The sequence below is a fragment of the Protopterus annectens genome, chromosome 2.part2 (genome assembly GCF_019279795.1).
Source record: "Protopterus annectens isolate FY-2018-M chromosome 2.part2, PAN1.0, whole genome shotgun sequence".
Lineage (NCBI taxonomy): Eukaryota > Metazoa > Chordata > Ceratodontiformes > Protopteridae > Protopterus > Protopterus annectens.
Window position 1 is genome coordinate 92,641,203 of NC_056730.1, and position 72,089 is coordinate 92,713,291.

The window sequence follows — 72,089 nt, forward strand, 5'->3', positions numbered from 1 at the left end:
TTTGGCGTTTGTTGTGTAGTTTGTTGGAGGTTTAAGTAGAAGTCTTTTTTATCCCTAAGGGTATCTCTCTTGGTAGCATTTTTTAATTGTTTAAAGAGGAGGTGGTCAGATGGGCATTTGGTAGTTCTCCATTTAGCCCATATTTTGTTTCTAAGGAGCATTTTTTGCCTAGTTTGTTTAGTTAGCCAAGGGGCAGATTTGGTTCTTATTCTAATGGAGCGGTATGGTGAGTGGTGATTTAGTATTTGAAGAAAGTTAGTACTGAAGTAGGTTACAGTCTCATTAAGTTCAAGATAAGTTAGTGGTGACCAATCACTTGTGTTTAGTTCGTTTAGAAAACTGTCAGGATTAAAGAATTTTTTAGAGCGTGAAGTTATGATATTATGAGTAGTTGGAATGTGAACTTTTTGTCTGATAATGTAAGTGAACATATGGTCACTGATATTATCAGGAAGGTTCCTGGAGTATAGTTGTTATGGTGGCTATTGATAAGGATCCAATCAAGGGTAGATTCTTTCCTGTTAGGTTTGTGAATTCTAGTAGGAGTAGTTATTAATTGAGGGAAGCCATAAAGATTTAAGTGGTTAGTTGGGGTCAGGGAATTACAGGTGAGTCAGTCTATGTTGAAATCACCCAGTACAATGGTCTCTTGGGGTAGTTGGGTTGATAGGTTACTAAGTAGGTTTTCAAGAGTATTAGTATTGTTTCCAGGGGGAAGATACATACAAATAAGGTAGATAGATTTTGAATTGTTTATTTGGAGTTTGGTTGATAATATTTCAGATTTGGTGTCAAGTAATGGGATCTCGTTAAATAGGGAAATCTGGAGATTAGTTTTATAGATAATAGCAATTCCTCCACCTTTTTTGGTTATGCGGTCATGTCTAAGGATGTTGTAACCTGGAGGGGTAATTTCCTGGTCTAGGGTAAAAAGTTTTAGCCATGTTTCTGTGAGACTTAAGATGTCAAAAGAGTGCAGGTCTAGGAGTGCATGTAAGTGTGAGATTTTATTGTTGATACTTCTAATATTAAGATGAGCTATTAGGAGGGAGTTAGGTGCTTTAGATAATGTGGAGTGCATAGGTAAAGTTATATTATCTAGGCTATTGGTATTATTATAATTGGGGCCTGGGTTTGGATGAATATCACCATCTGAGAGGAGGCGACATTGGTGGAGTAGTTGAATTTTAAAAATGTTATTGAAGTTATTGAAACTTTTTTTGGAAGTGAGGTATGTTATATGTGTTGCTCTGTGATATTTTGGGAGTATGTAGTTAGAGGTAGAGGTTATGTTACAATGAGTAATGGTGTTGATACACGTAGATGATAGAGTTTGTTGGAAATGATGGTTATGTTTAAAAATAGTAAGGTTTTCAATGAAGGTGAGGGAATAAGGTATGGTTAGAGAGGCTATTATACAAGTTAAGAGTAGCATATATGTGAAAAAAGTTTTTTGTGTTATAGCCATGGTAGAGAGTAGTTATTAGATGAAAGTAGGTAGTGTGAGTAGATGGGGTAGAAAAATAGGAGAGGATGTTAGCAGAGTATGAGGAGGGTTAAGAGTATAAGGTTAGAGAATTAATGGAAGTTGAGAAGGAATTGGAAAGAGAGGTAGTTAGAGCAGAGGATGGATTAGCATAGGTAATAAGGGTGTAGTTCAGGTGAGTGATAATTAGTATTAATTATGTCAGAAAGTGATAAGGGAGTGGTCTAGTGTTATGGGGTTTTGTGATTGGTTAGGAAGTAAGAGGGGAGTGATTAGTGAAATATAAGTTTCGGAGTAGTGGGGTGGGTGGGAATTGGGGGTAGGGTAGGGGAGCGGAGTGAGCCCGCAGGGCGAACGAAGCGGGACAAACCCAAGTAAGGGGAGCAGTGAGAAGAAACAATCAGTAAGGAGGAAGGTAAGCACAGGAGACAGTAACAGAGAAGTCAAGGTGAGAGTCTGTGGAAGGAGGATGTAGATAGAGAGGGGAAAACCTGGGAGAGTAAGGGGATGCCTGGGGGGAGTGGAGGTAGAGGGGAGGACTAGGTAAAGAGATGTATAAGAACTAGGAAAGAGATGAGTAGCAGGGTTAAGAAGACTTTGCCAAAAGAAGATAAGGCGAAGAGTGCAGCAAGTGTGAAAGCTTTAGAGTAAGTGGTAGGGTAACCAATGAAGTGAGATTACAGGTGGGTGAAGACTGCCATCTAGTGGCCAAAGTCTGTAAGAGCTATATAGAGATGGAAGCAGTGGGACATAAAGATAAAGTAAAGTAGTAAAAGAGGATAGAGGGCTGTAACAAAGCAGAAGGGGAGCTACAGTAGTTAGTGGCAAACAGTAGAGAACAAAGATAGTAAAAACAGGGGGGGTATGGCTGCTGGCAGATATGGCAGGAGAATTAGTGCACCTAGGAGGAGCAGAGGTTAGATATTTATATGAAGTAATTAAAACGAACAAGGATCTGTTTGTAACATACAATAATAGTTGTTGTGGCTTTTAGTCCAAGGGAAATTGGATTACCCAGGTCAGAAAATACTCAGGCAGGTTTAGGTAGGTGGGTTGAGCTGGTCTTGGAGTCCAGAAGGGCACAACAAATGTGGAAAGATGAGAATAGAAGCTTTGCAGAGAATAATAGTTGCTGTGGCTTTTAGTCCAAGGGCAATTGGATTACCCAGGTCAGAAAATACTCAGGCAGGTTTAGGTAGGTGGGTTGAGCTGGTCTTGGAGTCCAGAAGGGCACAACAAATGTGGAAAGGTGAGAATAGAAGCTTTTCAGAGAATAATAGTTGCTGTGGCTTTTAGTCCAAGTGCAATTGGATTACCCAGGTCAGAAAATACTCAGGCAGGTTCAGGTAGGTGGGTTGAGCTGGTCTTGGAGTCCAGAAGGGCACAACAAATGTGGAAAGGTGAGAATAGAAGCTTTTCAGAGAATAATAGTTGCTGTGTCTTTTGGTCCAAGGGCAATTGGATTACCCAGGTCAGAAAATACTCAGGCAGGTTTAGGTAGGTGGGTTGAGCTGGTCTTGGAGTCCAGAAAGGCACAACAAATGTGGAAAGGTGAGAATAGAAGCTTTGCAGAGAATAATAGTTGCTGTGGCTTTTAGTCCAAGGGCAATTGGATTACCCAGGTCAGAAAATACTCAGGCAGGTTTAGGTAGGTGGGTTAGGCTGGTCTTGGAGTCCAGAAGGGCACAACAAATGTAGAAAGATGAGAATAGAAGCTTTGCAGAGAATAATAGTTGTGGTGGCTTTTAGTCCAAGGGCAATTGGATTACCCAGGTCAGAAAATACTCAGGCAGGTTTAGGTAGGTGGGTTGAGCTGGTCGTGGAGTCCAGAAGGGCACAACAAATGTGGAAAGGTGAGAATAGAAGCTTTTCAGAGAATAATAGTTGCTGTGGCTTTTAGTCCAAGGGCAATTGGATCACCCAGGTCAGAAAATATTCAGGCAGGTTTAGGTAGGTGGGTTGAGCTGGTCTTGGAGTCCAGAAGGGCACAACAAATGTGGAAAGGTGAGAATAGAAGCTTTGCAGAGAATAATAGTTCCTGTGGCTTTTAGTCCAAGGGCAATTGGATTACCCAGGTCAGAAATTACTCAGGCAGGTTTAGGTAGGTGGGTTGAGCTTGTCTTGGAGTCCAGAAAGGCACAACAAATGTGGAAAGGTGAGAATAGAAGCTTTGCAGAGAATAATAGTTGCTGTGGCTTTTAGTCCAAGGGCAATTGGATTACCCCGGTCAGAAAATACTCAGGCAGGTTTAGGTAGGTGGGTTGAGCTGGTCTTGGAGTCCAGAAGGGCACAACAAATGTGTAAAGGTGAGAATAGAAGCTTTGCAGAGAATAATAGTTGCTGTGGCTTTTAGTCCAAGGGCAATTGGATTACCCAGGTCAGAAAATACTCAGGCAGGTTTAGGTAAGTAGGTTGAGCTGGTCTTGGAGTCCGGAAGGGCACAACAAATGTGGAAAGGTGAGAATAGAAGCTTTGCAGAGAATAATAGTTGCTGTGGCTTTTAGTCCAAGGGCAATTTCAATTGTGCTTTTGGAGGAAAAATGTCACTCAAGGTGTCTGAGTCTATACAGAGCACTGCCAAGCATGTGAGGGGAAACTAATATATAGACCCTGCAAATTTAAGGATGAAGTATTTAGGCAGATATTCTTACGTTAGAAGCAAATCAAGCAGTACTTACTGGAAACAAAGAATTAGCTTGTCAAGAATGATGAAAAGAGGGGAGTCGAATGAATGGCTACTGCCTGGCTACTACTAGTGCTGGTCTCACCACAGCTTCACTCTGTTGGGATACAATGCTCCTTTGCTTCTTCTCTCACCAGAAGCAAAATGTTAGCACCAATCCCAAGAAGACAAGCAGGCCACAGCCTGTTTGGTGATCCACAGTCTTGTCCCAGATGATGCAGGGTCTGTAGGCTTGTAGCCTTTTTCTGGTAGATGCCTTGAATAGCAACCAGACCAATCAGGAACATTAAGCACAGACACTCACTCTCCAACCAGAAACAGTCAGGAATCAATGCACTCTGCTCCTACTCTCACCAGGATCAGAATATAAGCACAGATTCCAAGCTGTCACCTATAAAGCAGTTGGGCTTTCTGGTGATTAGCAGTCTCCAGGAAATAATGTTCCTGTACTCTTTCTTTCACCAGAAGAAAACAGAAGCACTAATTCCAAGATGACTACTGAGAGGCAGAATGTGGGCTCTTCCATAACTGGTGGTCTTGCAATAGATGTTTAAAGGTAAGATGAAAATAATGGTTTATCATAAACACTGCAGTGTGCACTAAGCAATTAGATATGAAAGTGGTTAACTTAAGTTTTAGCTAAGTGGAAAGCCAATATTTTTAAAAGAGCAAGATAGATTGAAAGGGGTGGGCACTTTTGTATTCTGGTACTATGGAATACAGTGGGAAGCCCAATACATTTAAATAGTTGAAGGGCAGTGATTTCGCAAAATGATGATTTTGTGCTTACTCACACCAACCAGTGAAAGGAGAGCGGAAAGGAGATACATGGTCAAATTAACATAAGGGGTAGGCAACTAGAAAGATAGTGGTGTTTAAGAACACAACAATAACAGATTGGAAGGGTGGGAAAATTCTTTCTGGCTCACAAGAGTCAAAGCTGTGGTCTCTTTTCAAGTTGTAAAATGCAATTAAAAGCAAAATACAAGTAAAACACGATGTAAAGAAAACAAATCACAGTATACAAAATAGAAAAAGGCAGTAAAGTAATACAAAATACAAGAAAACAAAAGCAAACTAACCATTCCTTCACAACAAGCTGTCACATAGTGTGGGTGAGCTTTACTAGTAAAGCTTTGAAATGCTTTATTTTACCCCTTAAATAGAAGGTTTAGTCCCTAGCTCCACTCTCTCAGTTCACAGATGATTAACTTTAACTGACATGTTCTAACTTCTGTGTTACTCCTTAACTGACCCATTCTAATTTCTGTCTGACTCACAAGAGACTGAGGTGTGGTCTCTTTTCAAGTTGTAAGATTCAATTAAAAGCAGAATACAAGTAAAACACAGTGTAAAGAAAACAAATCATAGTATACAAAATAGAAAAAGGCAGTAAAGTAATACAAAATACAAAAAAACAAAAGCAAAATAACCTTTCCCTCACAGCAAGCTGTGGCAGAGTATGAGTGAGCTTTTCCAGTAAAGCCAAGGTTAGTATGGCTAGCTAGATAATGACATAACTGTGGGAAATTGTAAGGGAGTAGGGATTGTGCATGGTAAGTATGGTGAAAATTATAGCTGTGCATAAGATACAGTTTTCTTATAGGGGTGATGTGAACAAGTTTTAAAAAGAATAGGATGAGTAAAGAGGTAGGAGGAGTGAGAAGTGAGTCAATGAAAAAAGGGGTGTAAATGACAATGAGTGTCCATTTATAACAACCTTTGGGGTGAAGAGATTACAGGATGGGGAAGAGTTTTGCCTCTGTGAACAGTTGAGAGAAATAATAAGGGCATTAGGGGTACAGTACAGTCTCAAGATTAGGAAAGTGGCACATTTCAAAAGTATCAGGCGAATAGGCAGAAAGAAAAACCTTTTAGGATTAGACATATACGGCACCACATCTGAGTTTATCAGGGCATAAACTCTGGTTGTAGAATACTGTGTCATGTCTGGACCCCTGGCAATACTGTTACCTGGCAGCAGAAGCAGCAATCTCCAGTCCAGTGTTTTATGATGGAGCAAATTTGGCCTGATTTTCACTTCTTGCTGTATTCCTAAAATATTAAAATGTTGCAGAGGGTCAAACTTAGCACATCCACAACGGTGCTGTCTAGAGCTTACCATGGTGAATCGTCTATAGCCAGAACACCAACTTTGTCAACCTATTTCTAACCAATATTTTCATTAATGAAGCGTAAGCTGTTAGGTTAGCTGGAATGTATTGTGCAGTTATAGCTGGCTGCTCATATATTTTTCTTAACTCTGAAACAGTGACATGCTTCCTTTCTTTTGGTTATAGTTAGCACAGAATGTGCTTATTTTAAGGTGGCACTAAAGTAACATGCTGCAAGGAAAACAGCGGGGGGGGGGGGCTGGAAAGACTGTGAGCCTCATGTAGACTGTCCAGCCATCATGGCAGCAGGATGACAAAAACAGAACTGTAGCCTATCACAAGTTCAGTTTGCCAGTACCGCAGGATTTAGTATATAGTAATTATTAAAAACCTAGAAGACAATGACATCCACTCAGCTTTCAGATGTCATTTTAGTACTTTTTATTCAAACTTCATATTTCTAAATGTCTACACAGGATGTCCTATAGTAAGGCATAACGTGAAAATGCTGGCTTATATTTTGTGACTTACTGGCTTCCTATAATAAGTGAGTATCCAACAAATGAGAAAGAAAAATTCAGGTAAGATTTTTCCTCAATTTCTTTGCTTACCCCCTACAAAAATGGATAAAAGCCATATCTTTTGAAGTATCCAGGGCTGAATATGCAAACAAAAATGACTAAAATCATATTTTATAGCACTTTAATATTTGAACAATGTATATTTAAGTCTGGTTATGGATGCTTTGAAATGTTCATATGTATATCTAAACCGTAATATGGACCATTGGGAATATTTCTGAAATGCTTTCAACATGGCTGAAAATATTCCAGCTTGAATTTATCACTAAAAGCGAATAAAATCATGAAGAGTATAGCACTTGTTAAATGTTCTTTATTCAGCTTTCAAAATTTGTACAGATACTATAAACTGGTCATTTCATTCTGTGCAGAACTGGGAAAACCATATAACAAAAATATAGTACATAAACCTTGTAGCACACTATTTAGTAATCTTTATTTATGCTTTAAATATAAATGCTAACTATAGCACAGATCTCTTCTAACTAACAGTAAAGAAGAACAATTAGGAAGTAACTTTATATAATAAGCCATAAAATTCACCACTGAACAAAGACAAGGGGGAACATCAGAGACCAGGACTCACTGTAAGTGATAGAAAGGGAACTGTAGAAACTGTACTAAAAGCAGAAAACAGATGCAGAAGTGGAAGAAAATGAAGGTGTAACAAAGACACAGAGAAGGGGTGGCAAACTATGGCAACAGGTAGAAAAAAGAGAGAAAGATAGGAAGAGAAGAGGAAAAAGATATAGCATGACGGGCCTAGAGCATGGGGTGGCAATAACTAGGTCACGGAGGGACAGAAGCATTGCAGACAGCAGGATAATGCACAGAGAGAGGCAAAAAGAAAACAAATGGAGAAGTTAGCTGCATGGCATGCACACATGAGATATATACATTTTATAATTCCACTAGTACAACAGAGCTCTGCTGTATCCTTTTAGCGGTTTATCCACTTTAGGGAGATGGGTACAGGAATCTTCACTTTCTGCAGTGTCTATAGAAATGTACTCTGAGCAGGTTTGAATAGAATTCATTCAGCTAGCTCAGAACTCACAAACATGGTGGCTAATCCAAGTTACATGGAAATAAAGTAACCAATTGACATCTGGAGATGAAAAGAAAAAGAAAATTACTTAAATTATTAACTTAAATTCACTCTTGGGCAAAGATATAGAGTCTACAAAAGTGGACTGTTGACTTGTATAATCAAAAAACAATATTTGGAGTTCAAGGCATTGAGGTAATTTCACTGTGTGTCAGATTTATAAATGAAAGGGAGTTAGGCTGAGTGCAGCAGTGATCATAGTGGCATGTGGAAGTAGTGAATATAGTAACAGAGATAAAACAACTGGAATTGAGATATTTAGAAAAAGGTAAAAGCAAACCACATAGGAAAAAAAATGGGAATTGTGGGAACAATACATACAAAGGAGGAATGAGGTTTAAAAGGAGGCAGGACTTAAATGAGCTATGTAATGTTTGAGTGAGAAAGATTGAGTAGATTATAAGTCATGTATAATGTTTGCAACTGAGAGTGTGTCAGTATGGTTTGTCATGTAAAATGCTTGCGACTAGGATTGTTATCATTTATAAAAATGTGCGATTGCCTATGTAGTAAGTGATGGTTTAATAAAGATGTTTCTTGTTTAAAAAAGGCAGAAATTTAATAATTTATGTAATATTGCTTAGGTTATATGATACATTGCAATATATGTGAACTATAATATTTGTTATGTTAATATAGTTTGATTACATTTATATGAATATAAATTTGCCTATGTCACAAGTGATAATTCAGTTAAGGTGTTTGAAAAAAAAAGATGTGTTTATCCTGTTGGTATCAAAAAAGTTACCTGGTACAACTCCTAAAATGCCCTAAATGATAACAGCTACAGAGTTCTTCCAAATAGGAGGAAGGGGCTTCAAATAATAATAAGAAAGTAAATAGGGAAGTAAGAAGCAAAAGGAAAGAGAAATACATAATATAAAATGTGAGGTTCACTGAGTATTAGAAAAAAATGACACTTTCAAAGTATGCATGGATGTTTATTCATTCTTTAATTCTACACTCCCCACATTAACCTGTTCAGGGTTTGGGGGAGCAGGACCCTATACTTGCAAGCTCCAGATGTAAGATAGAGAATCCAGAGCATATCTAAGCAATCATGTCTTGGTTTATGATTTACTGAGGAGTTGCCCGGTAAGAAGTTTTATTTGAATTTATATTTTATTTTTTACCACTGTTTATAGGAAGGAGGGGATATCTTGTCAACAGGAAGATTTACTTTGATTTATATTTTGTTGTTTCCCTTTAGTTATCACTGTTTGTTGTTGGAAAGGGATAGGTTTTAGATAGGGAAACTCTAGGCATCCTAAGGGACTTAGTCAGCTATAAAGTCACAAAGATTACAGAGAGGACAATCCAGATCTTCCCCCGGATCTACTAATCTTCCATGCAGGACTAGTGTAGTCCTGCACAAAAGCAGCCTCTTAGGAGCAGGACGGCAGCGCACCATGCATATTAATGAAGCCATGCTGCCCGACCTCCTAGGCATACATGGAGTGCGTACGAGTGCAGATGGCGTGTCTGAGAGCAGAGCACACAGAATAAACATGCCCCTGCAAAGTAGAACAGCGAAAAGTGGAAATAAATGAGAGAGGCCGCTCATAGGTGTCCGCATATCCCCCACCAACAGTCCCCCATGTGTACAACTGCAACAGTACATATAAATAAACCAAAGAAAACCTGTCATATTTATCGTAAATCTGAGTACAGCTAACCATAGGTGCGTGGGTGTGCCCATCGCTTAGCTATGGTTAAAGCAGCTGAAAAGGTCGAAGAGGATAACAAGGAAGATATATGCAAATGAAGCAGCACAGCAATAGTGTAGTGGGCAGGCGTCTGCCTAATGAGCAGGCATTTTTGGCTTGAGTCCCACTGCAGCACATACCATTCTGTATATGAAATCTGTATATGAACATTTTTTTTCTCATATATTTCTTGTATAACCTACTAAATAACATTAAATGTGAACTGGACAACTGTATTAATAAGGCACTAGTAAACAGCTGTAAGCACAAATAAGCAGTAGTAAGCATATATAAGCACTATTAAGTGTGTGTAAGTGCATTTGTGTGGGGGTAAGCATTACCTACACAGATTAAGTAAAGTAGAAGCTAACTGAGAGTCAGAAACTGTAACTGGAGGTTAGCAGTGCTTAGCTCCATGCAAACCTGCGCGCACCCGCGTACAACCGCTGTAATGTGCCGTACTCACTCAGTACCCAACGGCCCATGTTCTGCCCAGCAACAAAATAAATAGCTCCTGCAAGGCTCCAACCAAGGACCCTGCACACTATAGACAAAGGGCATTACCACTAAGCTATGACAGATACAAATCAAGTCAATGTTGTCAGAAACATATCATCCAGTCCAGTCATGCAACAGCATAGAGAATGTAGACCTACAGCTAGATGGATGTGTGTGTACAAATATATTACTATCTAAATGGATACAACATATCCATAGATGTAGTCACACACATATATATATATATATATATATATATATATATATATATATATATATATATATATATATATATAAATAACTATCCACATATATATATATATATATATATATATATATATATATATATATATATATATATATATATATATATATATGTATATATATATACACATACATATACAAATGCCAATGACTACACATATATCTCTCAACATCCATACGTCCACATATACACAGCAAGTTACACAAATGTAGGCAGAGAAATGTCCCCATAGGTATATACGGACATAGTTAGAAATATGTAAGCAAATATATACACCCACAGAGGTACATATGGCCAGACAACTGTAGCTAGCAATGGTAGACTAACAGACACACACATGTCCGCATGCACCATGAAAGGCCTTGACAGGCCCCAAACAATATACATCACATACGAATTGGCATATCCCTCACCCAGACAAACATGACCGCCATGCAAAACACTACCAAGCTCAATGTAATGTACGTGTGTCATTGAAATAGGGATTTAAATTAGTCCTCGGTCATGTTCCACATGTTGACATCACATCCCCCTCTCCTCCACACACTAGGCAGCCCGAGCAATACAGGCCCATCCAACCAAGGCCACCCACAAGCCATACATGCATTACCCACAGTTCTGCTTCCCCCCACCCGCTGTACACACGCAGCCACCATCTCAACCCTGGTTACTGGCCCATAGCTACCACACCACTACACATTAACCCCCCTCCACACTCCCCCCCTCGGGACCCATTCCCTTATGTTGTCTTGACACAAGTATCCTAGGTCTGGCACACGCTGTAGTCCATGTACATAGCCATAGGTACCTATGTAACTCTGGGTGTAGACGAAAGTTGTATACCCAATGTTCGGGCTGTCCCCCATGGGGCAAATGATTACCTGGTACTAGCAATAGATTTCATGTGTGACTCTGTGTACACTAATGGATGTAGTTGTAGGTATCACAAAGCATACATAGCACATGAGGTTGGCCAGTATGCACACGAAACAGTGCCCAGCAATAACAGGCAACATGACAGGATATGTATCTAAATATGTAGAGGTATGTGTGTGTATATATACCCATAACCACATGGAGATATACCTCTCCCTCTCTGTAGTACAAATGTATACATACATAGACAGACATATATAAATACCCACATATAGATATATACATATGCAGCCACCCATACAGCCACATGTCGTTTTATATACACACACACACACATATATATATATATATATATATATATATGCAGCAATATATATATATATATATATATATATATATATATATATATATATACATAAAATGTGTGTGTAAATATACACAGATTTATAGCTAGGATATGATACAGCTGTTAAGGATTACATATGTTCACAGGCAGTGCCAATGGGGGTGAGGGTCCCAATCAACAAACATGTAACACATAGCATCAACCCCCACCCCAGCTAGACAGGTGAAACATACAAACACACAATAAAAGTAAACAAACCACTACTTCCTGGACTACAGGCAGGATACCACCACTGGGAAAGACCAGTCAATTGGCCAGCTAAGACCTGCATGCAATCAACTGAATGCATAAGTGAAGTTAAGTAACTTTTTATCTGCACTTTTTTCAAATAATACACAATTTAAATTAATTTGTTTGTGTTGCATTGAGCAATATCTAGCTGGAAGTTGTTACTCTGTTTTTTCAGTAGGTCCGCACCCACCCTCCCTGTTTTTGTTTTGGTGTTAATCTTGGTGGCTTTGAAACTGCCCACCCCTCTTGTAAATTTGCACTTAGATACTCCTCCCGGGCCCATCTCATTTGCTCACTCAAAAAAAAAAATGTATCTGCTTTTACTGTATTTGTGTTTCTTCCTACTTTATTTTGCTTTTGCATCATCTTAAAAGTACTCAATTGTATTTATTACTGCTTGGTGTAACTCATTCTAAGCCTTTTAGTTTAAGCACTTGGGCTTCAGACCAGTTGTTTTACATTAGGAAGGTTTGTGGCCTGCAATGTGGTGGCATGACAGGTAGCTTACATCCTTCTGAGTTGGGAACTGTTGATTGAGGGCTCAGTGTCTGTTATTCTTAAAGTGTATTAGTTCTGGTTTAAGCACTTGGGCTTCAGGCCAGTTATTTTACATTAAGAAGGTTCGTGGTCTGCACTCTTGTGGGAGGAGAGGCTGGACTCTGCCATTCTGAGCTGGGAATTTCTGGTTAAAGGCTTATAGTGCCTGCATATTTGAACTGCTTCTTACTGAAATTGGTACACCTTGTTTGCTGTAGCATAGACTAGATCCAGGCCTGCTGAATCTAGCTTTGTTTGTATAACTTAAGCACTAATCCAGGCATTCTTTAAAGTATTCAGTTGTATTTATTACTGCTTGGTAGTAACTTGATTAAAGTGTAGCTATCATTCTAAGTCTTTTGGATTAAGCACTTGGGCTTCAGACCAGTTGTTTTACATTAGGAAGGTTTGTGGCCTGCACTGTGGTGGCACGACAGGTAGCTTACATCCTTCTAAGTTGGGAACTGCTGATTGAGGGCTCAGTGTCTGTTATTCTAAAAGTGTATTAGTTCTGGTTTAAGCACTTGGGCTTTAGACCAGTTATTTTACATTAAGAAGGTTCGTGGTCTGCACTCTTGTGGGAGGAGAGGCTGGACTCTGCCCTTCTGAGCTGGGAATTTCTGGTTAAAGGCTTATAGTGCCTGCATATTTGAACTGTTTCTTACTGAAATTGGTGCACCTTGTTTACTGTAGCATAGACTAGATCCAGGCCTGCTGAATCTAGCTTTGTTTGTATGCTTGTTGTTGTTTGCTTGTTATTTCCCTGAAATGCTAATTTCACCTAAAACGCGGCTTTTCAGCACTTCTGTGGATCCCTAGTGATATCTGCATTGCTTACTGTACTTATTTCCTTGTTTCACTTGAAAGAAAGTTACTGTTTGTCATTTTTGCATTTAAGTTACCTGTAACACATTGTATTTAAGTTACATGGCGCTTGCTCACTAAAGCAATTATATAAGTCAGCACTAAAAAATTAAAAGCACTACACCCTCACAAACTCCCCTTGAGTACCTTGTTCCCCATTGGCCCTTTTTTTCAATTATAAAGGAACTCCCAATACTATTCTAGCATGTCCAAAGGTCACTTGTCAATCTCCTCTCTGGTCCAGCTGGTGAATCTGAGAATCTTGAGGCAATGTTACAACTGCCTCACGTACACACAAAAACATACTCGGAGGCTCTAAATAAAAATCTGCCTAAGCAGCAGAGACCTCCAAATCATACACCCAAGCAACCGCTACCCCAAAACACAACACGCGCAACACATAGCTCACAAAGCCAGTGTGCCGAACAGTCACAGCCCTTAAGGCTAAACAACACACATGATATAGTTGTAATAGGTGACTCTATCGTCAGGCACATTGACGTCCCGCTCACCAGGCTGAACAAAGAGAAGGTCACGGTGAGCTGCCTGTTGGGCGCTAGGATCCACCACATAACACAAGCACTCAGGTCATTCCAAGGCAAGTACAAATATGACTCAGTCATTGTCCATGCTGGTGTGAATGACCTGAGACGTACCTCCCTGGACTACATGAAAAAAGACATAGAGGAGCTCTCTGGGCATGTAGCCCAGGCCGGTATGACCCTGACCTTGAGTAGCATCTTACCCTCACCAAGAATGGTGCCACAATATGAAGACAAGATGATCAATTCCAACAATTGGCTTAAGTATTGGTGTCATTCAAAGGGGATCCAATGCCTGTCAGCCTGGGATGACATGCTCGACAAGCCACGATGCTTCGCTAGGGACAGCTTGCACCTGTCACCCCTGGGCTTTCAGATATTGGCAAAGGCTCTTGCTACCCCCATAGTGCCTTTTCTAGGCAAGGCTCAAAAGACAAACCCACCTCCATAGGTATCACAAGGGATAAGAAACTAAGAGTAATGCTACTCAATGCCAGAAGTCTAAACCTCAAGATGCATGCACTCGAAACTCTCCTTAGCATGGAGAACATCGATATCTGTGCAGTAACAGAAACCTGGTTCAAGGCTCCCGAGAGCAACCCAGCACTACCAGGTTATACCTCATATCATGCTTTTCGGCCCCAAAACTTGGACCGAACCACAAAAGGAGGGGGAGTATCAATATTCGTCAAAGATACCCACACCTCCAAGTTGGTGGCACAGCACGAAGCATCAGAGACTATCTAGGTGCAACTAACAGCGGGTAAAACTGCCTTCCAGTTTATAGCCTGCTACAGACCACCCTCCCAAACCCAGGAACCCCACTCGGCCTTCCTGAGAACACTGGAAAATATGAAGGTCTCTCCAAACACCATTATATTAGGCGACTTCAACTACCCAAACATAGACTGGAAGCATTACTCTAGCTCCAACACCCTAGCCCAAAGGTTACTAGAATTTATAAACTCAAATGCTATGGAACAACTTGTTACCACTTTCACAAGAGGGGAAAACATACTGGACCTGATCATCACCAACATGAGGACTCTATGCTCCAGTCCAGAAGTGTATCCCTCACTGGTAAGATCAGACCATAAACTAATCTCACTGGATATTCACATCCCGACCCCACCCCCTGCCCAGAAAAGCACAGTGAAAAACTTCTCTAAAGCAAATTTCACACTCCTCAAAACTGAGGTGGAATCCTTCAAAGCCCCCAGGCCTGTGGAAAATACGGCCCAGACCGCAAAATCCTTTATAAATGCATTCTATGAACACCTTCAGGAATGCATGGATCATGCAATCCCAAATAAAACCAAGACCCAATCCTCCAAAGGAAGACGTCCTGTCTGGTGGACCTCAGCCATAAACAAACTATACAATAGAAGGAGGAAGCTACTACATGATAGAGCAAAATCCCAAAAAGGGAAGGCATCTCTGATCAGCATTAGCAAAAAACTACAGGCACTCATAAAATCATCTAAGGCCAGCTTAGAGAGGCAAATTGCACAGGACACTAAGGATAATCACAAGGCTTTCTATAGTTATGTTAGGAACATGGGTGGGAATTCCCAGATATGCTCAGAATTAGTCCGAAATGACAAAAAATACACCGAACCCACAGACATTGCCAACATCCTAGCTGACAGATTCAGCACAAACTTCTCCCCCCCACCCCACTAAAAGGATAAATATCTATCCCAGCAGAGTGCTGCCCACCTGACATCTCAGATGCTCAGGTAAGAGCCGCCTTCTCCAAATCAAAAAACACAGCATCAATGGGACCAGATGGTGTCCCGGGCTCCGTCCTACATGAACTCCAAGAAGAGCTAAACACAAACATAAAACTACTGTTCAGTCTCAGCCTTACTACAGGATATGTACCCAAAGAGTGGCGTACAGCAACAGTGGTCCCTCTCCACAAAGGTGGTGCCTCAATGGATCCTGGAAACTATCGCCCCATGACTGACTAGCTTGGTCTGCAAAGCTATGGAAAGGATCATCATGGACCTCATAAATAAAGACATTGGAGACCTACAGACACTGGATCCTACCCAGTTCGGCTTTGTTAAGGGCAGATATTTCCTCTTAAACCTGGTCAATTTCTTTGAAACAGTCACCAAGGCCATTAACAAGGGGAAGGTGGTCCACACAGCCTACCTGGACCTCGCAAAAGCCTTCGATACAATACCCCACTCGGGCATTATAGATAAGCTCACCAGCTTAAATATAAACCCCTATGTCACTAGATAGGTTGCAAACTGGCTTAAGGACAGAACCCACATGGTTAGAATTTCTGGAGCCATGTCAGACTCCAAACCAGTTACAAGTGGCGTCCCACAAGGCTCAGTCCTGGGACCTCTCTTGTTCGGTATATATTTCTTGGAGGTACAGGCCAACATGGAAGGACTGTGGCTGACAAGTTTGCAGATGACTGCAAACTGGGCACCATAATCGACTCTCCAGCTGACACAAGCATCCTCCAAAAGGGCCTCATAGAAACAGACAACTGGTGCCAGAGCCATGGCCTCAAGCTAAATGCCAAAAAGTGTATAGTCATCCCCTTTGGCAAAAAAAAAAGTGCCCACAAATTACCACATAGGTTGTAATCCATTAAGTACGGAAGAAGTAATTAGGGACCTGGGGACCCAAGTTGATAGCAATCTCTCATTTGACAACCACGTGGCCAAAGTGGTTAGAAAAACATTTTATATAGCCCACCTAATCATGAAGGGATTCACATCTAGATCAGGGGAGGTCATCGTGCCTCTTTACTCATCCCTCATCAGGCCCATAATTGAGTACAATGCCCCTTTTGGGATGTACCTTACCAGACACCTGCAGCAACTGGAAAGACCCCAAAAGTACCTCACCAAGAGGATCAAAGGGCTCAAACAGATGCCATATGCTGCCCGGTTAAAGAAACTCCAGCTCTACTCAGTGGCATACCGCCTGCTCAGAGGCGATCTGTGCCTGAAGTATAAAGCCATGTCCAACCCGGAATTAATGGATATGCTGCTACATGCTCGAGAGACTTGAACCTCAGCACTGAAATAAATAGAACATGCTGGAGGGACAGATTCATAAACCAGAGGCTCCCTTCACTCTGGAATAAAATCCCAGTCCAGGTTAGGCAGAGTCCCTCACTGACTCTCTTCAAGAGGAATCTTGATGAGTGGATGGGAGATCGTAGGTTTACCCCGGGTATCACTTCTGTGTCACTGTTAGACAGAGGCACAGTATTCTAACCTCGAAAAAGGGCATAGCAAAATTAATTTAAAATGGGTGGTGAAAGCCAAACACACTCTGGCTAGGCTTATAAATGCCCTAGTACAGATAGCCTAATATGAACCTAGTTCAGCTTTTGTTTTTTCAACTGCCCTGGAATCACTAAGTTTTTCCAGGGCTTAGTTTATTTAAATGTATAAATTACAAATTCTAAAGTTGTCAAAACACTAACCTGTATCTCTGTATTACATAGGGTTTTATTTCCATAGTTTTTTAGATTTTTAAAGTTTTCTATATGAAATGTTTTATGACTGTTTTTTTAAAACTTAATTGCTTGGGTCATATAACAACATTAATTGTATAAAATGGGTATTTTTACAACAGTTTCTTGTTCTGATGAAGTCATTGTGACGAAAGTGCTTATCCTTATGTCAACTGTGTTTTACAATAAACATTGTTTCTGCAAAATTCGGGGACTAGTTATTGGCAACATTAGCAGCCTTTTGGTTCATGGTTGTTACGCTGCTTTTGGCACCATTTACGTTCTTCTTCGTGTTTTGGGTGCATTGGTTGCCTCCAAGACTCATTTTCACAATATGGATAACAACAAGCTCTCACCAGTGTTCAAGGAGGAAATAGACTCTCCTACCTTTCCTTGTGGTCAACAGGCTGGAGTTACTAGCGATAATTTGTTTCAACTTATTCTATCTTTAACCGAAAAGGTCACTGAACTGCAGGGTGCAGTTCAACAACTACAGAATAGCAATAATACAGGTACGAACATTTTCGCGACGAACCTGGGGAATTCTAAGGAGGTTACACTTCCTGTTTCCCGAGGTATGGCAGCAACTGGGACGGTGTTACGTGTTAAGGAAACTACGATACAGGGAGCTGGCGCTTGTGGGGTAAATAACAAGGAAATTGGACTACAAGGAGCTGGCAACTTGGAAAATCGAATAGATATGAATGGTATCAATAGTACTGGAACTAGAACTGATACCTGATACAGTTTCTTGTTCTGATGAAGTCATTGTGACGAAAGTGCTTATCCTTATGTCAATTGTGTTTTACAATAAACATTGTTTCTGCAAAATTCGGGGACTAGTTATTGGCAACATTAGCAGCCTTTTGGTTCATGGTTGTTACGCTGCTTTTGGCACCATTTACATTCTTCTAGTATGAACCTATGAACCTATGAACATATGAAGTCTAATCTTGAAACGAATACGAGAATGTCCCTTGCAGGAGAAGCCAAAAATGATATGGCTATTCGGCCTTCCAGCCATTACACAGATAACCTACGGCAGGGCACGCATGTTCTCAGACTACAAGGTTGGGGAAGCCTGATGATCCATCATACGTGATGGGTCCCGAGAAGTGGGGAGTGGGCAGTGTGTACTGATGTGTCCAGACCTGACCTGTACCCAGAGTAAGGAAGAGTATCGAAGAGGAGGTGTGGGTGGGGAACTATGGGTATGTAATTATGGGCCTAGGCATGCAGGTGTTGGCTGGAGTGGTTCTATGTGGACCGCCCCAGGGATGTAAGCAATAGTGTGCATTGGGCAGACCCAACACCTAACGAGCAGCCACACCTGGTATGAGTCCCACAGCAGCAATGTCTAGTTTACAGGGCAAAGGGCAGAATAACCAGATGTGTTGTTGCAAACCCACTAAATGATATCAAAGAACACATGGTCACAACACCCCACTGTAGGCATGTAAGCTGAACTAATTGGCATCACAAGGTATTATTGCTGTCCTCACCCCCACCTAGGGGTGTGAGTGTCCAGACCTACCCCCAAATGCAGGGTATATACACAGCTGTCGCTGTAGAAGAAATGGCCAGCTGTGGACCTTCCCATCAGCCATCCTGCACATCCCTGGACATGTCCCATACTATCAGCCCCTCTGTGTGGCCCAATAACACCACTTACCTATCGACCCCTGTTTCATTCCTAGTAATGTTCACAGTCACAAGTAGGTGACACCCAACTATATTGGCAGAATCTGGAACCCCCAACCCAGGTGTATTACCGCAGCTGTACCAGACGACACATGTAAATAACACATGAAGGGAAAACTCAAGCAGACTTGGATCACCACCTGCTCACCACCTGGTGAAGTCCACCACTCCCCAACTAACACTCCATACCCCTACACCAACTACTGACACTGACACCTCCTGTCCTGCCTCGCATACATATCCCAACACCCTGCAAACCTGCACTACTGCTCCTCCACCAATCAGTCGAATGGCCTACAATACAGTTAAAATGTCCCCCCCTCCACCTACCTGCCTACAGCTTCACTATTCACATCTACTCTACAACACAGGTATGGGATAACTAAACCTAAACCGAATACCTGAGTGTAACCTATCCAGAACTGCTAAACGAGAATCCCACTTCACCTTACACTGACCTTCATGAACAGTCATACCTGACATGTACACCTGACTTAAACATGTATAATACCGACATGTTCATGAAGTAGCATGGTGGTATGTGGCAGCAAGCGGGAGTACGCCTGTTTGGGTGGCGGTGAGCAATGCTCACACTGATTAAGCAATGTGGAGGCCAACCCAGTGTAAGATACCATAATCGGAGGTCAGCAAGTTTGAGCCTCACACACACCAGCACATACCCGCCTACACTTCCCCCGCAGTGCCTTTGGCATGCTGTAGCCCACAGCCCTCATCGTGGCCAGTAACAATATAATCAGCACTCCCAGGTTCCCAGCCCCCCACCCCCACCCCACCCTGCACACTATAGTCCAAGTGAGTTACCACGAAGGCATGGCAGATATACAATCAGCTGCTGTTATCACCAACATATCATCTGGCACAGTCAGTCAACAGTATAGGAAATGTATGTAAGTACGTACATTAATACCAGCAAACATGTGCACAGTGCTCAATCACAGTATTCCGAGCAGTCTATAAGTATCATTGAACAGTGCCTGTCCACACATACTGCGAGAACAGTAGTCTTGATAATACTGAAGAGAGGAATGGAAAATGGGGCACACCGTGGGGGCGTGTTTCATCTGTGGAAGCAGGAGAGGAGGCTTGTCTGGTGTGTGAGCAAACTGCTGCTTCTCAAGCCCATAGCAGGATGTTACTAGTGGGAGAAATAGTGTAGATCAGCAAAGTCTACTCATGATACAACAACCTGGCGGGATGCACCAGACTTTGTGGGTCACAATAATGTTTCCACTAGTATCGGAGGAGGATCAAGGGAAGGCTTGAATGTATGAGGACTAAACGGATGAAGTGCCTGCAGAAGGTTACATCGAGACAGTAAAATGGAGGAGTACTGAGACATGCAGAGAGGGAAATGTGTGAAGGTGTGGTATGGCATGACTAGCAACTGGAGAATGGATGTATGCTGGGTACGTAGAGCTCGGGGCTGGAGAAAGGAAGCATGGGTATGACATTAAGGTAGGAATATGCAAATTAAGCAGAACTGCAATAGTGTAGTGGGCAAAGCATCCACCTAACGCGCACGCATTCCTGGTTCGAGTCCCACTACAGCATATTCTATTTTCCATGTGAAATTGGTATATCAACATCGTTTTGCTGTATAACCTACTAAATGACATTTATACTTGAACAGGAGTACTGCATTACATATAGACCCACTCACTATTCAAAGGACATGAGACGACACACAGGTATGTATACACAGACAACCTTTAATGGTGTATTTTACAATAATGTATGCAATTACCTACAGCACATAGCTCTGGACTTATTTAATCAGTGAGTAATGCAAGGTCCATACAGAAAAGTAGATGCAGACAGTGCGGATATATAACATACTATGCTGTCCAGGCCAAGGCGTCAATTCGTACAACTGTAGACAAAGGCTTTGCTGTCAAGATAGGGAACAATAAACAATAACAGATGTAGTTCAGCAGCTGCCACTTACACCCTGTAGTCAAGGCCTAGGGGGACATTTATTACCTGTGATAATGTCTATGTATCTGTCACATGTATGGACCCTGACCAACAAATGTCGTGGAGTCCACAATATGACTGGGATGATAGCAGGAATGCTAGCAGTAAATAATGATAGACCAGTACCGAACAACCCCTAACCGTATCACAGCAGGACAAAGCCAGCCATATATGTGGAGGACAGAGGCAGGAACACAGGGCCACACTCATAATATTGCTGTTACACACCCTGCAAATTGCTGGTGTTACAGGATTCGTTGCAACATACCCTTATGCAGGAATAACACATCAGGAACACAACTGGAAGTTGCCATGTACTGATAGCATGCAACAAACAGATTGCCAGGGATATATGTAGGACAAGACCTGTGTGGTGCACAGGCAAAAGCAAACAGACAATCCACTGGCCATAATGTGGATAGGCCCACTGATGAGAGCTATGCAGACAGACTGCATTCCATCCTAAACTACTATGTACATGCAAACACTGCAAGACCAGAAATATACAATGCACATAACACTACTTACTCTGTCTGTAGGTCTGGAACTTCTTAAGATCGTGTAGTTTCCCTGTGCCTGCAAGCCCTGCTGTAATAGGTACTGCAACCTGCCATCTGTAACACTGCTGTGCACATACAGCGAGGATGTCCTCCATACTGGAAAGGTGAAGGGACAACGCCCTCATGAGTAAGCAGTTTATAGTACTGGGTTAACATGACAATGGTTAATTGAATCACTACACAGCAGGATGCACGCAGTCCGCAACTGTTGCACACTGATTGGTGCAGAGCCCATCACCTGATCATGTGCATCACCTACAAAAGCCATGCTGAAATCCATTCAAACCAACTCATTCACTCTACTGGAGAGGGAGAGAGAGAGAGAGAGAGAGAGAGAGAAATAAAAAAAAAGAAAATAAACGAATCTCACACAGTGGCAAACTAATACCTACAAGCCAAAACTGGGAAGGCATCACAACCGTCCAAAGAATAAAAGGTATATAAAACATAACTGTATGGAATTTAATGTAGTATGTGGTATAGATTAATAGGATATATGATGTAGAATGTTTGATATGTGCCATCTGTAGTTGTCCCTGTAATGATGTCCCGCTGAACAACTGCTCTGGACAATACTGTCTGACCCTGTAAACAGTGGGACATACCCACCAACTGTGCAGATCAGCAATGAATGACAAAGATGTCAGACATAAAATATGTGTATGTTATGTTAGTGTTGACAATAGCTGGTGGCGGATGTACTGCCATCATGATAGACACATGGGTGTCAGAGCACACCACTTGCAGGACAGTCATGTTAATGTGTAATGTAGCATGCACAAATGCCATAGGTGTGTAATAGGCATACCAGCAATCTCACACCATATTTACCACCCTAATGTTAGTCTATGTTCACATGTGGCACCTGTCTGTCTTGCAGCAAGGCAGAACAGTGCAGCTGTGAATGAAAGACAGTTACAGAATGCAGACCAGATGCCTGTATGCACTCCACATAACTGTGTGATACAGAATGTGAAGTGTATGTGCACAGATACACAGACACTCATATAGACATAGGTATATCAACAATGTACAACATATATCTACACATATATGTACATAGATGTATATTTATACACATATATATAGTGGCACTGACAATGGCATGCAGGTGAAATAGTCTGTAACAGGCCAGCAAAGATAAGTGTCCCCACAGAGAGCATGGCTCCAAACACATAACACAAAGCGTAGCACATACACATAGCACAAAGCTTGGTACAATACAACATATGTCCCAATGGTAGGTAAGCAGCTGACATAACAATTGCAGTCTGTGAATGGTTTGTTGTAGCTGATATGGTGGGGGGAGACAAATATGTGTATTAAGAACTATGGTAACCCTGCTGTATGGGTGTCTCAGACCTGTTTCCATCTTTATGTCTTCCAGGAAACATGTCACATAGTCGTCTTCCCGCATACAGCGCCACTGAGACAGAGATCATTGTCAACCACCTGGTATAGCACTACGTACTGTTGCTTGGGCAGACAACCCATGACCAACAGGAGAGGACCACCCTGTGGAATGAGCTTGTCCACAGGGTCAACGATGGACTGCATAATCACAGCTATGAGCAGGTCCGGCATCGCTGCACTGACCTGCTTTGCCATGTGCGTCGGTGTGCAGCTGCTGTAAGATGGGACCACCTCACAACGGGGGGGCAACCCACCCATCCATCCCTCACCCATGTGGAGGAGCTTCTCAGCAGCCTTGTGACACCTGTCCACCTGCAGCATCAACACCTGGCATGGCACATCTTGGAGGTGGGTGCCAATGGCACACCAGCTGAGGAGAGTGCAGGTAAGGCCCCAGGGCACATCAGTACCTCACTCTTGTGTATGCATCTGCATCTGTATGGGTACATCATGCAAAACTGAGATGTCATATACATAGTCTGCTGCTGTGTAATAGTAATAAACAGTTGTGTATAAGCTGTAATATTGTGTAATTCTACTGCTGATGTAACGTAATGCTGCACTCACCTTTTATGAATGCCACAGCTGTGGCCATTGACATCAGCTTTCTCACCCTCCTATGTATGTCCCTCCAGGATACCACCATGGCAGCAGACCAAAGCCAGTGAGTATGGTTTGTGTTCATGCATGATGATAAACTGGGCATGCAATAACTATGGGATATCCCACGCACGTATCTAAAACACCTACCCATACTGCATGATGAACACGTTCACTTTGTGTTGCTGTGAAAAGCACTGCATCACAGTAGAGACCATGCTGGGGTATCAAAAGGGTACAACAGACACATGCAAGATAACTAACACCCTGTCAATGTGCAATGTGTCCACAGGGATGTGAAGTGTGGCAGGACACACGGCCTACAGTAGGGACATGTGTGACTCAACACCACTATGGCTGCAGCTGCACACAATCTGGTTAAGTAATTGTTGCAGACGTAACCCTGACCCCACAGCACCCATGACAGAAGTGTGTGCACTCCAAGGGATGTGCACATGAGTAGACCTTGCAACCATGCAGAGGTCTGGGACATGTGTAGGGTACCCCTCACAGCCATGGTAAGGTACGCTGGTTGTCAGTGTAATAGTCATGTACTGGTCATACATGCACTGCTGATGTTGCAATCTGTAATGCAGACATCAGTCATCTACAACTGATAGCTGTTCAGATATCATCCCAGGTATGAGTTTCTACAACACATAGGGGCTGTGAGCATTGGAGCTGACATAACCAACACAGTACTACAGATGTATCAATGGTTTCTACACCTGCGAGATATGGTGCACAGTACAAGGCAGGGTGCAGAATAGGTCCACAGTAACACTTTGTACATGGGTGCAGTGTTAACATGGGGAAGGGCCATCACCTACCAACAAAGCCCATGCCTCACACACATGTATACTGCTGCCAGCATGATGTCACTATAGTTGCACTGCATTCTGTTGAGCACCATATGTAATGCATGTTGACAGAAGGGTAATAGGAGGACTGTGTGTACAAATGTGAAAATCCACATGTAGGAGTGTGGGGTGTGTGTGTGTATGTGTGTGTGTGTGTGTGTGTGTGTGTGTGTGTGTGTGTGTGTGTGTGTGTGTGTGTGTGTGTGTGTGTGTGTCTTGATTGTGTTCATAAGTGCAATCTAGTGGGGTGTGGACGATGCATATCAGATGTGTGTGTGTGTGTGTGTGTGTGTGTGTGTGTGTGTGTGTGTGTGTGTGTGTGTGTGTGTGTGGGTGGGTGGGTGTCCATGTATGCACAGGCAATAATGGGATTGACCACATGGCAGTACTTCCCCTTGAGATTGTGCTGTACATGGAGTGAGACATGGGACAACAGAACAACCTGTCAGGTATGTGAACACAGTACAGCTTATAACATAACAAGGTCTGTAGCATGGAGCATGCATTGGGAGGTGCAGTACATACCAGGTATACACATCATATTATCAGAAGCAGATAGGTAACCGGCTACCCACATATGCAGGACTGCAAATGCAATGGGGAATTACCACAGCACATCAGTGAGTGTATCATGGTAGTACTGTTGTCAGCATGATGGGTTGTTTGTGCAGCAGATGTGGCATGGACTGAGCAAGACTGTAGTATGAGGCTCTGGTGTGTGGCATATGTAGTGAATGTAGCAGCCTCAGCCATATAGGGGCCTCATACACCATTACTGCCCATACACAGGTAATACAGGGTGATAGCAGTGAGGCCATGTACAACCCACTCCACTCAAGTCAGGGAGGTGATGGAGTAACAGGTCAGGTATTGTAACCACATGTGTAGGCATGGAGAGAGGAATGATATGTTGATGGGCTGTAGTGATGTGTGTATATTGGCAAGTGCCATGTAGGATGGGGAGCATATGTAACTGACTGTGGGACTGTCTGTAAACTCAAGGAAAGTGGGGTAGTAAGGTGGCTGTCAGTGTGAGTGTGTGTGAATGTGTGTGCTGTTATGCAATGCTGTACAGGTCTTAACCTGTGGATTTGTTTCCCCCACAGGTGGTGAGGTGGGTCTGGTTCCCTCCTGCATGCAAACTGAGGTAGGTGTCCCTACAGACACCAATGATGATGATGGTACAGGTGAGGCACAAGTGGGGTTGTCAGAGGCGGACACTGTGCCAACATGTGTCATCACCCTCCTAGACACCCCAAGCCTGCATGCAGTTACAGTACCACTACAAACCCCATCACATGTGGCCATAGCAGAGGAACAGTTGGCACTTGGTGGCAATGACCAGGAAAGTGTGGTGTCCATGCCAACTGTGTCATGTCACAGTCAGCATTGGCAGATGTATGAAATGCCACCACATTGGCAGATGTACCATGGTGCTTGTGAGAGGACAGCAGGTCATCATGCCCCCAGCAGAGGTGCCACAACTGGTACCACTAGGATTATGGTTCAGGCCATAATGGAGGCACAGGCGTGTATGAAAATGCACACCAGACAGGGCCTGAGGCTGCAGAGGTTTTCTTTTGCAGATGTAATTGGCAACCTCCATGAACTCGCTGGTGCCTTCCGTGAATATACCGAGGTCATGGATAGACGGTGGGGTGAGATGGTTGGCCTACTTGACCATGGTATGTCTGTGCTAGAATGTGTGGTGGGAGTAGTGCAATGGCTGCATGGATGTAGGTCAGAGACACCAGCAGCTGGCAGTCAACGTGGACGTGCCAGGATGCCCAGCCACTCCCATAGTGGAAGTACCAGCCCCAGCACACCACAGGGGCTGCTGTCCACACCACACCACAGCAGGCCTTGTGCATGTGGCCCTGGCCAGTCCCAGGTGGGGCATGGTTCCAGCGGACATATGTCATCATCAGGGGAGAGTCACACTTCAAGGGCTGTACCTGCACATGCCCATGGAACCCCTGGCAGGCACTGTCAGTGTGTCCATGACCAGAGGTAGTGAACTGCACACCCTGCCAGGTATTGTTTGCAGCTGTCCAACATCACCTGTATAGGGCAGCCACATGATGGAACTGTGTGCATGCATACCCACACACTATGCAACCACACCTAGGGTGACCCCATACTGACACACACCACATCACCACGCCCAATCAATGAACCACACCCCTCATCCACACACATGGTGACACATGTTTGGACCACCCTCGACCTCTGGCACACCTGTAACACACCCTCTGCATATGATGATACCTGTGCGACATCCCTGTTATCCATAACATCGATGCAGGGACAGGCTACTATGGTTCTGATGTACACGGTGACTGTAATGGAGTTCCACAACATACCACAGTGTAGAATGTAGTCAGGGGTAATGTGTACTCCATACATGTCAGGTAGTGTAGCCATGCAGCTAAGATGACCTTCACATACCCTGTGCATATAATGATACCTGTGCCACATCCCTGTCATCCATAACATCAATGCAGGGACAGGCTAACATGGTTCTGATGCACACGGTGACAGTGATAGAGTGCCACAATGTACTGCAGTGTACAATGTAGTCAGGGGTTATGTGCACTGCATACATGTCAGGTAGTGTATCCATGCAGGTATAATGCATCTCAGCTGTTGGTAACACCAGTTGTTATCCCCCATACTGTCATCCATTTGTGCTATAGGCATTAGGCATACATGGGTCAGCAGGAGGATGGTCTGCAGTCATATTCCACAAGGGTATGTCAGTCTGATGACACCATGGCTGTGACATATGTGGTGTACAGTTGCACACATGCCACAGGTATGTATAACAGTTATTGGCAGTGCAAAATTGACCGGTGGCCTGCTGATACAGGTATAATCTGCACACTTATGTCAACCCATACACATACACACACATCCTTACTTGGTGACACTGTGTCTAGACCCCAACCCAGGTATGTAGTGCTACTGAACTGTGTGGCTGTCATTGCACACACGTCACCATCTGTAGGGTGAGGTGTGTACCAAGTCACTTGCTACATGCAGACCATCCACAGACACGTACAATATGGTAATGGGGGATGTAATGCTTGTATATGGAGAATACATAGTGTGTCATACCATCATATAGACATTGACTGACACATAACAGGTAGACACACATCTTAGAAACCTGGTTGTATAGCTGCTAACTAACTAGTCCATGTGTCCAATGTGTTACAGGTAGGCTGCACACAGCACATGTGTAACTGGGCTCTATCCTGTTATCTGTTACCTGTATGGGTGATAGTGACTTTGGCCACATGAGAGTGGTACAAGGGCCAAATACCAGGTGTACCATAGTGTAAAGACAGCATACACAGCACCCACATCCCCCACTGGCTATTGTACACACTAGAACCCATCTTGATACTGTGACATAACCACTATCACACATTGGCCATGATGCAAAAACAACCCATTGCATAACACAACAGTGGTACCACAGGGATATGTATGTGATCCACATGCCACAGGCGTAGTAGGGTGTTGCATTGCATTGCCATACCTATGGGCAACAACAACAACAATATCCGTACTACTGTGTGGCAATGTGTATTGTAATAGGAGTATGAGGACTCGGAATGGTGTACCCCTACAGATATGCACACATGTACACATAAACACACATGGCAGACCTCAATGGGATTCCCATGCCTACTGACCCATTGGTACAACACTGTTGTGCTGGTACTGCAAGGCACATGTAGCTGTTAGGGAGAGGAGTGTAACACGCTACATGTTACATTAATGGGGTTGAAAGGCACCACACACTCTATGAGTTATACAAATAGGCACTCCCCCATCCAAACATGTCTGCCCTGCAATACAGTACCAAGTGTTGGCGATCCCATGACCAGGGCCAGTGACAACAATGGCACAAGATGTTACCTGTGCTACATCCCACCTGTATGATGTCAGGCTGGTACTGGTAACATATCATGCAGTACAGTCTGGCTCCCATGGGTAATGTATTATGTGGAAGCCATCAACATTAACAGGTTTCAGATGCACAGACACAGATATGCAGATACAGGTATATATATATATATATATATATATATATATATATATATATATATATATATATATGTACATATACATGTGACTACACATACACGCACAGTTATATGTACAGTAAGATACATAAGTGGTAGGTGCACACAATATTGAACAGCCACTACACCTACAGTTGACGCCTGAATGACTGGACACTGTATGTGCCACCCATACAAATGACAATCTTTGCCTGTAACATACACCTACAGAGAGTTCATAGATACGACAACACCCACAGATTTGCAGACATGGAAAACTTTAATCGTGTACTATTACAGTTCTACATGCCATGCCATATAGCTGTTCAGACACTGACAACTATATCAACGGAGTGATGCTACAGTGGACCAGTTACAGTCATACATTAGTCTGGAAAGGTTCACAGTTGCTGCTATCCAGGCCAAGCCATTCACATTGTACAATAGGAAAGACACACTGGTCCACAGGATACCTAACAATCAACAGTATGTACTCCAGGTGTGTAGTTCAAAAGCTTCTATCTACACACTGTACAAACACAGTAGATGGTAAAGACATCATATGACCACATGGGTTGTAACTGCTACATAACATGGCATAACTGACACCATCACGAGCACCCCTGCACACATAACAGTTTGTATGGCAGGGGACAGTAGTTCTGTATTACTCAGATCCATGTCAGTAATGTGTATATAGGTGAAGTATATGGTACTGTACATCCAGATATCTTAAGACAGCCCTGATACCCCCACATATTGTAGCAGCCTAGGTCATTTCTAGTGCTCCCCCCAGACTCGATAATACAGGGCCATATACCACTGTTACATACACTGGGCTCTGCAGTGCATGAGGGCACACATGTATTGTGTAGTTGGCTCCCACACATATATGGCCCTAGCCCCACCATATGTGTGGGGGTTACAGTGGCAGTGGACTGATGGCAGACATGGCAGTGTGTTATACTCCCAGCCCACTATGGTTCAACCACTGACATCATGACATATGTGCAAATCTTGGTATGTAGGTGATGTACAGAGGCTGAAATACAGACACATATGTGGACAACTGTTGCCATACACTATGCAAGGTCCAGGTGTTACAGGATAGTCTGTAAAATACCCTTAGTCAGGGAATTGATGGTAGAGACGGTTATGGATGTAGCCATGTACCGGTAACATGCAACACACACACTGCCAGTGTATTATCTGACACAAGACTTGTGTGGTGGACAGACATGGCATGCCAGGCGCAGCTCCATCCGGCATGAGGATAGGCCCACAGTTGTGTGCTATGCAGACAGACTGCATTCCATGGCAATCTAGTATGTACACCCACACCCTGTAACACCAGTACTGTACAAAGCATAACACAGCTCTACTCGCAGACTGTCTGTACTTCCTGATCCTCCTACAAATATGTGGCTGCCCTGAGTGTGCCGGTTCTCCTGTAAGGGGTATTGCTACATGCTGTCAGTAGCACTGCTGCCCACATCCAGGACAGATGCCCATCACACAGGAGATGTAATGAGACCATGCATACATGATGTGGTGATCTATAGTGGGTGGTTGTCATGACAGTGTTAATTGGGTGTAGTACACATGTGTAATCATATATCTGGCTATCTGGATAGGTATATGTACATATATTCCCACCATATGTCCTGGACATGAGGTATAGGCCAACCCCAGCCCGTATGTTCCCAATGTTGTAGTTGCAGGGGATGTCAGGTATGTATAACAGGTATACTAGTAGACTACTGCTACTGTCATTGGGATTGTCTTCACAGACATGGTGTGTGTTAGAGGTCACATCTGCTCATAACATGTGTGTCATTGGTACTGAATGATATCTAAAGGACATCAGTGTACAGTACCACTGCATGCACATAATGCCACAGTGGGCTGCAGTAGAGATATTGGCCAATATATGTGGAGGGTCTGACACAGTCTGTACAGTCCAGAGGTATACACATAAGCCCTTAGTGCTGCCCATGTGTACCATGCCTGACAATATGGATGTGGATGGCCATGTAGATGAGTATAACACATAACGACCGGTAAATGATGTCCACCATAGGTCATGCATTCACACACCCCTGCCCAGCCTGTAATGGTATGACCGCTGGTACAGGAGTGCCATAGCCACATACTACACAGTAGGTATTGACATACATCTGCACTGCATCCCACTGCCCTGTCTGTCATACATGACTGTTAGTGGAGTTCCGGCAGCGGGACATCTGACTAGTATCTGCACATGACATCCCACTGGGTAGGTACACTCAGCTGTGAGGCATGTCACAATGCACTGTGCAGGCTGCAGGCAGACTGGCTTAATACTGGCCTACATCTCCCAAGGGGAATGCAATGTACCTGCATATAAAGCAGGCTCAACAGGCATGACACAGCACAGGGTAAGATACACCTGTGTGACAGTGCATATCAACAACCAATGTAAACACAGCCACAACCACATATGGTTAGCTAGCATGGTATTACAGTATATGGACTATGTGTTCAACACCATCCTCATATGTGCCACTCACAGACTGACTCTACATATACTGGCCTGCTACACAGTTTGATCTGGTGGCTGTCTGTGGTATGGGACACGTGTGGTTATGGCCCTACAAACATGTACGCCACTATAGTACCACACAGTGGGACAGCATGTAACATCTGATAGTAGGGGAACTAGAACAATGTCATCTACCACAGTCTGTACACAGGCTAAGGTACATATCAACACTACACACACTGTCGACATTCACCATAGGTAAACAGACCTCAGTACTGTATGAACATCCACAGAATATGCAGGTAATGTCATGTAATGTAACCCCTACTGTACATAATATGTGTAGCAGTCAGATATATCAGTGGCTTGTTCTCAGATATGATGCCACAAAGTACGGTGTACAGCACATATACACCACTTCATGCATGACATGTACAAAGGTTGACAGAGGTATGGCTGGGAGCACATACACAGGGCCAATATTGACATGTTGCTGTGATAACCGCATACATTTACTGTTGTTACAGGGTTGTTGCAACATATGTCCTTTGAGGGATATGACGTCTGTGACTACCACAGCTTTCTCCATCTACTGACTGCAATCCTCACACTACCTTTAGCAGTCCACAGCTAGATTATCTGTGAGTGTCACATGCAACCACAGACACAACACTGTCCAGGCTGCAGATGATCCTGCAGATGGTGATTTCCTCATAAACATGGAACTGACATGGCAGGTATTGAGACATGTACAACAGCGATATCCACACAAACACTGTTAAAGCAACATTACTCCAAATGCAGTATAGCAGCACTTACAGTCTGCAGTCAGGTCAGGCACATCCACCTCCTGTTTGTTGTAAGAGGTACACCGCAATCTATCTGATATGCTGTTTGCCACACGACAGATCTAGTTCTTGCACACAGTGGATGAAAAGGCCCAACACCACCATGATGTTCCTAGCTATTGGAGTGTGTTTCCATACAATTGGCTATGGGAATGTTACCACATCTGTTTCACATGCAATCAGCTAGGGGAGGGCTGTGATTCGTGCAGAGGTCATCAGCTGATCATGAGCATTACTTACATTGCATATGCTGCTGCCTAAGCAAAGCAGGTGTAGGTCTCCACGTCCACCTGAGACGGAGTGGGGGACACAGACAGAGGCAAGTACGTGTCAGGGAGGGGTGGGAGGGTAAAACTGAAGAATGTTTGTCTCACACACCTAGCAGCACAGGGTATCAAACCCCTGACAACTATGTAGTGCTAGTACAGTTTGCTGCAATTATTGGATGCGCCACATGGGTTATCTGTTGTGGAGCACTCAGAACATATATTTGATGGTGAGTGACGTCTGCAACAGAGATACAGTAGCTGTTTGGTAGGTGACATACACATGCCTGTCAGCAAGAACAGGTGCCAGCGTCAACATAGCCACACTCTCACAAGGGCATACACACATTGCCACACGTGGCAGGGCCAGCTGTACAACCCATCGGTTGTGGGATTGCCACATCACATCACTTTGCAGGTATCCCATGCACCACATGGGTCATAGGGGGGCTGTACGGGTGAAGGGTATGGGAAGGTGTCTGACATCAGACAGCATACTGGTCTACAACCTTCCCAGAGATGTATTTCTAGGTGTGTGACATCGGCAGCCTTGCCAAAGGTGGGTATGTGAAATGTGAGTGGTGTGAGTACCCTAAAAGCATTACTACACAGTCAGACATGCACGCATACACACACAGTCGGGAGGTCAGGGGCTAAAACTCCCAACTGACTCCTTAATCAAACTATGGTCCTACGATGTTACGGGATGTGCTATGGAGATTATTGGACTGTGATCGTCCCAGAGTTATATTTCAAGTTGCGTGACATCAGCAGCCTTGCCAAAGGTGGGCATTTGATGTGTAAGGGGTGTGAGTAGCCTAAAAAGCATTGGTCTTTACACAGTCAGTGACAGACAGACACGCACACACAGACCACCACATGCACAGTTGCGATGTCTGGGGTTTGACCTCCTAACTAACTACATTATTACACTACAGCAGTACGCAGTTACAGCAAGCATTACAGAGATTACTGGGCTACAGCTTTCCCTGGGGAGTATTTCTAGGTGGGTGACATCAGCAGCCTTGCCAAAGTTGGGTAAATGAAATGTAAGGGGTGTGAGTACCCTAAAAGCATTTCTCTCTACAGTCAGACATGCACGCATACACACACAGTTGGCAGGTTGGGGGCTAGAACTCCCAAACAACTCCTTAATCACACTATGGCCATACAATGTTACAGGACGTGCTACAGAGATTACTGGGCTATGATTTTCCCAGAGGTGTATTTCAAGTTGCTTGACATCAGCAGCCTTGCCAAAGGTGGGTATTTGACGTATAAGGGGTATGAGTAGCCTAAAAAGCATCACTCTCTATACAGTCAGTCACACACACAGACTCACACATGCACAGTTGCCACATCTGGGGTTTGACCTCCTACTTAACTACATTATTACACTACAGCAGTATGCAGCTATAGCATACATTACAGAGATTACTGGGCTACAGCTTTCCCAGGGGAGTATTTCTAGGTGGGTGACATCAGCAGCCTTGCCAAAGTTGGGTATGTGAAATGTAAGGGGTGTGAGAACCCTAAAAGCACTGCTCTCTACACAGTCAGACATGCACATAAACACAGACACACACTCACACATGCAGTTGCCAGGTTTAGGGTTGGAACTCCTACCTAACTAATTTATCACACTACAGCAGTACGCAGTTTTGGGATGCGCTACAGAGTTTACAGGGCTACAGCCTTCCCAGGAGTGTATTTCTAGGTGAGTGACATCAGCAGCCTTGCCAAAGTTGGATATGTGAGCTGTAAGAGGTGTGAGTACCCTAAAAGCATTGCTGTCTGCACAGTCAGACATGCATGCATACACACACAATTGGCAGGTCGGGGGCTAGAATTCCCAGCTAACTCTTTAATCACACTATGGCCATATAATGTTACAGGACGTGCTGTGGAGATTACTGAGCTCTGATCATCCCACAGGTGTATTTCAAGTTGCGTGACATCAGCAGCCTTGCCAAAGATGGGTATTTGACTTGTAATGGGTGTGAGTAGCATAAGAAGCATTGCTCTCTACACAATACATACGCACACACAGACTCACACACATGCAGTTGCCACATCTGGGGTTTGACATCCTACCTAACCATACTACAGCAGTATGCAGTTACAGCATGTGCTATAGAGATTACTGGTCTACAGTGTTCCCAGGGGAGTATTTCTAGGTGGGTGACATCAGCAGCCTTGCCAAAGTTGGGTATGTGAATAGTAAGGGGTTTGAGTAGCCTAAAAGGCATTGTTCTCTACACAGTCTGTGAGAGATAGACACACACTCACACAGTTTCCATGTCTGGGGTTAGAACTCCTATTTAACTACTTTATCACACTACAGCAGTACACAGTTACAGGATGCGCTACAGAGAGCACTAGGCAATAGCCTTCCCAGAGGTGTAGTACTAGGTGGGTGACATCAGCAGCCTTGCCAAAGTTGGGTATATGAATAGTGATTAGTGTGAATACCCTAAAAAGCATTGCTCTCTACACGATCAGAGACAGGCAGACATGCACACACAGACTCACACACACAGTTGCCAAGTCTGGGGTTAGAACACCTACCTGACTACTTTATCACATGCCAGCAGTACGCAGTTATAGGATGTACTATGGAGATTACTAGGCAACAACTTTCCCAGAGGTGTAGTTCTAGGTGGGTGACATCAGCAGCCTTGCCAAAGCTGGGTATATGAATTGTGAGTAGTGTGAGTACCCTAAAAAGCATTGTTCTGTACACAATCAGAGACAGACCAACATGCCCACAAATGAGCAGACACACACAGAATTGCCAAGTTTGGGGTTAGAACACCTACCTAACTACTTTATCACATTACAGTAGTACACAGTTATGGGACGTGCCACAGAGATTACTGGGCTGCAACTCTCCCTAGGTGTATCTCACATTGGATTACCTCAGCAGGCTTGTTATAGTAGGGCTATGGGGAGGGTGGTGTGTGCATGGGCTATAACCTATTCATGTATGGGTTGACACGCCACATGCAGGCACACACGGGGTCATATGTCACAGGTACGTCTATACAGCTGTTAGATGACTACTTTCTTGTACAGTTAAGTTGCACAGCTGGCACATGCGCCACATAGTCTGTAATGCTGACAGATACTGGTGGCTAGTATCTGCAGTGAGTGACATCTGCACTGCATGTGTATGGGGCCCTTTGGCTGTGTGCTGGGTGAGACAGGCCTGGATGGCTCCTTGTCACAGTGACCCTCTTCCACACATCTATGTACATCTACCCTTGGCTTATTGTAGTGTGTTGTCCTGACATATATGTCTGTATTCCTATCCACTGTGTGTGCAAAGCATGAGTGGTGCATACTGACAACTGTCTGCATTAACAACTGCAACTGCCAGATATGTCTGGTCCACTGGTGTTTGCAGTCATGGCCTTCTTGTGTTTCAGTGTGTGAGCATGCCCAGTATGGTTGTCTGTATTGAATCTGTGGATCGTGTCAAAGTAGTTTGTGCTACAGTGCTGACCTTTGCTTTGTACACCAACAGGTAGCATGCTGTCTCTGCAGGGTATCCATCGATCATTTGTTTTTGACTGTTACTAAATTTCTGCATAGCAAGGGGGGGCACACCTGACTGTTTCTACATTTCTACACAGGAGTGGGAGGGGGCACACCTGACAGTTATTACATTACTATGTAGGATGAGGGGGTACACCTGACTATTTCTACATTTCTGCACAGGAGTGGGGTGGACACACCTGACTGTTATTACATTACTATGTAAGATGGAGGGGCACACGTGAAACATGCACACATTCGCTATGACCGTACTGGTATGTCAGGTACTCCATTTTATTCTGTATTGCTAACTGTCATGCTGCCTAGAGGCATACCAGGGTACTACAGATCATGGCTTTGGTTGCCCTACATATTATTGTCTGTCTTTCTACCCTTCGGAACTAACATCCCATTGCCTGCCATGCTGTGGTCTGTCTGTGTAGGCCTGGGGGGGGTTAACCATAGCCATCATTCTGGGGCCATGCCACAGGCTCTGTTTGGGTTTGTCTACACCTGTCCTGCTGGCTGAGACTGTTGTTGGGTATGTGAACCATCCTGACTGGAATGCGTGAGTCATATGGACACACATGTTTCCCAGCACATTTCCTGCGGTGGGTTTTGTCACCCTGTGTAGTACTGGCTACTATGGTGACTCCAGTATGTGTTGCAGATGTCATGGTGTCACTATGGGCATCTACTGTCTGCTGCCATAATATTCAGCCACCCAATTCCCTTACATGCTCACATCCATACCATAGCTACAGGTAACAACACATTCTACTCCATTTGGCAATTGGTAGGTTGATTGACATACCTTAAGGGTGTGCCAGACTTCAGGATGGTGCTGGAGGGCTGCCTATGTCGGATGCACATAGTACACTCCCTATACATGGTTGAGCACAGGTAGTGTCATATTTGGCATCCCTTTTACTGTATGTGCATGTCAGGGAGAGGTGTCATTGCCTGGGTCCCTACTGTGTCAGTGCATGTGCTATGCGTTGCCTCTTTGCCAAGGCCAGGGCATACTGAGCACACCTCCTTCTGCCTACTGGGGCAGGCTCAAGCTGTTTATCCTCTGGGTTGCTCTGTGCCTGTGCAGGCCTTGGCACTGGTGGGGGAGCTGTCTGGCCCTGCCCCATGCTGTTCCTGCTGCAGCTGTTTCCGCAGGATCATATGGTGTAACATAGCACATACTATAACAATTTGGGTACATGTAGCTGGTGAATACTGCAAGGCTCCATCGGATGTGTCCAGACACCGGAACCGTGACCTGAGCATCCCAAACACATGCTCTATTATATGTCTGGCCTGTGCGTGTGCCTCATTATGGCATTGTTCAGGTGTGTGTGCATTTCTGATGGGTGTCATCAGCCACGGCTCCAGTGGGTACCCAGCATCCCCCACTAGGTGACAGTAAGGGATGTCCACATTGGCAAATCTATGGTACAGCTGCATCAGATGCCATATGTGGGAATCGGGTCTACTTTAATAAAACAAAAGCGGAATCTGTCGAATACAAATCCGTCAACACATAAACAGCGAAACGTGATAATGTCGAACATGCAAAACCACAAAATTTAAACATCGAAACCGCAGTAGTCGGCCAACCCCACTGACCGTAACATACTACCTACACAAACACAACAACAAAAATCACATACATACACTAACCAAAACCCTACTACTAACTCTAAATTAAAGCACCAAAACCCCACTTGTAACCCTACACTAAACCCCACATACACAACTATCTATGCACTATCCTTAACCCCTCCCTAACCCTAAGGTTTGTAACTACTGCACACTTACCCTACAGAACTATACCCACACAAAGTAAATATTCAACACACATACACTTAACAAAACCCTACACTAAACCTTACATACATTACCTATCTATGCACTTACCTTAACTTGCACCCTAACCCTAAAGTCTGTAACTATTGCACACTTAACCTATGGAGCTATACTGCAGATTGGCAAACTATGACAATTCAACATTTCCGATTTCGCTATTTAGTGCATTCGATGTTTCCACATTTCGCTGTTTACGTGTTGACCGATTCGTATTCGACGGATTCTGCTTTCGTTTAATTAAAGTAGACCCATGGGAATCATCATAGCTTCCAGGGCAGCCAGCACACACATTCATTATAATGCCCTTGGCATCACAGACAACCTGGCAGTTGATGGAGGGGATGCCCCTGCTGTTGATATAGGCCCTACCCTGCTCACTGGATGGTGCTTTGATGCATATGTGCGTGCAGTCTATAGCACCCACTACCCCAGGGTATTCTGCTATTTGGTGGAAGAGATGCATTTTGCTGGTCAACACCTCATGGGTGTTGAGGAAATATACATGCTCACTGGCATGTGGTGACAAGACATCCAGGAACTGGTAGAATACTCTGGATGCTGATGCCTGTGAGATCCCCATGATATCCCCAGTTGTGCTTTGGGAGGTACCTGTGGCTAGTATACCTAGGCCTACACATACCTTGGTGACCACTGGGATGGGTTTCCCTCGGTCAGTTTGGTGTGTCAGGTGTGGCCTGCACAGCACAACAATTTGCTGTAGGAGGTGTCTGTCCACCCTATAGCACTCCACTATGTCCAGCTCATGTAGCCCCTGGTAGGTTACCCTGGGTCTGTACTCTCTTCTCTGTCTCCTCACTGTGGGTTGTTCAGCAGCATTCACATCCTCACCACCCTCAGCCTCTTGCACATGTTGTTCTATGTTGCCTGATGCAGCCCTTCTCATTTTGTAGGTTTGTTTGTTAAAATTCCTCCGCTTGTATACACCAGTGGTGTAGAGTGTGGGAAAGACCAGAGGGGAAGGTGTTTGCTTGGTTTATAGTAGTGTTCTGGGCTTGGCTGGGCTGGCCTGCTGCCTGTGTAATTGGCTGATTCTGATACATTTCACCTGCCAGCTAAGCTAGTTCTCCTTGACTACCTTCCCATGGCTGTTTCCCTTCCCATTGCCTTTTTGTTTAAGCCTGTGTGCGCCACCAAACAGAGTGCTCATATGTGCACACCACTGCTATTTCATGGTTTAACTTCTTTTTTCTTCCTGTAAAACCCGGTACACAGCACGCACACCCATTTAGGCTTTGTAAAGAGTGCTAGGCAGGTTTAGACACACTCCCTAGCTTAGCTGTGCTAAGCTAGGAGCACACCCGAGCCACAGGGCTCCAATCCGCTTACAGTATGGCTGACACACCCACCCATGATGTCACCTACCTCCTAGTCTTGCACTCTGCTATTCATGCTCTTACACTGTTGAGACCTGCCTCACATCCTGGGGAAGACTGGGATTTACTATTCTGTGTGTGTGTGTGTGTGTGTGTGTGCACCTTCTGTGAAGGTTGGGCACCAGGCTGGCAACTCGACATCATAAAAACTCCACTGTCAATCGATCTGCAGACTGTGATTGAGCAGATATTACTGAATTAGAAGTTGAAGAGTCTTCAGATCTGGTCAGAAAAGATATTTTTGCAATTGGAGAGTCAGTTATTAGAGAAATTGATACTTTTAATTTGTAGGGAAGGTAATGAGCATTGCACAGTGTTATGCTTGCTAGGAGCAAAAATAGACCATGTGAGACAAGCTTTAGAATACCTTAATGTAAGGCAGTACGTTTCTGTTTTTATTCATGTTGGTACAAATGATCTCATTTGCAGGACTCTCTGACTGTTAGTAAGCAACTTATAGGCACCCTAGATAGCATAGCTTGTACTGGTGTTAGGGTGCATTTTTCACAAATCACATATAGAAAGGAGAGTCAGGTCACCGTGAATGAAAATATTTTTCGGTAAATACCTACTTGAAAAAAATGACTCGTTTAAAAAAAATAGAGATGTATAGAGCATCCGAGCCTAATTATCGTCACACGTGTTCAGACAGGATGGCATGCATTTGTCAAGATCAGAGAAGAAAATTTTTGCAGCAGGTATTTTGTACTATTTGACAAACACAAGACAGGATTTTTGCTAGGTCGAAAATTTAACAGTTCACAGATAACATTTGATACATCTCTGATGGTTGTTAATGCTAGGAGCATTAATAATCATTTATTCATTTTGGTAAATTTGCTACATTCCCACAAGACTGATGTTATTGTTTGTGAAACATAGTTAAAGAACAATGAATGGAAACCAGTTCTGTCAGAGTATAAATGTTTTTACTGTAACAGACATTCTACTGTGTCCGCGACGATACAGCGTTTAGCTTTGTTGCTTCAAAGCAAGAGGTTCTCCAGTTCAATTCTCAGCTGGAGTGCCTTCTGTGCGGAATCTGCATGTCCTCCCTGTGGTTGAATGAGTTTTAAAGACGTGCATGTGTGTGTGTGTGTGTGTGTGTGTGTGTGTGTGTGTGTGTGTGTGTGTGTGTGTGTGTGTGTGCGCGCATGTGTGTGTGTGTGTGTGTGTGTGTGTGTGTGTGTGTGTGTGTGTGTGTGTGCACCTTCTGTGAATGTTGGGCACCAGGCTGGCAACTCGACATCATAAAAACTCCACTGTCAATCGATCTGCAGACCGGTGAGCCGCTGTGGCGACTCTTAATGGGAGATGCTGAAAGATGTTGCTTTTACTGTAACAGACATTCTAACAAAAAATCGGGTGGAGGTTTTATGATAGGGAATACAGAAAGTTATGAGATCTGTGATTATTGCATGTTCAGTGATAACACCAATACTGTAGATTGTGTAACTGTGGCAATAAAGACAACCCTGGAACATAAGACAACCCTGGAATATATAACAATTTTGGGAGTGTATAGATGACCTAGAGGAATTGATACATTTTGTGCATGAAACACAGGAGGGAAGAATAATTGTGGTTGGGGACTTAAATTTACAGAAACAAACTGGAATAATATTGATTCAACAACATTACTAAGGGAATTATTCACAACATATGTTCAGAAACAACAATTGCTTCAGATTGTAAAAAAAAAAATACCAGAGAAAAAAACACACTAGACATTGTCTATGTTCCTAAAGAAATTACTGTTATTTCATGTCAAGTTTTACCACCATTGATGTGCAGTGATCATGGGGTTATAAAGGTTAACCTGTTGCTAGCTATTTCTGCTAAGCAGAAATCTAAACCAGTGCACAGAAGATTGATTACAGACTATATGGAAGCAAAACAGTCACTATGTAAAATTAATTGGAGTGATGTGTTCAGTGGAAAAACTGCAGAAGGAATGTGGAAATTTTTGAAAGAAAAATTGTTTCAGTGTAAAAAATAAAAAAAATGTTTAACATCAGTATCTAGGCACACAACATCAGGGGAGATATATTTTCAAAAGAACAAGATACCTGATTAAGGTGAAAGACAAAAAAATAAGAAATGGAAAAGAGGTTTAACTACAACTTTGAAAACAAAATAAGTAAGATGGACAAACAAATTAAATGTAGTGTGAGACAAGATCAAGAAAAATTTGAAGAAACTCTATAAAGATTTTGAACATAATAGGAAATTATTTTATATAGACATAAGATGTAGAAGGTTTAAAGGCATACAAATTGATAAACTGTGTGGAGAATCTAAAACTTATTCTCAGACACAACAGATTATGTATATATTTACAAAATCTTATGCAAAACTTTTGGCTCCACAAAGGGGGGGGTGAAGTTGTTCTAGTGATAGCCGGGTAACATCAGATACTGGAATCAAAATAGATGATATTGAAAAAGAACTGTACAAACTGGATGCAAACAAATCACTAGGAGGAGAGATAATTAGTAACAATGATGTGAGAAAACTTTAGCAAGAATAACAATATAATAGCTATGAATGAAAAAATGTGCTGTGATGTAACTTCAGTATTTGACAGGGTCATACACAAAACACTGGTCAATAAATTAGAACAACTGGGTACTGATTTATAGACTAAATACAAATAATAAAATTCAGGACCCAAGTCAAGATACCGGTAAAATAAAAGTGTGAAATACCAAATAATAAAAATACTGGATCAACACGGCTGGCTGTGGAATAATCAACTTTATTGTAACATAAAAAGCGAGTGCTTTCATGATATTCCATTCACTTCATCAGACTAAAATATACACACTCAACTATTCAATTTAAAACATCTCTTAGGCAATCACACATCTAATGCTCATTGCTACCAATAAACATCAGTTACATCATAAACGTGCCAACAACACATCTATGGCTAGAATAAAAACTACTATAAACTCTCGATATAAATAATGTATATAATAACAATAAAAATGCATATGTAGAAATACATTGATACAAATCTTATGTATATAAAACTCTGCATATAATGTATATGTACGTAATATTTATATAAACTATGATATCATACAATCTGGTATTCAGTGCTTAAGTGGTCTAGCTTTCAAAAATGGTTTTAATGACAAAGTACTATTTAATCCCGGTGATTTGTCAGCATTAAAAAACAGAATCCATGTTTGTTCTGCTGTCTCTGTAACATTTTTTTATGTCACCCCCTCTTATTCCTTTTGCTGTAACTTCTAGAACCAAAAATGTAAAAGTATGCCCCCCACCTTCCTTAGCAACATGTTCTGCCAAGGTATTCGTCTCTTTAGCATTTTTAATATTTCTGTAATGCTCCAATATTCTTTCCTTTAAGGAACGGTTGGTTTTTCCTATGTAGAAAACATAATATGCATTACAGAAACTAAAATACACAACATTTCTAGTTTTACAATCAGCATAGAAATTTAAATCAGTTTTAAAACCCGCATAAGGGTGGAAATATATATATATATATATATATATATATATATATATATGGTTCTACCTGACTTCGTCGACAGCGCAGAAGACCGACATCGGAATCCGGAGCTCCAGAAGATCGAAAGTGAAGAAGACCGACGCGAATCGCGAGTGGCAGAACATCGACAATGCAGAAGACCGACACGACGGATGACAACACCAACGCCGAGGATGCCGACATGGGAAAGGCTGTGAGTATCGGTAGTGACGGACGTTAGGGTGCGAGCAGGTAAGTGTGGAGATTGACGGTCTGTGGGGATAGGGTGGGTTAAGTGAGTTAGGGTTAGGAGCGATAGGGGTGGGTTAAGTGAGTTAGGGTTAGGGGCGATAGGGTGGGTTAAGTGAGTTAGGGTTAGGGAGATAGGGGTGGGTTAAGTGAGTTAGGGTTAGGGGCGATAGGGCGGGTTAAGTGAGTTAGGGTTAGGGAGCGGGTAGGTAAGTGTGCGATAGTACGGACCTTAGGGTTAGGGTAAGGTTTAGTGTGGGCTTGTAAGGATTTTGGTGTGCTTGTGTTGTGTGTGTGGTTTGTGGAATGGGGATGTGTTTTGTTTTTAATTGTTATTGTGGTGTGTGCAGTGTATGGGGTTTCGTGTTTGTGTACCGTCGGTTATTTCGTTGTCGGTTATGTGTGGTTTCGTGTTTATGGACTGTCGAATATGTGGTGTCGGTGATGTGGTTGTCGGTGTTGTGTGGTTTCGACTATGTCAGGTAGAACCATATATATATATATATATATCTATGGGTCTACTTTCATAGACCGAAGCGCCATGTCACCGACACCCGGAAGACCGAGACGGAACGATCGAACAGGTAGGTTACCGAAAACACGATATCCCGACAGCTGAGAGACCGACAACGGCAGCGTGTGAGCGCGATACGGTAAGTGTGCGAAAGTGAAAGATTTAGGATTGGGGAGCGGACAGGTAAGTGTACAATAGTGAGGGATTTTAGGTTAGGGTGTGGAAAAGGTGAGTGTGCGGTGGTGTCGGACTAAGGGTTCCGGTGAGGTAAGTGTGTGGAAGTGACGTAGAGCAGTGTAGGGAAGTGTTAAGTGTGTCAGGGTTAGAATGCGGTGGAGTGAGTGCGATAGTGAAGGGCTGAATGTTTTAGGGTGGGTTAAGTGAGTTAGGGTTAGGGTGCAGGTAGGGTAAGTGTGCGATAGTGACGGTGTTGAGGTTTAGGGGTGGGTTAAGTGAGTTAGGGTTAGGGTGCAGGTAGGGTAAGTGTGCGATAGTGACGGTGTTGAGGTTTAGTGTGTTAAGTGAGTTAGGGTTAGGGTGCGGGTTGGGTAAGTGTGCAGTAGTGTCGGACATTAGGGTTAGGGTTTAGGTTAAGGTTAGTGGATATGTTGTTGTGTGTAATGTGTAGTTGACGTTTTTTGTGTCGGTGTTGTGGTGTTCGGTATTTTGAGTTGTTGGTGTGGTGTGTTTTCAGTTGTTTGGGGTCGGTAACTTGTGTGTCGGCGATTCGTACGTTCGGTCTATGAAAGTAGACCCATATATATATATATATATATATATATATATATATATATATATATAGCTGCATGCTGCACAATTCCTACAAGCATATAGGTTCATAGGTATGTACTAGGCCAATGGCCTTGGAGTCTTTACAACCCTAGCCCATAGAAGTGCTCTGGCATCATGCTGCCATTAGTTCACAGTGCCTCTATCAAGTAGAGCCATTGGATTGATCCCTGGGTTGAACTTTCTATTTCCCATCCACTCATCAAGATTTTTCTTGAAAAGGGCCAGTGAGGTGCTCTGTTTGACATGTATGGGAAGTCACAGTGGCAATGTGGTGGTCGAAAGAGAGGTTGCTGTCAACCTGTGTTCCCAGATCTCTTATAACACCTTCAGTGTTCAGTGGACTACCATCAGTGTGGTAATTAGTGGGAACAGAGTTTTTCCCAGAGGGGAATGATGATGCATTTTTTGGCATTAAGCTTAAGGCCATGGTTTTGACAGCAGTCGCTGGTCTCAGTGAGGCCTTTTCTATAGGATGTCTACATCACTTGGGGAGTTAATAATGGCTCCCAGCTTGCAATCTTCAGTGAACTTGGTTAGCTAGAGTCCTTCTGTGTTGGCCTGGACTTCTGAGAAGTAGATACCAAACAGGAGAAGACCTAGGACCGATCTCTGTGGGACTCCACTCATGACTTGGAGTCTGCTACTTTCACACTGTGGGTTCTATCTGTGAGCTAGTTTGCAACCCACCTAGTGATATAGGAGTTGATGCCTAGTTTGGCGAGTCTATCAATAATTCCTGAGTGGGGAATGGTATCAAAGGCCTTGGCCAGATCGAGGTAGGCTGTATGAACTGCCTTGCCTTCATCCACAGCTCTGGTGACTGGCTCAAAGAAGTCAACCAGGTTCAGCAGGCATGATCTACCCTTCACAAAACCAAATTGCATGGAATCCGGAGTTTGGAGATTCCCTATATCCTTGTTAATTAAGTCCATGATGATGTGCTCCATACCCTTACATATCAGACTCGTCAGGTTAATGGAGCGATGATTCCCAGGGTCTGTAGTTGCTCCCCCTTTATGGAGAGGGATGACTGACTGTGGCAGTGCACCATTCTGTAGGGACAAAGCATGAGTTGAGGCTGTGACTGAACAGGGCACACTGGTGTGGTGCCAGTTCACTTTGTAGTTCATGTAGAACACAGCCAGGGTTACTGTCGGGTCCCATGAAAGCTGTAATCTTGGCCTTGGACAATGCAGCTTTAACCTGTGCTGTAGTAATGCTGGGTGCCTGGCATTCTTCTGGTATTGTGATTGGTCCTTTGAGGGGGAGACAGGGGTAAAGTTGGCACTGAATCTGTCAGTCAGTATGTTGGCAATATCTGTTGGCTCAGTATAAGAGGTACCATTGTGCAGTAACTCAGAGCAAATCTGGGTATTGCCATGGAGATTCTTGATATAACTATAGAAGGCTTTGTGGTTGTTTTTAGTGTCTGCTGCAATTTTACCTTCATAGCTAGCTTTAGAGGTTTTGAAGAGGGATCTCAACGTTTTGTTGAGTCTAATAAGGGAGTTTTTCCAGTCTTGGGACTTCACCTTTTTCTGTAATAGTTTCTTCCTTCTGTTGTAGAGCTTGTTAATAGCAGGGTACCACCAGATTGGCTTCTGTTTATGGAGGAGAGCATCTTGGTTTTGTTGGGTATGGCTAGTTCCATGCATTTATGTAAGTGTTCATACAGTGTACTGGTGTATGATTTGGTGGTCATGCACCTATTTTCCATTTGCATGGGCGCTGTGAAGTTAGCCACCTCTGTTTTTAGGAGCCCAAAGTCAGTTTTGGAGAAGTTTTTCATGGTGGTTACCTTTGCTGGTGGTGTGGGTGAGATGTGGATTTCCATGGTAATTAGTTTGTGGTCGGATCTAAACAGGGAGAAATTGACTATTGGTGTTGATCAATGGTCGCCCATGTTAGTAATAACCAGGTCAAGAATGTTGCTTCCTCTAGTGGGGATACGAATAAGCTGGTCCAGCGTATTGGAATTAATGAATTCCAGGAAGCGTTGGGCAAGTGTATTGGTGCATGAGTAGTTTTCCCAGTTGATGGAGGGGTAGTTGAAGTCACCCAGTATGAGAGTGTTGGGTTGGACCCTAATAGTTTCCAGGGTGCTTAGGAATGTGGAGTGAGAGTCTTGAAACATGGTCGGGGACCTATAGCCGGCTATTACCTGAATTGCCATCTTACCCACTGTTAGTTGTACCTGAAGTATCTCCGATGCATTATGCTGGGCTACTAGTCTGGAGGTGTGCATATCCTTTATGAATATGGAGACGCCACCACCTTTGGAGCTTCTGTCCATGTTCTGGGGCTGAAAGCTGTGGAATGACTTATAGCCTGGTAGCACTGGGCTGCTTTCTGCTGCTTTAAACCAGGTCTCCGTTACAGCATAAATGTCGATGTTCTCCATTTTGAGGAGTGCTTCAAGCAAGTGCATGTTGAGATCTAGACATCTAGCACTGGGCAGCATGACCCTCAGATTGCATTTATTTATAGCTGTTACGGTGGTAATTTGGTCTTTGGAACACCACCTAAAAAAGGCACTTTAGGGGTGGCAAGAGCCTTAGCCAGTATCCAGAAACCTAGGGGTGACAAATGCAGGCCATCTCTGGCAAAGCATTGAGGTCTGTCAATCATGTCATACCTAGCAAACAGATACTGGATCCCCTTAGAATGACACCAGAAACTTAGCCAATTGTTGAAGTTAATCATTTTCTGCTTGTACTACAGTATCATTCTGGGTGACGGTAGGATGCTGTTCAGGGCTAGGGTCATACCGGCCTGGGCCACATAATCTGAGAGCTCCTCCATGTCTTTTTCATGTAGTCCAGGGAGGTGTGTCTCAGGTCATTCACATCCACATGGACAATGACAGAATCATACTTGTACTTGTTGTGGAGTGACCTGGGTGCGTGTGTTATGTGTCAGATCCTGGCACCTGACAGACAGCTGACTGTTACCTTGTCCTTATTAAACCTAGTGAGTGGGACATCAGTGTGCCTCACTATCAAGTCACCTATGATTAATGTATTGGGCAAGCTGTTTGGCCTTAGGGGCTTAGGTTGAGGGGCACACTGTGTAGGTGAGCTATGTGTCTGGTGATTTGTGCTGTGTTGTGGTGGTTGAGTGTGTTTCTGATTTGGAGGCCTCTGTTGTTGGGGTAGATTTCTATTGAGAGCCTCTGTGAAGGTGGGTGTGTGGTTTATGTTTTATGTGAGATCTGTGATGGTGGGTGTTCTGGAGGGCTATGTGTTCCATGTGGTGTGGTGCAGGTGTTGACCTTCTCCTCTTGACCAGCTATTCCAGTCTTGGCTGGAGAGTGCATGTCTTCCAGTTTGGATATATAAGTGCATCTGTCACAAGTCTAAGTGTTGGGAGGTAAGAGGAGAGGGTTGTCTGTGTACATGATGCAGTTGCTACACTGCCTCAGAATGCCCAAGTTCATCAGGTTAATAGGAGAAAGCACAGGGAAATGACTTTTAGACATGCCAGGAGGGATGGTCATTATTAATAAGTACTGGAGCTGTTTACTTATAGGATGCTTAATGCTGTTAGCACTTATGTGTGCTACAATAACTGCTACAAGAAGCCAGATGAAGTGCAAGGTGAATAAGCTAGTTAAATGCAAGAGAGAAGAGAACTAGCAAGATCTAAGGGAAAAATTGAAGCACAGACTTTCTGGCACCGGTAATAGTTTACCCTAGCTTAGTGGCATTGCACGGTGTGCAAACGCGTGCAAACACGGGCTTTTAAACAGAAAGTTAAAAGGGAGCTAGAAACCACTCCTCTTGTGATAGATAGGCTACCTAGTGCTTGCCACTCTCACTGATAATCTGAGAGGCTTCCTTCTAACACAGAAAGGTCTGGGGAACACAGAAACTATAATACAGTCCTGAATACAGCAAATCTGTATCTGGACTACTCTAGTAACAGGAAAGGCAGAAAACAAGATAGAACTTTTTTTTTTTTTTTTACTATAACAGTAGCAAACGAGCAAACCAATTTAAACAAATTAACCAATTAACCAATAAAAAAGCTCAAAACCGAGCCCTGTTCCAGCAGCCTTCAATCAGACAAGTTCTAACTGCACAATCCTGCCGCTAGGGTGCAGGGGAACCTTCACCAAAAAAGATGGCCTGGATTAGTGCTCAAGTTATACAAACAAAGCTAGATTCAGCAGGTCTGAATCTAGTCTATGCTACAGCAAACAAGGCACACCAATTTCAGAATGAAACAGTTCCAATAAGCAGGTACAATAAGCCTTTAACCAGAAATTCCCAGCTCAGAAGGGTAGAACCTAACCTCTCCTCCCACAAGAGTGCAGACCAGAAGCCTTCTTAATGTGAAATAACTGACCTGAAGCCCAAGTGCTTAAATCAGAACTAATACACTTTTAGAATAACAGACACTAAGCCTTCAATCAGCAATATAAATGAATTGGCCTAAAGCCCAAGTGCTTAAACCAGAACTAATATACTTTTAGAATAACAGACACTAAGCCTTTAGTCAGCAACTCCCAACTTAGAAGAATATAATCTACTTGTCCTGCCACAAGAGTGCAGACCACAAACCTTAATGTAAAACAACTGGTCTGAAGCCCAAGTGCTTAAACCAAAAGGCTTAGAATAACAGTTACAATTTAATCAGGCTACTAACAAGCAGTAATAAATGCAGCAGAATAAATGAAATTGAGTACTTTTAAGAACAGGCAGCAAAAACAAAATAAAGTAATAAAGTAGGAAGAAACACAAATACAGTAAAAGCAGATGAATGAAGTGCAATTTTTTATTTATTTTTTTGGTTAAGTGGGAAGGGATGAAACACGATAATTTAAGATTGAGAAACTATGGGGGTGGATCTTCCCAAATGATCTCTCTTTACTCAGTAGAATAAGCTGATGAGATGGGACTGGAAGGAGTGTCCAAAATGAGGTATATAGTAGTGGTGAGCAACTCAAAAGCCACCAAATTTAAGAACACAGCAAGGACTGGGCTGGGAACTCAAAAACTCCAACAGAACAGAAAACTTAAAACAAATGTTAATACTAGAATAAGATACAAAATAGAAGTGATCAAACCTTAAATAAAGATCTTCAAATAAAATTAAATACAGAGATAAGTGATAGTCACAGCAATGCAGACCAGTGACCACACAAACACGTCATATAACTACAGATATTTCTAAATAATCTTATATGATGCCACTGTGTTGCTACTATTGGATTTATAGCACAAATGCCTTTTTAGGGACTTATACTTAAATGAAAAATGTGGTACTTCATCTACTACATCTTTCAATTCATCAATAGTAGTAAGAATATTCCAGTTCTTCTTTATGATATTACAAACTTTATTAATATCACTGGAATATGAAAGTGGTACCCTAAGAGTGTTAGTATTGATTTACTCTTGATAAGACGAATAGCTGCATGGTTTTGAAATAGGTCATGGCAAGTATCATACAGCAATTAGACAGGTGACACTCTTAGATAAACTCAGGGTGTCCCACAGGGTTCTATTCTAGGTTCTTACTTGTTTAGATTGTATCTTTCAGACCTATCTTTTTCATGTGAAGTTTTCTACAGTCTGTATGCAGATGACCTGAAATTGGGTAAACTGGTTACATGTGTTACAGATAGGGCATGTCTGCAAAATAACTTGACTAAATTGACCATTTGAGTACAAGAGAATAATACGCTGATAAATACATCAAAAACCAAGCATATGAGATTTGGGAGATATAAACTGAAAGCTGAATATTTAATACAGCACACAGTGATTAAAACTGAGATTCATTTAAGGACCTGCATATATGGGTAGATCCAGCTTTGAGTTTTTCTAATCATATCAACCAATTAGTAAATGATAGTTCTAGAAATATAGGTTGTATAAAAAGATTTATAAAGTCTAGGAAATCGGAAATGATTAAGTCATTGTAGGTTAATTACATTAGACCCAAACTACAAGGAAACAGTTCCAGCACTTATTATTAATGCCCATCCCTCCAGGCATGTCTGAAGGTCAGTTCCCTGTGCTGGTGAACTTGGGCATCCTGAGGCAATGTAGCAACTGCCTCATGTGCACTGATAATCCTCGCCTCTTACCTCCCAACACTCAGACTTGGTAGAGATGCACTTATATATCCAAATTGGAAGCCACGCACTCTCCACCCAAGATCGGAATAGCTGGTCAAGAGGAGAAGTTCAACACTTGCACCACACCACATGGAACACATAGCCCTCCAGAACACACACCGGCACTGCCTTCACATAAAAACACAAACCACGCATCCACCTTCGCGAAGGCTCTCAATAAAAATCTACCCAAACAGCAGACACCGCCAAGGCAGAAATGCACTCGACCACCACAACACAACACTAATCACGAGACACATAACTCTCCTAAACAGTGTGCCACTCAACCAATGCCCCTAAGGCAAAACAGCATGCCCAGCACACTAGTCATAGGTGACTCAACAGTGAGCCACACTGATGTCTCATGCACTGGGTTGAATAAGGAGTAAGTATCAGTCAGCTGCCTGTCAGGTGCCAGGATCCGCCACATAACACATGCACTCAGGTCCCTCAACAACAGGTACAAATATGACTCTGTCATTGTACATGTGGATGCGAATGACCTGAGACATACTTCCCTGGACTATATAAAAAGATACATGGAGGAGCTCTCAGATTATGTAGCCCAGGCGGGTATGACCCTAGCCCTGAGCAGCATCCTACCATTACCCAGAATGATACCACAGTACAAGCAGATAATGATTGATTTCAACAATTGGCTAAGTTTCTGGTGTCATTCCAAGGGATCCAGTATCTTTCTCCTTGGGATGACATGACTGACGGACCTCGATGCTTTGCCAGAGATGGCCTGCATCTGTCACCCCTGGGCTTCCAGATACTAGCCAAGGCTCTTACCACCACTATAGTGCCTTTTTAGGGGGTGTTCCAAAGACCAAATTACCACCATAACAGCTACAAACAAATGCAATCTGAGGGTCATGCTGCTCAATGCTAGAAGTTTAAATCTCAAAATGCACATGCTCAAAGCACTCCTTAAAATGGAGAACATTGACATTTGTGCTGTAACAAAGACCTGATTCAAGGCAATAGAAAGCACCCCTGCACTACCAGGCTATAACTCATTCCACACCTTTTGGCCCCAGAACTTGGACCAAAGCTGCAAAGGCAGTGGTGTTTCCATATTCATAAAGGATGCACACACCTTCAGACTGGTAGCCCAACATAACACATCTGAGATACTTCAGGTACAGCTAACATTGGGTAAGACAGCGATTCAGGTCGTAGTCTGCTATAGGTCCTCAACCATGTCCCAAGACTCTCACTCCACGTTCTTAAGCACCCTGGAGAATATTAGGGTCCAACCTAACACTCTCATACTGGGCAATTTCAACTACCCCTCCATTAACTGTGAAAACTACTCATGTACCAATACACTTGCCCAATGTTTCCTGGAATTCATTAATTCCAATGCTCTGGACCAGCTCGTTCTTACCCCCACTAGAGGTAGCAACATCCTTCACCTGGTCATTACTAACATGGGCAACCATTGCTCTACGCCAGTACTCAACTCCTCTCTGGTTAGATCTGACCACAAACTAATCACCTTGGGAATCCACCCCACCCCCCACCCCGGCAAAGGTAACCACCATGAAAAACTTCTCCAAAGCTATCTTTGGGCTCCTAAAAATATTGGTGGCTAACTTCACGGCACCCATGCAAATGGAGAATAGTTGCAAGACCGCCGAATCATACACCAATGCACTGTACGAACACATAGACAAATGCATGGATCATGCCATACCCAATAGAACCAAGACACTCTCCTCCAAAAAAAGGAAGCCAATCTAGAGGTCCCCTGCCATAAACAAACTCTACAACAGAAGGAGGAAACTGATGTGGAATAAGGTGAAGTCCCAAGACTGGAAAAACTCCCTTATTAGCCTCAACAGAAAGTTGAGATCCCCTCATCAAATCCTCTAAAGCTAGCTATGAAAACGGAATTGCAGCAGATAGTAAAGACAACCACAAGACCTTCTATACTTATGTAAAGAATCTCCACGGCACTACCCAGATCTGCTCTGACCTACTGCACAATGGTGCCTCCTATACCGAGCCAACAGATATTGCCAATATACTGGCCAACAGATTCAGTGCCAACCTTACCCCCCTCAAAGGACCAGTCACAATACCAGTAGATTGCAAGGCATCCAGTATTACTGCTGCACAGATTAAAACAGCACTGTCCAAGGCCAAGAATACAGCTTCTATGGGACCTGACAATATCCCTGGTTGTGTTCTACATGGACTACAGAGTGAACTGGCACCTCACCTGTGTGCCCTGTTCAATCACAGCCTCACCTCAGGCTTTGTCTCTACCTAATGGCACACTGCTACAGTCATCCCACTCCACAAAGGAGGAGCGATTACAGACCCTGGGAACTATCGCCCATTAGCCTGATGAGTCTGATATGCAAAGCTATGGAACGCATCATCATGAACCTAATAAACAAGGATATAGGGAATCTCCAAACTCTGGATCCCACACAGTTTGGTTTTGTAAAGGGTAGGTCATGCCTGCCCAACTTGGCCAACTTCTTTGAGTCAGTCACCAGAGCTGTGGATGAAGGCAAGGTGGTTCATACAGCCTACCTTGATCTGGCCAAGGCCTTTAATACCATTCCCCACTCAGGAATCATAGAAAAACTCACTAAGCTAGGCATCAATCCCTATATCACTAGGTGGGTTGCAAACATGCTCATAGGTAGAACCCACAGTGTGAAAGTAGCTGACTCCAAGTCAGACTCCCGACCAGTCATGAGTGGAGTCCCACAGGTTTTGGTCTTGGGTTCTCTCCTGTTTGGTATCTACTTCTCTAAAGTTCAGGTCAACATGAAGGGACTCTGGCTGACAATGTTCGCAGATGATTGCAAGTGGGGAATTATTATTAACTCCCTAAGTGATGTTGACATCCTACAGAAAGGCCTCACTGAGACCAATGACTGGTGTCAGAACCATGGCTTTACGCTCAATGCCAAAAAATGTGTCATCATCCCCTTTGGGAAAAAACAGGTTCCCATGAATTACCACATCGATGGTAGTCCACTGAATGCAGAAGGCGTTATAAAAGATGTGGGAACACAGGTTGACAGCAACCTCTCTTTTGACCACCACATTGCCACTGTGGTCAGAAAGTTCTTCTGTGTGGCACATCTTATTACTAAGGGTTTTGCATCCAGGAAGAAAGAGGTCATTGTCTCCCTCTACTCTTCCCTCATTAGGCCAATCATTGAGTACAATGCCCCATTTGGCATGTGCCTCACTAAACACTTGCAACAACTGGAGAGGCCACAAAAGTACCTCACAAAGAGGATCCTAGGCCTTAAACATTTGTCCTATGTGGACAGACTCAGAAAAATCCAACTATTCTCTGTTTCATATCGCCTACTTAGTGGTGATCTCTACTTGACTTACAAAGTCATGTCTGACCCAGCTCTGTTGGAAATGCTACAGCTAAAGCAATCCCAATCCCTCCACCCCACACGCTCCAGAGACCTCAACCTTATTACCACAATCAACAGAACATGCTGAAGGGACAGGTTCATAATCCAGAGACTTCCCATGCTATGGAAAAGACTTCCCATACATGTCAAGCAGATCACCTCACTGGCGCTCTTCAAGAGAAATCTTGATGAGTGGACGGGAAATAAAAAATTCAGCCCAGGGATCACTCCAGTGGCTTTACTCGACAGAGGCACTGGGAACTAAGGTCTGGTGGCAGGATGCCAGGGTAATCCTGTGGGCTAGGCTTGTAAAGGCTTCAGGGCCATTAGCCTAGTACACACCTATGAACCTATGAACTTGAGTATGGAATAAGAATGTGGAAACCTTATAAGAAAACAAGCATGAGTAAACTAGAAAGAGTACAGTGGAAATATACCAAGGGCGTCCATGGATGTGAAAATTAAAGTTATTATTAAAGACTAAAGTATCTGAACTTGTAAAGTGTTTCTTATGGATAGCTTTAAGAGGAGAACATATGTAGGTATATAAGGCATTTAGAGACAGCTACCTCTGGAAATGTTTGGGGTTATCAAAAAGTACTAGAGAATCATCAGACAAACTATGTAGAAGATTCTATAGGAATGAGAAGTGTAGTAATTAGTTCTCTGAGTAAACAGCTGATGCATGGAACAGACTAACAAATTACATTATAACAAGCACTACTTTAGATATTTTTAAGAACAGCCTGGAGACGTATTATGGGAGCAATTGTTTTGGTATATTGGTAGACTAAAAGAGCATTAAAGCCCATTCTTGAAATTTTTGTGCATGTGTGTATATATATATATATATATATATATATATATATATATATATACACATATATATATGTGTGTGTGTGTGTGTGTGTGTGTGTGTGTGTGTGTGTATATATATATATATATATATATATATATATATATATATATATATATATATATATATATATATATATATATATATATGCAATCCTAGCCCTACAGAGTGTGGCACCTCATTGTAGTGCACATACATACACACAATCACAGACCACATCCATACCTACAAGCAAAACAGATCATTACAGATTCACCTAATGGCATGTCTTTGGGATGTGAGAGGAAACAGAAGCATCTAGTGAAAGCCCACATGGACACTGGGAGAACATGTCCATGCAAAAGAAGTCCCAGCAGGGAACCAAACAACCAAGAGCTATGAGACAGCAATATTAACTGTGTCGCACAATTGCAGGTCATTTTCAGGTAATGTGCTCCCTTTCATTATTTTCTTCCTTACTGCATTGCAGTTGTTTTTCCCTGTCAAAGGTTGATATTGATGCAGTGTACAGCTGATTTTCAGTTACTAAGTATGCAGGTATTGATACTTTATAAATAACATGCTGATACCTGTGTAGTCTGTGACTGAAAATATAGATTGTGAATATCTTTCTACTTTTCTTTTGCTATTTCTGTTATCGTTTTGAAGTCTAATGCCTGAAGCCCCAGATGCAGTCTGCTAAAGATGGCAGAAATAGTGAAAGTGCAATTAAACAATATTCATTCAGAATGGGCAGAACTGTCCACCTTTACATATCCCTTGAGTTGCTTTTACTGCTGTAGGGAAGGCTTATAGTCTTCATTTGATGCTATCCTGGAAGAAATGTAACTTCCAAATATTTAATCCCATCTAGAATGCATTTAACTACAAAACTTAGTATGAACACCACCTTAGATCTCCCCTGAAAAGAGGCCATTAATGAAGTAGGACTAACCTGGTCAACAAAGTACAAATAGAAGTAAAAAGAATAAGAAATAAAAAATAAAAATTATTACCCATAACTGTTTTGTAACTGAATTAATTTCAGGCAGAAGCTACATCTAAAAGTTGCAAATGAAACTATTGCAAATTTCACTCTAATTTGGAAAAAAGAAATTTGAAGTAGGAGGACATATCCCATATCCCCTCATTCTACATGCAGGGTATCTTGTTTCCATTCATGCTTGTATTTGGTATAATTAACTCCAACATCTCTCTTACTTGGGGAAAGTGAATTTCCCCTTTAGTGATCTGATTTTTTTTTTTTTTGGAAATAGGACTTTTCATACACTAACAGAAATTCAGCTGCCACAACCACCATTTACTAGCATTTGTATCAAAGGAATACCAAAAATATGCATTTGGACTGCTGACTTATCAATCGAAGTATTATTGTCTCATAAAGTTTCATGCATATATCAGCAAAGCTAGCTTCGGTGAAACTCTTTTTAAAACACCAACACAGGGCCTGTGTTACTGTGTGTGTGTGTGTGTGTGTGTGTGTGTGTGTGTGTGTGTGTGTGTGTGTGTGCGTGCGTGCGTGCATGTGTGCGTGCGTGTGTGTGTGTGTGTGTGTGTGTGTGTGTGTGCATGTGTTGGGAGGGCCGCAACTCATGTTTTACATATACAAGTCAGCAAGGAATTGTGATTGGGGAATTGAATATTGCTGATATATTTCTAGTGTTTTGTTATCTGATGATCTGTTATACAATGAATTGAATGGCAGTTTTTATATATATATATAAATATATATATATATATATATATATATATATATATGTAAATATACAATATACATATACAATATATATATATATATATATATATATATATATATATATATATATATATAGTTACCATTCATAACAGCGAATGGTAAGAAGAGCGAATGATCTTTGTGCTTGGGAATAAAAACAAATGTTCTGTAAAGGGAATGCACTATTCTTATGTGGTTCAGCCTGCTGGCTGCTTTCTGTGTGTGATCCTGTTGCAGAGGGGCAGGGAATTTGCCCTAACCCTACTGTTGTGCGATCCTGAAGTTTGTTGCTTTATGTAGTTACCTCCAGAACCTGACACGAATGTCAAGCAACCAAAACTCAGTAACCGATAAAAGCAAATAAAAGGCACTAAAGATGGTGAAGAAAGCTTTAATAACAAAAAACAAAGACTTGGTGCTTTTGCCCCTACAATTCCTGGGGCTTCATCAGAGTAAAAATTTAAAGAAACCACAGACACTTAAAATACTTAAAATCAATTATGCAGCAACCAATCAAATACTTTAATCAACTGACACAGTTAATCAATAAAGTGTTCTTTAAAAATGACACAAATATTTTAAAATATAAAACCACCATTAATGTGTAAATAACAAATATTAATTAAAAATAAAAATGAAAAAGAACAATTCTCTTTCAAAAATAGTAGACTGTTTAAATTAGTCTTGCCTGCAACTTTAAAATTAGAGTAAGAGAACAACAGTCATTAGTTCCTGGTTTAACCATAGAGTGTAGCCTTAGCTGCCAAATAATTTATCTTTATTCAAGTAAACTATCACAGTCACCACCTCTATATTTGCTTTCAGTTTTGTCAATGACAAAAAAAAAATAAAATGATTGCATTCCTTGAAATGTCTATATAGTGTGTTACTGTCTTTTTAATTCATGATGACTCTAACATCCAACATGGGGCTTGAACCCACAACCCTGAGATTAAGAGTTTTATACTCTCCAAATGAGATAGCCAGGCTATCTAAAAATGAAGCTTTATCATAGATTAGTATTAGGCTAACAGCCTTTGAGGGACATTTTAAGTTTAGTCAATTACCCTATGTGAGAATCAAACCCTGCACTTCATGTATGTTAGGTAAACACTCAACCATTATGCGAACTTCCCACCTTACATGGGCATTTGAATCAAGAAACCTGTGAAAATAGGTGGAGTGGCATATTGATCAAAATGAACATGATTTCTTGACAGGTAAGAAACCACTTAAACCTACCATTTTGGGCATCCTGAAAATTCATAAAAATTAACATGATCCACCCCCACCAATCATGGCTGTGAAAGGTTCAAAGACTGAGCCAGTAGCTGCATATGTTGCATTTCATTGCAAGCACATCACAAACAAAAAACCTTATATTTATGTGACTCTTGGCACTTATTAGAGTCTCTTAGGTGTATGTTATAAAGGAGACTTTATTTTTTTTGACTACTGATGCCATTATATTATATTCAGTAAATCCCCACATGACAGGCTTCAAATTTTTTTGTGAATTTTTAAGTCATAGCAACAATATGTTCAACACTAAGGTGAACCTTTTGGTTGAACTTATGGAATTAGTTCTAAATAACAACTTTGTTTTCTTGATGGAGAGTTCTTTCAGCAAATCTCGGGTGTCTCAATGGGAGCCAAATGTGCACCAAATTATGCTTACCTAGTTTTGGCTGAGTGGGAGAAAATGTACATGTTTTCATCTCCTTTCATGGACCAAATTATATTCTATTTTAGATTACTGGATGGCATTCTGATCCCATGGAAGGTTGACCAGGATGATTTTCTGAAATTTATTAACGATCTGCATAGTACTACCTAATCTTTAAGGTCCACCTTTAAGATTAACACCTTATCTAATGATTATTTGGCCATACTTTTGTACAAAGATCCAGTTACTGGACATTTAGAGTCCACCATGTTTTAAAACAAAATGTATTCCAATTCTTTCTTCTATTTTGACAGTTGTCACCACTTTTTTCAAAAGAAAGAGTGTGAGAAAGGGACAGCTAGTCCATATGTCCAGACTTACTAGTAAGGATGAAAAATTTACAGTGGAATTGAAGAATCTTGCTGAGATGTTCAAACTGAGGGGGTATCCAACCAAACTATTGAATAGAATGAAAAAAAAGTCAATAAAAATAAGCTGATTAAGTTTGCACTCATTTTAACTGTTGGGTACCAATCCGCAACACAGATCAAGGATGCCATTGGCTGGTCTGATCATATGAGAACAGGGGCAATAGTTATTCATTACAATCATGACACAGCCACTATAGTGGCAACTATTAACACATACTGGAACATATTATTTACCCCTGAAACTGAAGAGTGTTTGGGTGAAGCCCCACAGACAGTTTACAGCAGGGGTAACAATCTTAAGGGCTTGTTAGAGCACAAAATGTCTCCCACCAAGTATTCATCAAATTCACATATGTTTAAATGTGGTACTTGTAAATTTTGTAAATTTATTAACGATGACCCTTATGGTAATGTTGCAAACTATGGTCATTGTCATACAATCGGTTGCCCAGAGCATCGTAACTGTAATGTGAGAATGATATTTATATAGCTATTTGTATGACCTATCATGCATTTTATGTGGGCAAAACCATAAGGAGACTAAAGGATCGTATTGGGGAACATGATTGAGACATCAAACATAAAAAAGGTAGTAACCCAATATACAGAGATTCAAAGGGGTGAGATAATTTTAAAAGGTTTTTGTTTTTTTTTTAATCAACAAAATTGAAAGCAAAGATATAGAGGTGGTGACTGTGATAGTTTACTTGAATATAGAGAAATGATGTGGCAGCTGAGGCTAAACACTATGGTTAAATCAGAAATTAATGACTGCTGTTCTCTTACAGGAATTTTAAAGTTGTGGGCAAAGGTAATTTAAACAGTCCAAGTTTTTAAGAGAATAGTTCTTTTCATTTTGATTTTTAATATTTGTTATTTACACATTACTGTTGGTTTTATATTTTAAGATATTTGTGTCATGTTTTAAAGAACATTTTATTGATTAACTATGTCGATCGATTAAAGTATTTGATTGGTTGCTGCATAATTGATTTAAATTATATTAAGTGCCTGTGGTTTCTTTATATTTTTACTTTAATGAAGCCCCAGGAATTGTAGATGTGAACGTGCTAAGTCTTTTAGTTTTTAGTTTTTGTTATTAAAGCTTCCTTCACCATCTTTAGTGCCTTTTATTTGCTTTTATTGGTTACTGAGTTTTGGTTGCTTGACATCATTGTCAGGTTGTGGAGGTTGCTAGTGTTTTTGAAGGCATTTATTTGATGGCTGATTATGGAAGCCTTACAAAGGGATTTGAGCATTTTATTGCAGCAGTTATCAACCTAACTTAATAATGGTTCATCTGTGTTACAACCATCCACATCCACACAGATGAATACTACTTATCTGAGAAACACTAATCACGTCTCTTCTAACCATGGTGAGAGTATCCACAGACCCAGTGATTCCAGCGACCAGTATGACAAGGTAGACTTGGAAATTACAAGGTGGTTGCATGCCTCAGATCTAGATATTACTCTCCTTATTGACATTCGTAGATATTGTGGATCATTACAAGAGCAGTTGCAAGTCTTTAACTGACTTATTAAGAAATATAGATCACTATAGTTGGACAATATTTTCTCAACAAGTCTATCACTTTAAAACAAGTACCCAGAGCTCTGCATATTTAGAAATATATAGCACGATCCCAGCAATAACCTCCAAAGATCCTCACCTCTAAAACTCAGTTAGTAGGAAACTTTAAAAGCACAAGGATGAGGAACACCACGATGAATGCAGTAAAAACAGTTCTTCTTTATTGGTACAAAACAAGGAAGATGAGCGCTTTCACGTACAAACTGTACGCTTCTTCAGATCTAACTCCTATAGCTAAAACCAAGCTTATATAGTGCTTCTAATTAGTAAAATCATTGTATCCATTAATTAATTAATCAATTAACATCTTGATTAGTTGGCTGAAGCATAAAAACAAGCTGTTGCTCCATATAGTAACTGTTACTTGCTAAACAGCAACTAAAACACTTACTGTTTCTATAAACAGGGACATTTTTGTATGTATAACTAAAAAATTCATTCAAAAACATTTAAAACAAGTTACATGAATAAATAATCATATATATTACATATAGCAAAATACTTATATAAAAAATGCAATATTTATAAATGATGAAGAAGGAATAAAAACAATATATAAGATAACATGACCTATATATGCGTGTGTGAATGCTAATGACATAAAAAACCAATTCATTCATGGTATTAACATCTACCTCAAAGATCTCAGTTACTATAATACCATGTCCTACGAGAACAATCTGTACTGTGAAAAAAATGCTCATAATATTGTGTCATCATGGAACGGCTTACCGCTGTTAGAAAACCTGTATCGCTATAAAGTGTATGGCTTACTGAAGCTGAAAAAAGGCAGCTGTTTGTATTAAGCTGAAACTACAGCTTAACCTGACTAAAACTACATGTCTACTTGTGTAAAAAATAAACTAAAAAATAAATAAACTAAAAAATGTATATAATCTATCGATCAAACCTTCATGATGAAACCAAAACCTCCGTGGCTTATCAATGTCCATCAAGAAACAAGAATATAAATGTTTATCTGAAAGGGACAGAGTCATAAAGCATCATAAGGGTGTAGCTGTTATAGTAGTCAGCTATAACTGATCATTTTATTTTATTCTAGTGCAACTCTGACAATGGAGACTGTTATTTTTTCTGTGTAATTTTTCTAGTACTAATGTATGAATATCTATAAGTTATCTATGATATAAATGTGCAAAGTGCATCTCATGTTTCAGATAGGCTCTGGTTAAAAGATATTTTAAAATATTTAGAAATATGTGGCTTGGATGGAGCTTGTGGACCTATTTGACCATATGGCCTTTGAATTAATGAAGAACTTGTTTTTTAATAACAAACATAAGTTATACAAACTCAATGATGACATTAAGGAACTTAATGACATTGTGATGGCCTCTCTACCCTGGACCAGTAATCAAGCAGCCTCAATCCTCACCTCTGACACAGGTGAGAGGCATTCACTAAAAACAGGAATGGATTTACACAATATTTTCAAATGTAGCCACAATTTCCCCAATAGCACTCAGGGAACAGGATCCAGACTTGGGACTGGACTCTCTGTCTCTCCAGATTCCAAACAAAACTCACTTTGGAGCACAGTGTTCCAGTTCAAAGTAGCTGATACACCCACACCTGGGTATTTGATTTACGCACACACACACACACACACACACACACACACACACACACACACACACACACACACACACAAACACACTCCTGGGGAAAGCTCATACGGATTTAATAGCTGTACCCCTTCTGCCCAGACAATAAGGTAACGAAGCTGCCACTAGTCAACTAGTCTCATGCTCTTACAAATTATACTGAGTAAAATCAATATTAATATAAATGGTAGCATGTAACCAAAGCAGCAAGGCTTTTCGGAGGGGCCAGGGCATCACTAAAATGAGCACAAGTACTCTCACGATGTTAAAAGTATTCTGTAAAAGATGAGCCACAAGGAAATGTATCAAAATATTTTATAATCAATAATAAAATAAAAAAACATGAGAATACTAAATATCTAAATACAATAAAGACCAGAGTTTCAATCAAATGAGAAATAAAAATAATGCAGTTGGACAGATTCAAATAGATAAAGGAAAACAATACTTAACTAATCTCACTGTATTTCCTGACTGTCTAAAGAATAACTGTTCCCTAGATAACTCAATTAATACAGCAAAGCAAGATAGGATACTGAGATGCTTACTTCCACAAGGCAAGGTGATGAGCTTCCAACTAAACTTAACTGAACTCAACAACTAACTGTGATAACTGTCATAGATCTTTACATCAGGTTCCAAAGAAAACAAAACAAACTGCTGTGAGAGTTCCATCCTCTCAGTGCTGGTTATGGAATGACATCTCATTTGATCACCTAACTCTGGGACAATACACACTCGGAGCTTTGCTAATATTTGTTGCAGCATTTGAAAGCTATAGAACAATTTCAAAAACTTCTACTCTTCCCTTCCAGAATTCATTGTTTAAATGCATGCATTTAATCAGTCATAATAACACTGTTGATACATTTTGAACACACGCATCTGTACAAGTCAGTGTGATAGTCAAATGACACAAAACTGTTTACAAAACTCCAGCTAACTATGATGGCATATGTTACGCATGCACTGCCCTATTCTCCCTGGCACAAATGGCAATACCTCACATTGTCACAGACATTATTAACAAAGGCTTACTGTTTGCCCCTTATATGACCAGTTATAAACAGTTATTTATTTGTTGAATTAAGACAACTTGGTTAAATGCAATTTAGAGAGGAAGCAGTGGAGGCTAATGAGAGACACACAGGAGTATGCCGATAAAACAGCATACCAGTCACCTAAAGTTTGTAACAGGTCTTTCAAGACAAAAGAACATCAGACTAGTAATGTTGATTTGCTTTCTGCCAAGCACTCTAATGAACTGTGTGATGAGTTTTAATTTGCTGATAACAGTAATTTTTTAGACTCTCCACCTCTGAGATGTTCAAAGAGGTTGGTTCACCAGAACTACCAACCCAGGGGACAAAAGTGGGGGACAAGTACACCAGGGATGCAGAAAAGAAGAGGCAAAACCAAATGGAAAAACAGGAAAACCAAACAGAGAGTGGATTAGAATGTACTGACATTTCAAACAATGAACATGTGTTATACAATTATTTTAGAATTTACAATCTTACTGATTTTATTTTACCATCTGGCCATAGTACCCTCCTTGAAAAGGGTTTTAGTTATGTCCCAGTATTTAAAACTGACATTGCTTTGCTATTAACCAGTCTTAAACTTCACAACAGGCAACTTCACTTGAGAATATATTTCAACAGTAATTTATTACCTAACAATAGTTGCTTCATGAGAAGGAAGAGTACATTAATTTCTCATTTTGAACAAATTAGTGAGGGTGAATTGAGAAGAAAAATTGCAAGGGGGTTTAGTTGCAATAACAATTTTCAGCCTGATGAAAGAGTAGGCCTAAAGCATCTTATTTCCAACAGGGACATTAGAATCTCAAAACCTGATAAGGGAGGTGGCATGGTCATTATGAACTATTTGGATTATTCATTGAAGACATTCAAAATTTTAAATGATTGTGACACTTAGTCAAGAGTGTCAAGAAATGAGACCAACATAGCCTATATCAACATTGTTGATGCTTTTAGCCAAGGGTTTACTGATCAAATTGAACTTAATTACTTTACAGTTAAGAAACCACTTATACCTACCATTTTGGACATCCCGAAAATTCATACAAATGAACAGGATCCCCCTTGAGACCAATCATAGCTGCAAAAGATTCAAAGACCAAGCCACTAGCAGCATATGTTGAGTTTCATTACAAGCACCTCACAAACAACAAACCTTCTATTTTATGTGACTCTTGGCACTTATTAGATTCTCTTAGGGGTATGAGTTATAAAGGAGAGTTTATTTTTTTGACTATTGATCTCATTAAGTTATTTTCAGCAATTCTCTCACATGATAGCTTAGAATATTTTCGTGAATCTTTAAGACACAACAACAGTATGTCCAACAGTAAGGTAAAATTTTTACTTGAACTTACGGAATTACTTCTAAATAACAATTTTATGTTTTTTGTTGGAGAGTTCTTAGGGAAAATCTTGTGTAAATCAATGGGAGACAAATGTGCAACAACTTATGCGAACATAGTTTTGGCTGAGTGGGAGAAAATGTATGTGTTTTCATCTCCTTTCATGGACCAAATTATGTCATATTTTAGATTTTTGGATGAAATTCTGATCCTATGGAAGGTTGACCGGGATGATGTTCTGAAATGTATTAACTGCCTGCATAGTACTACCTCATCTTTAAGGTTCATCTTTAGGACTAATACTTTACCTATTCATTATTTGGCCATACTTTTGTACAAGGATTCAGTTACTGGACTTTTTCAAAAGAAAATGTTTTCCAATTCTTTCTTACAATTTGACAGTTGTTACCCCTTTTTTTTCATTTTTTTTTTCAAAAAAAAGTGTGGAAAAGGGACAGATGGCCTGTGTGTCCAGATTTATTAGTAATGATGAAAAATCTACAGTGGAGATGAAATAGAGATGTTCAAACTTAGGGGGTATCCTATCAAACTATTGAACAGAATAAAAAAGAAGTAAGCAAAAATAGGTTGCCTAAGTTTGCACCCATTTTAATGGTTGGGTACCAGCTTGCAACACAGATCAAGGATGCCACTGCTTCACCCAATCAGATGAGAACTGGGCCAATGGTTATTCATTACGATCATGACACAACTACTATAGTGAGAACTATTAACACATACTGTAACATATTATTTACCTCTGAAAATGGGTGAAGCCCCACCGGTAGTTTACAGCAGGGGTAACAATCTTAAGGCTTGTTAGAGCACAAAAAGTCTCCTACCAAGTGTTCATCAAATTCACATATGTTTAAATGCGGGACTTGTAAATTTATTAATGACACCTCTTATGGTACTGTTACATATTATAGTCGTACAATCAGTTGTCCACAGTGTTGTAACTGTAATGTGAAAATGATAGTATACCTAGCTACTTGTATGACCTGTCAGGCGTTTTATGTGGGCAAAACCAAAGGAGACTGAAGGATCGTATTGGGAAACATTAGAGATATCAATCATAAAAAATATTGTAACATGCTATAGAGACATTCCAAGGGATGGCATAATTTTGAAAGATTTTTGTTTTTTGTCATTCACAAAATTGAAAGCAAAGATAGATGTGGTGACTGTGATAGTTTATGTGGTTATAGAGAAATGTTGTGGTAGCTGAGGCTAAACGCTATTGTTAAACAAGAAATTAATGACTGTTATTCTCTTACAGGAATTTTAAAGTTGCAGGCAAGCCTAATTTAAACAGTCTACTACTTTTTAAGAGACTAGATCTTTTTCATTTTTATTTTTAATATTTGTTATTTGCACATTACTGTTGGTTTAATATTTTAAGATATTTTGTGTCATTTTTAAAGAATATTTTCTTGATTAACTATGTCACTTGATTTAAAGTATTTGATTGGTTGATGCATAACTGATGTAAAGTATATTAAGTGTCCGAAGTTTCTTTATACTTTTACTCTGATGAAACCGCATAAATTGTAGGTGCAAAAGTGACAAGTCTTTGTTTTTTGTTATTAAAGCTTTCTTCACAGTCTTTAGTGCCTTTTACTTGACTTTATCAGTTACTGAGTTTTTGGCTGGTTGACATTCGTGTCAGGTTGTGGAGGTTGCTAGGATTTTGTAAGCATCTGACATCTGATTATGGAAGCCTTACAGGGAGGTTTGGCCATTTTATTGCATCAGGTATCAACTAATCTTAATAATGGATCATTTGTATTTCAATCAACCACATCTAAACAGATGCATACTATTGATGTAAGGAACACTAATCAAGTCCATTCTAACCACAGTGAGAGTATCCACAGTCCCAGTGCTTCCAGTGACCAGTATGACAAGGTAGGTTTGGACATTACAGGATGGTTGCATGCCTCAGATCTAGAACTTACTCTCTCCATCAACTAGAGATCAGGGATCATTACAGGGGCAGTTGCAAGTGTTTGACCAACTTATTAAAAAATATAGATCACTGCAGTTGGAAAATGTTTTTCTCAAGAAGTGTGTCCCTTTAAAACAAGTACCAAGAGGTCTGCGCATTTAGAAATATTCTGCTGGGATGGAGCCAGGTTCTGTAATGCACAGTGAACTTGTGGACCTCTATTACCATAGGGGTATTGAATTAATTATCTTGTTTTGTAATAATGAACATAAGTTATACAAGCTTAGTAATAACATTAAGTAAAATAATGACATTACCAACAACTTATTTCTTGCCTCTTATATGACCAGTTATAAACAGTTATTTGTTGAATTAGACAATTTTGTTAAATGCAATTTAGAGACAAAGCAGCTGACATTAATGAGAGACTCACAGGAATATATCAATAAAAGGGAATACCCATCAGCTAAACTTTTTAACAGGTCTTTTGAGACAAAAGATTGTCAGACTACTGATGTTGATTTGCTTTCTGCTGAGCCCTCTAAAGAACTGTGTGAGGAGTTTGAGCTTGTTGATAACAGTATTGTTTTAGAATTTCTCCCTCTGAAACATTTAGAGAGGTTAGCTCACTGGAACTACCAACCCTGGGGACAACAGGGAGGGGACAAGAACACCAGGAATGCAAAAAGGAAGAGGCAAAAACAAGCGGAATAACAGAAAAAACAGAGAGTGGATTAAAATGTGTTGACATTTCAAACAATGAACATGTTTTATACAGTAATTTTAGATTTTACAATCTTAGTGATTTTACTTTAACATCCGGCCATTGTACCCTCCTTGAAAAAGGTTTTACTTATGTCTCAGTTTTGACATTGCTTTGCAATTAATCATCTTTAAACTTTACACCAGGGAGCTTCACTTGATAATGTATTTCGACAGTAATTCACTACCTAATAATAGCTGCTTGCTGAGAAGAAAGAGCACATTTATTTCTCCCTCTCGCACACTCATCTCTCACTTTCAACAAATTTGTGCGGTTGAATTGAGAAGAAAAATTATGAGGTAGTATAGTTACGATAATTTGCAGCCTGATGAAAGAATGGACTTAAAGCAACTTATTTCTAACAGGGACTTTAAAATCATGAAACCTGACAAGGGAGGTGGCATGATCATTATGAATTATTTGGATTACTCACTGAAGATGTTCAAAATTTTAAATGATTGTGACACTTACTAAAGAGTGTCCAGACATGAGATAGACATAGTTTATATGAAAATTGATTATTTGTTATTTGATGCTTTTAGCCAAGGGCTTATTGATCAAATTGAACTTGATTACTTGACAGTTAAGAAACCACTTATTCCTGCTATTTCAGCATCCTGAAAATTCATATAAATGAACAAGATCTACCCTTGAGACCAGTCATGGCTGTGAAAGGTTCAAATACCGAGCCACTAACAGTATATGTTGTTTCATTGCAAACACCTCACAATCAACAAACCTTATATTTTATGTGACTCTTGGCACTTATTAGATTCTCTTACAGGTATGAGTTATAAAGAAGACTTTATTTTTTTTACTATTGATCTCATTAACTTATTTTCAGTAATTCCCCACATGACAGGCTTAGAACTGTTTTGTGAATCTGTAAGTTACAACAACAGGGTGTCCAACAGTAAGGTGGACCTTTTGGCTGGACTTATGCAATTAGTTCTAAATAATTTTATGTTTTTTGATGGAGAGTTCATCCGGCAAATCACAGGTGTCACAGTGAGAGCCAAATGTGCACCAACTTATGCCAACCTAGTTTTGGCTGAATGGGAGAAAATGTGTTTTCATCTCCTTTCATGGACCAAATTGTGTCATATTTTAGATTTTTTGATGACATTCTGATCCTATGGAATGGTGACCAGGATGATGTTTCGAAATTTATTGACTATTTGCATAGTATGACCTCATTTTTAAGGTTCAATTTTAAGACTAATGCCTTATCTATTGATTGTTTGGCCATACTTTTGTACAAAGATCCAGTTACTGGACTTTTAGCATCCAACATTTTTCAAAAGAAAATGCATTCCAATTATTTGTTTCATTTTGGCATTTATCACCCCTTTTTTCAAAAATGAGTGTGGTAAAGGGACAGATAGTCCGTGTGCCCAGACTTATTAATAGTGGTGAAAATTTTACAGTGGAAATGAAAAATCTTGTTTAGATGTTCAAACTTAAGTGTTATCCAACCAAACTATTGAATAGAATAGAAAAAGATGTTATTAAAACTAGGGTGACTACATTTGCACCCATTTTAATGATTGCATACGAGCCCAGGACACAAATTGAGGATGTCACTGTCTTGTCCAATCAGATGAGAATTGGGACAATGATTATTCATTGCAATCATGACACACCCATGATAGTGACAACTATTAAAACATACTGGAACATATTATTTACCTCTGAAATTAAAGAGTATTTGGGTGAAGCCCCACAGACAGTTTGCAGCAGGGGTAATAATCTTAAGGGCTTGTTAAAGCACACAATGTCTCTCATCAAGTGTTCATCAAATTCACACATGTGTAAATGTTGGACTTGTAAATTTTGTAAATTTATTAAAGATAGCCCTTATGGTACTATTAGGAATTATGGTCATACAGTCGGTTGCCCAGGGCATTGTAACTGTAATGTGAGAATGATAGCATACCTGGCTACTTGTTTGACCTGTCAGGTATTTTATGTGGGCAAAACCATAAGGAGACTGAAGGATCATATTGGGGAACATGTTACAGACATCAAGAATAAAAATGATAGTTATGCACTATACAGACATTCCAAGGGATGTGATCATTTTAAAAGGTATTTGTTTTTTGTCATTGACAAAATTGAAAACAAAGATAGAGGTAGTGATTGTGATAGTTTACTTGAATATAGAGAACTTCTGTGGCAGCTGAGGATAATGTTATGGTTAATGATTGTTGTTTTCTTACTGGAATTTTAAAGTTGCGGGCAAGACTAATTTAAACAGTCTACTGCTTTTTAAGAGAATAGCACTTTTTCATTTTTATTTGTAATAATTATTTACATATTACTGTTGGTTTTATATTTTAAGATATTTAAAGAACATTTTATTGATTAACTATGTTAACTGATTAAAACAGTTGATTGGCTGCTGCACAATTTATGTAAATTATATTAAGTGTCTGTGGTTTCTTTATATTTTTACTCTGATGAAGCCCCAGGAACTGTAGGGGAAAAAGTGCTTACTATTTGTTTTTGTTATTAAAGCTTCCTTCATCATCTTTAGTGCCTTTTATTTGCTTTTATTGGTTACTGCTTTATGTAGATGCTGTACTGTTTTTGTTATGTTCTAAATGCATACTGTGGTCATAAAAGTTGTGTTAAGTTTATTTCCTTTGTATTCTTTTTTTTTTCTAATTCCTATCTTTCTAGATAGTTGAGCTTTTATGGATATTCTGTTTTTTAGAGCTACTTACTACTGTAAAAAATGCTTAAGGGATTTCATTATAATTTGCTTAAAAAATCTAGGCCAGATTCAATAACACCTACATGAAGTGTACACAATTTGTATTCAAGAACATCATTAACACATTTTTGTGCTTTCTAGTCACTCAGAAAGATTGCACTAAGTGTACGTGTAGTCTACACTTTATGGTAACCTTTATTAATCCTCCTCACTATTTAAAGCTGTAAGAAAATCAATAGGAAAACTAAAATTAGAAAGAAGAAAATGTGAGTTATGCCTATATTGTCTGTTCACTCAGAAAGGTGTACACTTAGTGTAAACATTAATGAATCCCAGGGTCTGATTATTTTCCTAATGACTAGCAGTATTTCGAGAATTTCTGGAGAAACTCTGTTTATGGTTGTACACACATTTTTAGGCCCATACTTACAACATTTCAATATAAAGCTCAAATGTTTCTTAAAAGTTTGCCAGGTTCTTCCTCAAATGAACCAACTAGCATTTCTGGGATATCTTTGTCAGATAAAAAGTGTTTCTATAAACAAAAAACTGTGATATATATAAACATATGGATCTACTTGAAAACGTTGACTTACCACAGCATTGATGTTCACAACAGTGAGACCACAACGTTGAAACTTCATAAAGCTGAACTCCCGGAATGTCACAAGTTAACTCTGGGAATACAACCACTAGACCACCAATCACTTTAATACAAATGGAAGCAATCTAACCCCACCAACATAGGGGGCTTTGCTCCCCACACCCCTGCTAACTAAATATACCAACTCTGAGATTGCACTACAGTGGAGAACAGGGCAAAGATCAACATGGTGGCCCAGTGGTTGTTTTCTCAGAGTTACTCTTTCAATTTTCAAGTAGAGTTGGTATATTTAGTTAGCAGGGGTGTGGAGAGCAAAGTCCCCTATGTAAAATAAAATAAAAAAAAATAAATAAATAAAATAGCTTGTGACATTCCAGGAGTTCAGCTTTATGAAGTTTCAATGTTGTGGTCTCACTGTTGTGAAAGTTGACGTTGTGGTATGTCAACATTTTCAAGTAGATCCATACACACAGATATGTATATGCGTATGTATAGATATATGCATATGTATACACACACACACACACACACACACACACACACACACACACACACACACACACACACACACACACACACTTACAAAAACACATCAGACTTTACAGGTCTTAATGCTCCTCATTCAACAGGCATTCTTTTTTTTAACAAGTGGTTTGTCCTTAAGGACATATGGTTGACTCTGGGGTGGTTGTATCATTGCTATATCAACTTTAGTGCTTCTCCTGACCTGTGCCTATTTCTTCCATGCAGCCAGCAATGGCTTCCTCCTGGCAACAGCTGCTCTTAAAATGGACAGCATAATGTCCACTAACCTAATAGCATTATTTCATTAAGAGTGGGTACTAAAGGGAAACCCACCTCACCTGCTCTGCTGCCCAGCCTTAGGGTTTTCTCTTCTGACAGTCAGAAGTCAGCTCCTTGCATATCCAGGATGCCAGAGATTAACAGGTATGTTTTGAACCCAGAAACCTGTAAACCTGAAATTGTAGGTCACAAGACTTCTCTAGGGCTATAAACAAGACTGATCTGACTGTTTTGAATACTCACACATATTTTTCCAGCTTTTCTATTGTCAAATCCCTAGATGAGAAGTTGGGAATTAACACATTAAAAATTGAACAATTTCACAAGATTTTTTGAAGGTGACATTTCTTAAAAAATTGTTCCCAATGTGATATAATGAATGTGGTAGAAAATGGCACATCCTTGAATATTTGTATTAAATGTCAATTATCATGATCAGTGCAGGCACAAAATGATATGTTAAAATGTGGTGCAAAATAAGTAGATGACACATTGCTCTGAAGAAATTAATTCCTCCTGCACTTATGAATGTTATTAGTGAATATTTATTATTAAAGTGTTCATCATACCCATTCAATCCCCCTTCTTTTATTAACAGCATTATCACTTCTGAAATTGTCTCTATAGATTTTCTTGAAAGTTATGAAACTAAAGTATAATCTAGACTCTGGTTTTAAATTGCTACAAGTTTTGATCATAATGTCATGTCATAAAACAGTAACTAAAAAACAAAACTTCCAATGTAGTCACTAGAATAACCAAATCTTTAATTTATTATTATTAGTAATAATAGTGAAGACATCTTCTGTTTTGTGTTTTTAGATATTAGCTTTCGTTGTGACAAGCACAGACCATGGCTGAGCCATATTGATGTTGTGTCATAAAACAATACTTAAATAGGGACTCTGATGGCTTCCCAAAGCCAGTCTTACTGACACCTAAATGATCTTTGACACATGACCACTAACCAACATGTGTTAATCCTATTGCCTACAGTCTCACCATAGAAACAACCACACTGCTGAAGTGTCCCTAGTGAATCCACACAGGATTGACTCTAACATTGTCAAGAGATGGGGAAGTACATAGTGTTCATCTTGAACATGTTATTAGATGTCTACAGTTTCTGTAAGCTAGAGAAAATAAATACAATATGAGTAATTCTGTCCTTCCAATTAAACATTGCAAAGGTGACTCACCTTCCCTGATAAGCAACTCTGACTAGTAGGCACAGCTTCAAGGTGAAACCAGAATATTTAACAGAGCTCTTCTCATAACCTTGTGCATAAAATGATGGAAGGTAGAAAGTTAAATGTTAAAAGCAAAGCAAAGTAATAACCAGTGGTAGATGAATTAAACAAAGAA